Here is a 72089-nt window from a genome sequence, read left to right as displayed (position 1 = left end):
ACGGCTCCTGGCTTCCCGTACTGCAGAGAACGACCGTAGCAGGTAGCAAGAGGAGAAACGCACCGGAAATGACCGCGGAAATGACCGCGGAGAAGCCCTCGGACGTTGGCGCGCAAGGTACATATAGTCTGCGGCCGCGAGCCCGGCTCCAGTTCACCTCCGGCAATGGAGGGTGAAGCTTTGACAATGCCAGCCACTCGTGCTGGCGAAACGTCAGCAAAATCATCACACGAACGTCGGCCGAAGAACCCGAGACAGAAGCAAATAAGCAGTTTGGCAACAAGTGGCCACGAAAGTCTTAACAATTTTGTATTGCGCCTCTACGGGGAGGAAATTTGCAGATTGTACCGACGCCTTGACCAACAACGGAAGAAGAAAAGCGCGATTGATGTCCTCTCTCGCCTTCCTTTCGCGGTGCAGAGATGAAGATGCTACACCGAAGTTCTTGAAATGTAAACGCCTATTCACCACCGCCCAAGCTCATCGTATCTACAACAGAATGGAACGAGCTTTTCTTCGTGAGCGAATTCACACAATACGGAGAAACTTGGCAAAAACGGATCAGGAACTTTTGGACATGTTCTACCAACTAAGTAGCAGAATGCATCGAGACGACTGGGACAAGATCGACAGCATCACTTACAGGAGCATGCAGAATGAACTCGAGCGCTGCACAGAGCGACAGAAGAAAAAGTTTGAAGGATTCCGGAAGAAGACTGACAAGGCGATTCCCGACATGTCACGCACTGTGGTCAACCTCACTGAACGACAATTGACCGAAGAGGAAGTATCCGTTCTTCAAAAAGGAGGGAATTTCGCTGTCATCCCAAGAACTATACCTGTGGAGGACATCATTGCTAACACCGAAGCGGCCATTCGGACCCTTCCTTGTGAAAGGGCAGAGGAAATACGCACTGAAACAGCCAGGATACTGCGCCGAGCTAAACCACCAGCATGCAATCTGAAGAAAGAAGAAGTACAAGCTATTAAGAATCTTAACGCTGACAGGAGTATATTGGTACTGCCTGCCGATAAGGGGAATGCGACCGTCGTAATGAAGACCGAAGATTATGAACAAAAGATCCGAGACCTATTAGATCCGACGACGTACCGAAAACTGAGCGCAGATCCGACGCAGCGTATCACACGGAATACGAATCGGTTAATCAAGGCATCTTCTGTTCCGGGGGACATACAGAGATACCTGCGCAACACAGAAGCCCTACCACCTCGCCTGTATGGATTACCTAAGATCCATAAGAACAACGTTCCATTAAGACCGATTGTTAGCGCTCCTGGCTCACCGACATATAAACTGGCAAAACACTTGGCCTCTCTGCTCCAGCCGCACGTGGGGAAGACCGACACGTACGTAAAGGACTCAGGACATTTCATCGAGAAGCTGAAGAAACTAAAACTTGCACCAAACGACATCCTGGTCAGCTTTGATATTGTTTCTTTGTTTACGAAAGTGCCACTCAGTGACGCTCTGGAGCACATCGGTTCCATTTTCCCGCAAGACATCATGAAGCTCTTCCATGCCTGTCTCACCACGAGCTATTTCACGTGGAATGGCAATTTCTACGAACAGCTGGAAGGCGTTGCCATGGGTAGTCCTCTTAGTCCAGTGGTGGCCAACTTCTTCATGGAACATTTCGAAGCACAGGCACTGGACTCGGCGACTTGTAAACCTAAGGTGTGGTACAGGTACGTCGATGATACGTTCGTCGTGTGGAGCCATGGTGAAGAACAGCTCGGTGACTTCCTAAGACACTTGAACAACCTCCACGCCAACATAAAATTTACCATGGAAGTGGAAAAGGACAAAAAACTACCATTTCTAGATGTGCTGGTCACAAGGGATGGCCAAAACCTGGGACATAGCGTGTACCGAAAACCGACGCACACGGACCGATATCTGCACAAACTGTCAAACCACCACCCGAGCCAGAAAAGAGGCATGATTCAGACGCTCGTAACGCGAGCAGCACGAATATGTGAGCCGCAGCACCTTAAACGCGAAATGCAACACCTGGAAAGTGTTCTGAGGAGCAATGGGTACTCCACAAATGATATTAGAAGTGTAACAGAGCCAAACCACCGGCGAAGTAAGAAACCAGAAAAAGAAATGTCGGGTACGGCCTTTCTGCCATACATTCCCAGAGTGACGGACAGAATCGGCCGTATATTACACAAGTACGGCGTAAAGACAATTTTCAAACCGACAAGGAAGATCAAAGAATGTCTTAGATCGGCAAAGGATAAAAGGGACCCACTTGCAATGTCAGGAATATACCGCTTACCATGCACATGCGGGAAAGTTTATGTCGGAATGACTGGAAGATCAATCAACACCAGGATCAAAGAACATAAGCGACATTGCAGGTTGGGACAGGTGGAAAAATCGGCCGTGGCAGAACACGCACTGAGTGAGACCGACCAGGTACATGTAATAAAATTCACCGACACGGAAGTTCTGGCTGTAGAGAAGCACTATCACACCCGCTTGTACAGAGAAGCTGTAGAAATACACAAACACGGGAACACCTTCAACAAGAAAGAAGAAAGCCTTAAGGTAAACGGCTCCTGGCTTCCCGTACTGCAGAGAACAACCGTAGCAGGTAGCAAGAGGAGAAACGCACCGGAAATGACCGCGGAAATGACCGCGGAGAAGCCCTCGGACGTTGGCGCGCAAGGTACATATAGTCTGCGGCCGCGAGCCCGGCTCCAGTTCACCTCCGGCAATGGAGGGTGAAGCTTTGACAATGCCAGCCACTCGTGCTGGCGAAACGTCAGCAAAATCATCACACGAACGTCGGCCGAAGAACCCGAGACAGAAGCAAATAAGCAGTTTGTCACCATCAGATAACTTGATACTTCCCAACTGCTGTTTGAGCTATGTAGTCTCGTGGCCATCCTGTTTCGCTCATGATTATGGCACTCTAGTTTTGTAATTGGCAAATCACCATAGTGTTTACTCTCCACCACTGCCTTATACGATCGTGAGTCTCCATCCTCAAGAAAACTCATGTAACGATCAGCACAGTCATTCTGGGAACGTTGGAACATTTTCACTGCAGAAAAAACCTCCATCTCTCCACTAGTTCCTTCATAGTTTCTCTGACAGTTCATTTGATGCTTAGTTTGCTTTTCAGTACTCTTGCCTGCTTGCCTACGACCCTGACAGTACATGGTCAACATATCAACAGCCAACACTTTCCCATTGTCGATTACGATAATGGATGCACATGAATTCTTTGACTGGAAATCTCTTTTTTACCAGGATCCGTCGAATGATGTTGCTACGTCAGAATTAGCATTTTCTGCTACAGCCTGCTCTGCTGCTGTAGTCATTGACTCCATAGCACGCGCCTTGACACTACTTCTTACTATGGAGTTGTATTTGATAGATTTTGTAGGGGCCTAGGGAGGTTTACCAAGCCACAAAGAACCCTACCAGCGTTATGGTCTTTTCCTATGCATCTAAGTCCATATAAGTATCTTAGAGTAATGTCAAAAAATTCTTTACACTCACTTCTGAAGACTTGAGAGTGTTTTCGCTTTTGCAGTTCAAACACATTGTTTCTAAAGTGCACACCAGACAATTGCGTTGAGATAGCTTTTCAGAAAATTCAATTTCCTCTACATATATACGACAGCACGTTGTTTCACACAAAGCTGAAGTAAGTATATGGAGATTAATAATGATATTGCAGTTTGTTTCACAGTCTGATAGCTGCATTGTATTTTACATCATTACCCAGTAGTTTTCTCTTGGAAGCACTGAGAGGAGTAGAAGGACTGTCACTATTTACAACCAAGTTATCACGCCCTTCGGCGCTAACCACTCTTCTTGCTCCTGCTATATTTCTTCTGTAATATCTGTTTCGTTTGTTTCGTAGTTTTTAAACACTCCTTTTGGTTTAGTCATGAGGAGAACCATCACAGGAAACACAGAAACCAAAAAGCGGCTACAGGATAACTGTTGTTGTCAAACACAAACAGGTGGACAGTTCAAAGAGTTTACTGAGAAGTACCACCAGTGTAGGCAGCTTATGAAACGGACAGTTCTCTACAAAATAAAAGAAACCACAGCCTTCTAGACCATACAGTTCCAGAGAAAAATGCCAGTATGCGAAATTATGGAAAACAAAATTCTTGGAAATGCCATTCCATTATTATTTTAAAATATTTATTTAAAATATTAAATAATCGAATATTTCAATAAAACCAACACTTTTTTTTTCTGCCCGCCACGAATTCCTTACCTGTGCTAACCTCTTCATCTCGGAGTAGCACTTGCAACCTACGTCCTCAATTATTTGCTTGACGTATTCCAGTCTCTGTCTTCTCTACAGCTTTTGCCCTCTGCAGCTCCCTCTAGTACCATGGAAGTCATTCCTCATGTCTTAGCAGATGTCCTATCATCCTGTCCTTTCACTTTATCAGTGTTTTCCACATATTCCTTTCCTCTCCGATTCTGCGTAGAACCTAATCATTCCTTACCTTATCAGTCCACTTAATTTTCAACATTCGTCTATAGGACCACATCTCAAACGCTTCGATTCTCTTCTGTTCCGGTTTTCCCACAGTCCATGTTTCACTACCATACAATTCTGTACTCCAGACGTGCATCTTCAGAAATTTCTTCCTCAAATTAAGGCCGGTATTTGATATTAGTAGACTTATCTTGGCCAGAAATGCCTTTTTTACCATAGCAAGTCTGCTTCTGATGTCCTCCTTGCTCCGTCCGTCGTTGGTTATTTTACTGCCTAGGCAGCAGAATTCCTTAACTTCATTGACTTCTTGACCATAAATCCTGATGTTAAGTTTCTCGCTGTTCTCATTTCTACTACTTGTCATTACCTTCGTCTTTCTCCGATTTACTCTCAAACCATACTGTGTACTCATTAGACTGTTCATTCCGTTCAGCAGATCATTTAATTCTTCTTCTCTTTCACTCAGGATAGCAATGTCATCAGCTAATCATATCATTGATATCCTTTCACCTTGTATTTTAATTCCACTCCTGAACCTTTCTTTTGTTTCCATCATTGCTTCCTCGATGTACAGATTAAAGAGTAGGGGCGAAAGGCTACAGCCTTCTCTTACCCCCTTCTAATACGAGCACTTCGTTCTTGATCGTCCACTCTTATTATTCCCTCTCGGTTGTTGTTGATATTGTATATGACCCGTCTCTCCCTATGGCTTACCCTTACTTTTTCAGAATCTTGAAAACTTGCACCATTTTATATTGTCGAACGCTTTTTCCAGGTCGACAAATCCTATGAACGTGTCTTGATTTTTCTTTAGCCTTGCTTCCATTATTAGCCGTAACGTCAGAATTGCCTCTCTCGTGCTTTTACTTTTCCTAAAGCCAAACTGATCGTCACCTAGCGCATTCTCAATTTTCTTTTCCATTATCCTGTATATTATTCTTGTAAGCAGCTTCTATGCATGAGCTGTTAGGCTGATTGTGCGATAATTCTCGCACTTGTCAGCTCTTGGCGTCTTCAGAATTGTGTGGATGATGCTTTTCCGAAAGTCAGATGGTATGTCGCCAGACTCATATATTCTACACACCAACGTGAATAGTCGTTTTCTTGCCACTTCCCCTAATTATTTTAGAAATTCTGACGGAATGTTATCTATCCCTTCTGCCTTATTTGACCGTAAGTCCTCCAAAGCTCTTTTAAATTCCGATTCTAGTACTGGATCCCCTATCTCTTCTAAATCGACTCCTGTTTCTTCTTCTATCACATCAGCAAAATCTTCACCCTCATAGAGGCTTTCAATGTATTCTTTCCACCTGTCTGCTCTCTCCTCTGCATTTAACAGTGAAATTCCCGTTGCACTCTTAATGTTACCACCGTTGCTTTTAATGTCACCAAAGGTTGTTTTGACTTTCCTGTATGCTCAGTCTGTCCTTCCGACAATCATACCTTTTTCGATGTCTTCACATTTTTCCTGCAGCCATTTCGTCTTAGCTTCCCTGCACTTCCTATTTATTTCATTCCTCAGTGACTTGTATTTCTGTATTCCTGATTTTCCCGGAACATGTTTGTACTTCCTCCTTTCATCAATCAACTGAAGTATATCTTCTGTTACCCATGGTTTCTTCACAGCTACCTTCTTTGTACCTATGTTTTCCTTCCGAACTTCTGTGATGTCCATTCCTCTTCAACTGTGTTGCCTACTGCGCCATTCCTTATTGCTGTATCTATAGCGTTAGAGAACTTCAAACGTGTCTCGTCATTCATTAGAACTTCCGTATCCCACTTCTTAGCGTATTGATTCTTACTGACTAATGTCTTGAACTTCAGCCTACTCATCATCACTACTATATTGTGATCTGAGTCTATATCTGCTCCTGGGTACGCCTTACAATACAGTATCTGATTTCGGAATCTCTGTCTGACCATGATGTAATCTAATTGAAAACATCCCGTATCTTCCGGCCTTTTCCAAGTATACCTCCTCCTCTTGTGATTCTTGAACAGGGTATTCGCTATTACTAGCTGAAACTTGTTACAGAGCTCAATTAGTCTTTCTCCTCTTTAATTCCTTGTCACAAGCCCATATTCTCCTGTAACCTTTTCTTCTACTCCTTCCCCTACAACTGCATTCCAGTCGCCCAAGACTATTAGATTTTCGTAACCCTTTACATACTGCATTACCCTTTCAATATCTTCATACACTTTCTCTATCTGTTCATCTTCAGCTTGCGACGTCTGCATGTATATCTGAACTATCGTTGTCGGTGTTTGTCTGCTGTCGATTGTGATTAGAACAACCTGGTCACTGAACTGTTAACTGTAACAGACCCTCTGCCCTACCTTCCTATTCATAACGAATCCTACACCTGTTATACCATTTTCTGCTGCTGTTGATGTTACCCGATACTCATCTGACCAGAAATCCTTGTCTTCCTTCCACTTCACTTCACTGACCCCTACTATTTCTTGAATGAGCCTTTGCATTTCCCTTTTCAGATTTTCTAGTTTTCCTACCACATTCAAGCTTCTGACATTCCACGCCCCGACTCGTACAGCATTATCCTTTCGTTGATTATTCAATCTGTTTCTCATGGTAACCTCCCTATTGGCAGTCCCCTCCCGGAGATCTGAATGGGGGACTATTCCGGAATCTTTTGCCAATGGAGAGATCGTCATGACACTTCTTCAACTACAGGCCAGATGTCCTATGGATACACGTTAACATCCATATTTTCATAATTTGCGTAAAAGTAAAAATGTCAAATTTTGTCATTTTAGGCGCTACGACTCCCCTTAAGCGATTGTCAAAGGGTTACGATATACACTCCTGGAAATGGAAAAAAGAACACATTGACACCGGTGTGTCAGACCCACCATACTTGCTCCGGACACTGGGAGAGGGCTGTACAAGCAATGATCACACGCACGGCACAGCGGACACACCAAGAACCGCGGTGTTGGCCGTGGAATGGCAATAGCTGCGCAGCATTTGTGCACCGCCGCCGTCAGTGTCAGCCAGTTTGCCGTGGCATACGGAGCTCCATCGCAGTCTTTAACACTGGTAGCATGCCGCGACAGCGTGGTCCTGAACCGTATGTGTGCAGTTGACGGACTTTGAGCGAGGGCGTATAATGGGCATGCGGGAGGCCGGGTGGACGTACCGCCGAATTGCTCAACACGTGGGGCGTGAGGTCTCCACAGTACATCGATGTTGTCGCCAGTGGTCGGCGGAAGGTGCACGTGCCCGTCGACCTGGGACCGGACCGCAGCGACGCACGGATGCACGCCAAGACCGTAGGATCCTACGCAGTGCCGTAGGGGACCGCACCGCCACTTTCCAGCAAATTAGAGACACTGTTGCTCCTGGGGTATCGGCGAGGACCATTCGCAACCGTCTCCATGAAGCTGGGCTACGGTCCCGCACACCGTTAGGCCGTCTTCCGCTCACGCCCCAACATCGTGCAGCCCGCCTCCAGTGGTGTCGCGACAGGCGTGGATGGAGGGACGAATGGAGACGTGTCGTCTTCAGCGATGAGAGTCGCTTCTGCCTTGGTGCCAATGATGGTCGCATGCTTGTTTGGCGCCGTGCGGGTGAGCGCCACAATCAGGACGGCATACGACCGAGGCACACAGGGCCGACACCCGGGATCATGGTGTGGGAAGCGATCTCCTACACTGCCCGTACACCTCTGGTGATCGTCGAGGGGACACTGAATTTTGCACGGTACATCCAAACCGTCATCGAACCCATCGTTCTACCATTCCTAGACCGGCAAGGGAACTTGCTGTTCCAACAGGACAATGCACGTCCGCATGTATCCCGTGCCACCCAACGTGCTCTAGAAGGTGTAAGTCAACTACCCTGGCCAGCAAGATCTCCGGATCTGTCCCCCATTGAGCATGTTTGGGGCTGGATGAAGCGTCGTCTCACGCGGTCTGCACGTCCAGCACGAACGCTGGTCCAACTGAGGCGCCAGGTGGAAATGGCATGGCAAGCCGTTCCACAGGACTACATCCAGCATCTCTACGATCGTCTCCATGGGAGAATAGCAGCCTGCATTGCTGCGAAATGTGGATATACACTGTACTAGTGCCGACATTGTGCATGCTCTGTTGCCTGTGTCTATGTGCCTATGGTTCTGTCAGTGTGATCATGTGATGTATCTGACCCCAGGAATGTGTCAATAAAGTTTCCCCTTCCTGGGACAATGAATTCACGGTGTTCTTATTTCAATTTCCAGGAGTGTATTTAGATGTGTGCTTGCCATGTAAGCTCTCCAAAAACACACCTTTGCAGCTAATAGTGACTCCACTCCGCATAGATCGATTGCACCCACGAAACCTTTTCGCAGTACAGGAGTAGTCTTCGCAGTCCCCTTATGCATCAAGAATCTGCACGCTGTATGTATGTGTGACGTCTGTTCTGTAGGACGTGCCCGACAGAACAGACAGCACTGTTTTTGATGCAATGGCCGGAAACATCAATATTTCAAGGGAGGTACCGACGTCAGCCGCTACTAGGCATTGGAGTGATTCTCTGGCGAAAGTTGAAAATTTCTGCCGGACTTGAACCCAGATTCCCTACTTTACGTGAGCAGTCGCCGTAATCCCTTCGGCTATTCGCTTTCCGGCCAACTAAAATGCTCATCGCACGCAACGAAGTAACATCTCTGCCCATTTACCTCATTTAGTTGCAGCGTTTCCGGTGCTCCTGACCCCACTCTGCACCCGCCCTGAGGGTAACGTAGCAATCGAGCTTGCAAGCATACTATACACGTATGTGTAGTGTCTCTTCTGCCGGACATGACCGTAAGCTTTACACCTGCGACATCCTCAATGCGGATGCACAGTAGTATCTTAATCTTTCGTGGGAATACAGGAAGCGCTGCCGGAGATGAGCTAAATGGACAGAGATCAACGTTGAAATTTTTGATTGTCCGTAAAATGTGCTGAAAGTGCCAAAGCGGTTATGGTGGTCCCTCACATAAAGTGGAAAATACAGTTTCGAGTACTGGTCTAGCACAAACGTCCCACTAATTGTAAACGATGTCAGTACCTCCCTCGAAATGTTGACGTTTACCGCCGCTGTAGCAAAAGCAGTGGTGCCTGTAAGTTTGACTGCTGCCTAAAGAGCTGACACCACACACGTGTACAGTACGTCTGTAAGGTGGATTGCTGTGATTTCGTCAATGTGAATGCACAATAGCGCCCAAACCTGTTGCTGAAATACGGGAATCGCGGCGATCAAATGACGTAAATGGACAGGACGGTCCTTAGTAGTATTCAGTAAGATGAGAATATCTGTCACCTGGAAAATGTTCTCAGATAGCAGAAGGATTTAAAGCCTAACAGAGGAAATCTCGGTTTCAGTGCTCATCCAGCACAAATTTTCAACTTCCGCCACTGAATTATTTCAGTACTTTTTGCAGCTGAATTCAGTACCTCCATCGAAATATTGATACAATGAACACACTGTCAACAATTGCCATATGGCTCTTGTCACTTTGACCAATACTTACACCGCTTGCCTAGAACTCTCCTCAGTTACGACTATTGACAACTTTGTATTCTATCAAGGACACCATACAACAAAAGTAGCTGGTACTGTTAGTTAAAGCATGTTGCAGGATCCATGGTGTTAATTCACTCCAGCACTACAACAGACATTAGTCAAGTCCATGCTACTTAGTGTTGCTCCACTTCTGAAGCGCCAAAGAAACTGGTACACCTGCCTGATATCGTGTAGGACCGCCGCGAGCAAGCAGAAGTCCCGCAACACGACGTAGCACGGACTGGACTAATGGCTAAAGTAGTGCTGCAGGGAATTGACTCCATGAATCCTCAGCGCTGTCCATAAATCCGTAAGAGTACGAGAGGTTGGAGATCACTTCTGAAATACACGTTACAAGGCATCCCAGATATGGTCAATAATGCTCATGTCTGGGACTTTCGTGGCCAGTGGAAGTGTTTAAACAAAGAAGAATGTTCCTGGGGCAACTCTGTAGCAGTTGTAGGCGTGTGGCGTGTAGCATTGCCTTACTAGAATTGTCCAAGTCCGACGGAATGCATAATCGACATGAATGCATACCGGTGATCAGAGAGGATGCTTATTTATGTGTCACCTCTCAGAGCCGCAACAGTCCCCTGCTGCTGTGCAGGGTCTATGGATTCACGAGGTTGCCTCCATACCCGTACACGTCTATCCACTCGATACAATTTGAAACGAGAATCGTAGGACCAGGCAAAATGTTTCCAGTCATCAACAGTCCAAAGTCGGTGTCGACAGCCCCATGTGACGTATAAAACTTTAAGTCGTGCAGTCATCAAAGATACACAGGTGGGCAATCGGCTCCGAACGCCCATATCGACAATGTTTCGCTGAATGGTTCACACGCTGACGCTTGTAGGTGGCCCAACAATTTGCCGAAGGGTTGCATTTCTAAACGATTCTCTTCATTCGTCGTTGGTCATATTCTTGCAGGCTCTTGTTCCGGCAGTAGCGATTTCGGAAATTTGATGGTTTACCGGATTCCTTATATTCATGGTACACTCGTGAAATGGTCGTACGAGAAAATCCCCACTTCATCGCTACCTCGGAGATTCTGTGTCCCATCGCTCTTGCGGCGTCTAAAACACCACGTTCAAACTTACTTAAATCTTAGTAACATGCTATTGTATCAGTAGTAACCGATCTAACATCTGTGCAAGGGAGTTGTAGTATGTCGGCCTTGCCGATCGATACGCCTTATAAAACTACTAGTCCCACCACAAACATCACCACCACCTTAGTGAATATGTCTCAGTGGCCACAATCCCTCAAGAAGGTTTATGAACACAATATCTCAATTCGAGTGATGAAGTTTCCCCATGAACCATGAATGCCGCCGTAACACTCGATGCAGCAATACCACAGTAGTAGATTTGCAATGATCGTCTTTGAGCTCAATACAGACACTTCACTAGGAACAGCATAGGTGAAAGTATGTAGCATCATATTCCTGGAAATGAAAATAGAATGTTTTCCTATGCTGCAATGTTAATAGTGCCTCTGGTAACAGCACAGCATAACATTCCTGTTGCTGGAAATATCCCAGACGGCTAAGAAGCCAGAAATAGCTCTGATACATACTGTACATACTTCGATGAGACATTGCAGCCCTTCAGCACATTGGACTACTGTCCATTTCTAGGAGTGGAGTATGGTGAGGGAAAAAATCGTGAATTCCTAAAAATGCGTCTGTGTTCTAACGGGAAGCACTGCTTTAGATCCAAACATAGAGAACTCCTGGCAGACAGCGGCTAATGACCGCATGACCGTCGATGGATCATGTCTCCTGATGATGTCCACGCTGTTAGATGTTGTCGTTGGTGATGATCACTATCGCCAGCAGATCGTGTATGTAATGGCCTGGCACTGAATCAAGGGCCAGCAGGTGAGCATACAGTGGATAGGCCAGCACTCAGCAGTAACTGTACCGGTGCTAAGTGCTTTCCTATGTTGAAATGGGGCCATAAATAATACAGATGCATCCCACACATAAGTCTACTAACATCTGCACAGGTTGTAACCTGCCAGTTAACATACGCTTTACGGGAGAGCTGTTCATATGATATTTTGAGACAGGACCAGTGATGTCGTATATTCCAGGCACTTTGGAAAGGATAAGCTGTGACAGGGGCATGAGGTAGCTCTCACTTGTGGTCCATCATTAACATATACATTACGTGAAAGCAGTTCATATGACCAGCTTGATACAGGACCATCTCTGTCGCCTATTCCAGGCATATTGGTAAGCATAAGCTGTGACAGTGGCATGAGGTAGCTCAGCTGTGATCCCAATGCCACAGCATGAGCTTTGGTTGGGTCAGGTTTTCTCTGATAGCTTTGCTGCCATACTCGACCAAACAGGTCTAAGTACCTTTCAGATGCCTGTGGGGTCAGTGGAACAGATAAATAAACGTTCCGTATTACACATTGTCCTGGTGGAGGACAGATTTGGGAGCTGGAGAGATCTGTAGGGATTGAATAATAGTACCCTAACCGTTCCGTCCCTTAGACCAAATTGTCGTCTTCTAAAATTGTGTCCCCAGAGCAGTAGACAGCTCGTCGGTGGTGGCAGCTGGAGAGATCTGTAGGGATTGAATAATAGCACCCTAACCGTTCCGTCCCTTACACCAAATTGTCTTCTTCTAAAATTGTGTCCCCAGAGCAGTAGACAGCTCGTCGGTGGTGGGATCTTCTTCGGCAGCCGCTGCCATGTTGTCATCTCGAAATTGAACTTTTTTTTATGGGATGCTACTTGCCCATTTTAGTCTTGGTATCCACAGAGGGCAAGATCTGTAGTACTGACAATGATGGTAGGTGACACCTCTCATTAACATATCCTGTTTGTTTATATTTTAAAATGTCACTTTTTACACTGTCTACTACAAAACTCGACATCGCTTTCTCAGTAGTACACTTACTTTTCTGGCAACTTCCGATATAGAGTACGACATGTCCGTCCGAAACAGAGATACACGTCCGGCTGTGAAGAACACCCGAAGCAGAGTGACTAGCGCAACCAAAGTACTGCGTCTCTCAGGCGCACTAAAGCAACTCGAAAGTGTCCTAAGCACTTCGTTTGCAATATCATTAGTGTTACGTTTCTCAAAACTAGTGAAATTTGTAGAGTGACCATGAGAGATTGTCATACTGAAAACTGGGTTAAATACAATGAAAAGTATATAAATAATTAATAAGAGAAGTTAGGCGTCATGGCGCCTAACACCTGAATGTGCCGACCAATCAGAAGCAAGTTCAGTACAATTGGCGGACTCTCCCACGGGAATGGTACACACTGTACCTTCTGCTGCATGTATCTCAGTCCACTATTATGCCATATGCTACTTCAAGCTGCATCAAGGCAAGCCTCTAGCAGGATAAAATACTGGCGGCCACAGCTAGGAATATCACACTATCCTCCGCAGTGATGGCGATAATCCTTTAAACAAATAAAACCCTGACACAGTTGTTCCTATCCCTTCCTACTGCTCAAACAGCAGTGGTGTGGTACATTGTTTAAACACTAAATATGCGTGTAACACAAGTGGGCTGTGAGGTCACATGGTTTTGAACATAGGAGAATTGTGATTACACCACTTTATATTTAAGGTAAGTGCCTTTTTGAATTACCCTCCCTTTCTTTTTAATTTCCCGCCGTTTTATGCTTAGTAAATAGGATGTGTGACTGCTGTGTACGGACGCAGGAGGAGCTGGCCAGAGTTCGCGACCAGCTGAACTTGTTGATGGCTGAGGTCAGCCGACTACAAGCTGCTGCCTCGGAGTGTAGCGGCAGTGGGGAGTCTGGTAGGTCACATGGTACACCCCAGGTGCTACATGCCTCACCCACTGTCGCTGCTGTCGAGACATCTTCGCGGGTAACGGACGCGGTTGGGCCACCCTCTCCCCAAGGGGAGTGGCGGGCTCATCTGCGTTAGCGGCGCACGAGGCGAAGCGTCAATGTGTGGGCTGACCGTGTGACATCGCCCGCTCTGCCTGTGTGTGGACATGTGGCTGCTCCTCCAGCAAGGTCCGAGCAGGCACACGGGGGGAGGGGTTTATTAGTGATTGGGAGCTCCAACGCTAGGCAGGTGATGGAGCCCCTTAGGGAAATAGCGGAAAGGTCGTGGAAGAAGGCTAGTGTTCACTCTGTCTGCTTGCCGGGGGGTCTCATCCGAGATGGGGAGGAGGCCATACCGGCGGCGATAGAGAGCACAGGGTGCACCCGACTGTAAATTGTTGCTGATGTCGGCACCAATGACTCCTGCCGTCTGGGTTCAGAGGTCATCCTCGGTTCGTACGGCGGTTGGCGGAGTTGGTAAGGGCGGAAAGCCTCGCTTGCGGGGTGGAATCTGAGCTTACTATTTGTAGTATCGTTCCCACAACCGATCGCGGTCCTCTGGTTTGGAGAGGCTTAAACCAGAGGCTCTGACGATTCTGTGGAGATCTGGGGCGCAAATTTCTCGACCTCCGCTAACGGGTGGAGAAATGTAGGGTCCCCCTGAATAGGTCACGCGTGCACGACACGCAGGAAGCGGCTACAATTGTAGCGGAGTACATCCGGGAATTTTGTACAGCCTGTATGTAACAGTAAATCCTCGATTATTTGAAGTCTCGAATTCCCACGCATAAAGCTGCCCACGCCTTATTACTTTACAAATGAACTAATGTGTTAAATATGTGACGTTAAACATGTAAGTGAGGAAAAGGTTGGACAGGAATTAAAACTATACTTAAATGTTGGAAATTAGAGAGTGCTTTCATTATGATACAAGATTTAATGTAGTCTGTGCAATGTCCGCTCCATTTTAACAAAAGTAAGTTCCTCACGCTTCTCAGTGTCTGTGATGTCATTTGTCCTGAAACACGTGTCGTACAATGATATAATTTTGCACGTACAGTCAGCACAATATGTAGACTCTGTCTGCATGGTGTGTGGCCGACAGAGTTAGTGGTAAGGAAGCAATCAGCCAAAAGCCATGTTTGATGAAGTTTTAATGCGCACCATTTGAGTCAGAGGCTACTTTTCCTCGCATCTAAATGTCTATGACGTCGTATCTCCTGAGCTCGGCGTCCTACAACGAAGTAATTTGCAGGTGTCTTCAGTGATATACGTGGGTATTCTCTGAAAATTGTGCTACGAATAATCAGAAGCAAGGAATTTATAAATTAAAAAGTCTTGTGTGGTGCTGAAGACTTAGAGCAGAGTACATGAACAGAGAAAATGTAAATCTCTATTAACCTTTTTCCTGTGCTCACTTTGTGGAAGTTGTCTACTTTAAAGATTTTCGTAAAGCAGTCAAATTAGTGGAAAGTGAGCCGGAAGGCGTTGAGTTCTGTCAATCGTAAACACCAGATCCATGAAGTCCGGGTACTTGCTCATCATTAGTTGTTAACTTTAGTCCTCGTCTCATAGTATTAAACATTTAACGCAAGATTATACCTCTTAATGAGTAGTTTATGATAGCGTTTTAAATTCGGTCAATAACAACGCGAAGTATTTAAAACCGTTTCATACACAACCTGCATCTAGTATATGGCTTAGGGTCCTGGCATAGTCGCTGCAACACCAAGAAGCAGCAAGGCGACACAAACGAACGCCGGTAGGCGTGTTTCTACGTATCAAGGCTGACGTCTGTTCAGATTTCGTTCCAGTCCCATAAGCGCAGTGCTAATAGCTCCACTGTGAGAATGCAAACCCGGTTTGATTTAAATACAACCTGAAACGGCCGAGAGCGTAAGCTACCTTCGAGACTGGGCGTCGTAAGTTGATGTTAGTAAAGAAAGCCTTTAAGGCGACAAAGACGCCGTTATTAGCAAGTCCCTGAGTTTCAACGAGGTTGTGTAATAAAGCTACGAGAAGCTGGATGTTCCTTCTGTGATGTTGCAGAAAGACTTGGTAGGAATGTAGCCACTGTACGTGATTGCTGGCACCAGTGGTCACGAGGACCGGATGCCGGGCAGCCGTGTGGCACCACTGAGAGCGAAGACCATCGTGTTCGACGTGTGGTTCTGAAGCATTGTACAGCATCTGCATCTGCAGCAACAGACTGAGCAACGATTGGCACCAGAGTGACATAAGGAACTGCTAGAAATCGCTTACTTTAAGGACATCGATGAAAGGAGAAAATATAAAAATGAAGTAAATGTAGCAGGCAAAAATGAATAAAAACGTCTCATAAATGAGATCGACAGGAAGTGCAAAATGGCTAAGCTGGGATAGATAGAGCATAAATGTAAGGATGTAGAGGCTTATCTCACTAGGGGTAAGAAAATACTGCCTACAGGAAAATTAAGGAGACCTTTGGAGAAAAGAGAACCACTTGGATGAATATCAAGAGCTCAGATGCAAACCCAGTTCTAAGCAAAGAAAGGAAAGCAGAAAGGTGGACGCAGTATATAGAGGGTCTACACAAGGACGATGTACTGGAAGACAACATTATGGAAATGGAAGAGGATGTAGATGAAGGTGAAATGGGAGATACGATACTGTGTGAAGAGTTTGACAGAGCACTGAAAGACCTGAGACGAAAGAAGGGCCCGGGAGTAGACAACATTCCATTAGAACTACTGACGGCCTTGTTAGAGCCAGACCTGACAAAACTCTACCATCTGGTGAGCAAGATGTATGAGACTGGCGAAATAACCTCAGACTTCAAGAAGAATATCACAATTCCAATCCCAAAGAAAGCAGGTGCTGACAGATGTAAAAATTACCGAACAATCAGTTTAATAAGTCACGGATGCAAAACAGTAACGCAAAAACCTTACAGAAGAATGGAAAAACTGGTAGAAGCTGACCTCGGGGAAGATCAGTTTGGATTCCGTAGAAATATTGTTACACGTGCGCCATACTGACCCTACGACTTATCTTAGAAGCTAGATTAAGGAAAGGCAAACCTACGTCTCTAGCATTTGTAGACTTAGAGAAAGCTTTGACAATGTTGACTGAAATACTCTCTTTCAAATTCTGGAGGTGGCAGGGGTAAAATACAGGGAGCGAAAGCCTATTTACACTTTGTACAGAAACCAGATGGCTGTTATAAGAGTCGAGGAACATGAAAGGGAAGCAGTGGTTGGGAAGGGACTGAGACAGAGTTGTGGTCTATCCCAGATGTTATTCAATTTGTATGTTGAGTAAGCAGCAAAGGAGACAAAAGAAAAATTCGGAGTAGGTATTAAAATCCATGGAGAAGCAATAAAAACTTTGAGGTTCGCCGATGACACTGTAATTCTGTCAGAGACAGCAAAGGACTTGGAAGAGCAGTTGAACGGAATGGATAGTGTCTTGAAAGAAAGATATAAGATGAACATCAACAAAAGCAAAACGAGGAAAATGGAATGTAGCCGAATTAAGTAGGGTGATGATGATGGAATTAGATTAGGAAATGAGACACTTAAAGTAGTAAAGGTGTTTTGCTATTTGGGGAGCAAAATAACTGATGATGGTCGAAGTAGAGAGGATATAAAATGTAGACTGGCGATGACAAGGAAAGCGTTCCTGAAGAACAGAAATTTGTTAACATGGAATACTGATTTAAGTGTCAGGAAGTCGTTTCTAAAAGTATGTGTATGGAGCGTAGCCATGTATGGAAGTGAAACATGGGCGATAAATAGTTTGGACACGAAGAGAATAGAAGTTTTTGAAATGTGGTGCTACAGAAGAATGCTGTAGATTAGATGGGTAGATCATATAACTAATGAGGAGGTATTGAACAAGATTGGGGAGAAGAGAAGTTTGTGGCACAACTTGACTAGAAGAAGGGATCGGTTGGTAGAACATGTTCTGAGACATCAAGGGATCCCAAATTTAGTATTGGAGGGCAGCGTGGGGGGTAAAAATCGTAGAGGGAGACCAGGAGATGAATACACTAAACAGATTCAGAAGGATTTAGGTTAGAGTAAGTACTGGAAGACGAAGAAGATTCCACAGGATGGAGTAGCATGGAGAGCTGCATCAAACCAGTCTCAGGACTGAAGACCACAACAACAACAACAAGGACATTTATGAGACAGACGCCCTCTAGCGTACATTCCACTGAACCCAGACCATCGCCATTTTCGTCTTCAGTTGTGTCAAGTGAGAGCTCGTTGTAGGGCAGATGACAATTTGGTGTGTTTTCTGATGAAATATGGTTCACGTTCGGTGGCAGTGATGGCGGTGGGTAGGTTGAAGGGGGCCAGTTGAGGGCCGACAGCCAAACCGCCTGTGCGCAGTGCACACTGGACATGCACATAGAGTTATGGTATGGGATGCGATTTTGTATGACAGAAGGAGCACTATCGTGGTTATCCCAAGGGCCATGATTGCTAATTTATACGTCATTATGGTGATTCGATGATCAGCACTCCAAAGGGTTATTTCCAACAGGATAACGTTCTCTCACACACAGCTGTTGTATCCAACACGCACCACAGAGTGTCGACATGTTACCTTGGCTTGCTCATTCACCTGATCTGTCTCCAATCGAACACATACGGGACATCATCGGACAGCTCTAACGTCAACCAGAACCAGCAATTAGTGTCCCTGTATGGACCTATTATGAGAAACAAGTATAGAACTCCATCTCATAAAGTGACATGTGGCATTTCTACAACACAATGCAAGCATGATTGTCTGCTTGGATCCAACATTCTGGCATTTTAACGGTTATCTACGCACCAGCGTTTCACATTTGCAGTGGCTTATCTTCCGCTTACATTAACGGGCAATCTTGAAACGTTAGTCACTTAAATATGTTTCGTAGGCAAATGAATTCCGGAAATTTCATTACTCTATATTGATCACTTTTTGACGTTGCGGTTTTTTTTCGGCAGTGTGTAGACTGGTCGGACATTTGTTTCACAGCCCTTTCATTTTAGTTCCATATTCCGGTTTGTACGTGTCTGCCACAGTTGACATATAGGTCCCTTTCCTTTAGCTAACCATCTTTACATTAAAGAGTAATACAGTGATTGTGTCGGTATGTCTTAGTTACTGACTCTTCACACCATTACTAAACGTATAACGTGCTGTATCTTGAATGTCAAGCGCAGACTTATACACACTTCTTCAATGTAATAAGTAATTTGTGTATGTGGACTGGAGCGACGAATGGAAATTTGTACCAAGGCAAAAATTCGGAGGCAGATGCGCTAACCACTACACCACCCTGTCGCAGTGGGTGTGAGACATGGACTGCCCTATCACACCTCCCTCCTCAGTGTAAATTTCCATTCACACGTTGGTCCACTTGGAGCTTCCCGTAAACTCAAACAGCATTTCAGAGTCTCTGCAGTTGTAATGGGACATCATAGATGTTTGGGACTTGAAAAGTTCTCTGGAACCATACAGGTTCATTTGATGGAGGCACCAATGTCTGGATTTCAGGCAGGATCCCCCGTTTCGTTCGATGCTAAGGTGTTATTCCAAAATATGTGGAGAACCTCTGGAATGCAGTTAGAGTTTAGAGGAATGTCTAGTGGGATGAAGCGTGAAAGGGAATTTTTGTTGAGGAGAGATGAATCTAAGGGTAGTCTGTGCAGTAGAGGAAAATCATTGTGTCGGGTTGGCGTAGTGGCTAGCGCATGTGTCTGCGTAAACAGGAACCACAGTTTCGGATCCCGGCGTTGGTAAAAAGTTTCATTCATCGCTTCGCTCTACATACATACGGCATAGATGTTTGAGACTTGAATAGGTCTCTGGAGCCAAATAGTTTCATTTGAATGTAATGAATTTCCTACAGAAATAAAAGAACGCACTGACAACACTAAAACTTTGTCAAGTTACATCTGTGCGAAAACTACAGTGAATTTTGTTGAGTTTTATTTTTCGGACACACGAGTATTGTTAATCGTTGATTAATTGCTCCGGTATCATAGTACTAATGTTGAAGATTTCGGTGGAACGTTACGATGTCTGATTTGGACCACTAAAAAGAAAACAACATTGAGAATTGACACCTCGAGAAATCGAGACCTCAATAATACTATCACCCACTGGATGTCAGTGGCAGTATTTGTTGTAGGTGGTAGGCGAGGGAGACACATTTAGCACATTGTTACAACGAAGACGTCTACGTTACGCGTGACATTTTCCTGGAAGCTGTAGTATTGAAGCAGTAGTAATTTCTAAAACGAACATATGTGTAGTGGTAGTCAGTGAAAATACAATGTCTGTTTAGTACAACAGTCGAAATCACGCAGTGGTGTTCTCTGTCATCTTGCGTTACACACAGACTGAAAGGTCCACCACAAATTTGTCAAAGCGCTGCAGCTATCGGCATAATACTTGAAAACTGAAAGTAACTGAAGCTCTCCACATGAGCGACGCTACATCCGTGTAAAACTTAGTCAGATGTAGACGGTGCCAGCTGTTTCCCACACGAATATAGATCGGATGGAAATGTCATCCAAAATACAGGGTGAATCAGCTACCGTAACTATGGGTTTTATTCAACCTGCAACACATTCAGATCCCACACACGGAATTTTCATATTATCTCGCTCACTATGCACAAACCATTAGCCCTACAAAAAATGAGCAGGAAATATTTGTAAGAAATTTAAGGTAGTTGAATTTTGTACTGGGATACATTTTCGGTAGGAACCACAATTTCCGAGTTATTCAAGAATAACGCGTTTGAAGAGGTCACTCTTGTACTTTTTTCTTGACTAACATGGAAACTATGGCCTCCACCGAAAATGTATCCAAGCACAAACACTAAATTTCCTACGGAAAGACCCTGTGCACTTTTTCTATATGCCTAATAGCTTGCATGTAGCGAGCAAGAGAATGTGAAAATCTGTGCGTGGTACTTGAAGGCACTGCGTTTTGTGTAAAACCTTTAGGCATGGGCAACTAAACCACACTGTTTGTTTGAAAGACCTGATGTAAAGACATGCTGCTGTTCTGATGTCAACTGAAATTCTTCATCGTGTCTTAAGGGGGCAATTCAGGAACTGTTCCGAAATATTTATCTTGTGGGAAAATAATAACCCTTTAAGAAGTTCGAGCAGTAATCAAAAATATTGGCACATGCGCCGTTTTCATGGTGTCTTCTGAAAACGTCACAAGTCACTGGAAGTCATTAATGTTTTCATTGGACGAAAGATAGCACCACCACATTACGTAAATCTTGCAGTGCAAGTCTCGAAGAGATGTTGCATCCGAAATTTGGTCGTCGACATGATGCAAGAAGAAACGCCATGTTTCTTACCTAGCAATCATCTCATGTGTCATACGATTAATCGTATCAGCCATGAGTGCATTGTCTATGTGATTGTGATGATTAGCTTCAGTGAACCTTTACTGGTAAACGGATGAGGGCTCATTTCAGACACAGCAGTCTGACTGAGTAGTGTCATTAATGACAAGCTGTAGCACAGACTTGCACTTCACATCGTAATACAAAAGAGATATATAACTTTTCCTTCAAAGGTCAGGTACTATAGCATAATTGTCACATGGTATGAATAAGACGGTTTCCTCACGCAATGTGATGGATGCTTACTTTTTATTTTGTTTATTTATTTACTGCCATTTACAAATGACTTTCCACCTTGTTACTAAGACAGGTCGTACTTTAACAGTACGATATTGTAAATGTACAGAATAAGATACTTACATGTTATTATTTTTCAAAATGGTTCAAACGTCTCTGAGCACTATGGGACTTAACATCTGAGGTCGTCAGTCCCCTTGAACTTAGAACTACTTAAACCTAACTAACCTAAGGACATCACACATATCCATGCCCGAGGCTGGATTCGAACCTGCGACCGTAGCGGTGGAGCGGTTCCAGACTGAAACACCTAGAACCGCTCGGCGACACCGGCTGGCTCTAATTTTTAAAAAAGTATTAATAATATTGCAGCTTTAAATACCCTAAACTTAAAAGTAATTAAGAAACGAAAGTCTTAAAATTAGCGATTTATGAATGGAAGATAAGAATTTACGTAGACAAAGAAGAGATTATGACATAACTTTCAGACATATTACGAATTCGGAAATTTTTTTCTAAAATAAGCTAGATTCTTACTTTAAGATGGATAGATAAAAGGTACTAAACATCTATAAAAGTAACAAAACTTTGGAAAATTGAATTATAAACGATAACCATAATTTTAGGAACAATAAAAGCAGAAGATGGGAAAGATGATAGTGTAAGAATGTCCCTTCACTAAGTGTGTATGACAGTGAGTGTCTTGGAATTGGCCATCAAGCCACCGACCGTCAACCACAGCTCTTAATACAAATGTAACGTCTACTCCAGATTTCCTAACAAATAAACATTAACCTCAATTTTTAGATGCTTTTGTGTTACATATTTAGGGTGTTTCTTCTGGCTCCATGTCGGAATCAGTCATGTTTTCCAACCTGCGGCTGCCTTCCTGTCTTTGCATATAGGCTCGTTGTCTGACTCGGACATACTCTCTATAGGTCGCTTTGAATCTATAATGCATTGGTCTTCATCTCTGAACATTGCGTGAATGGTGTCTTGAATATTATTGAGGTTTAAGTGTATTGTGTGTCTGATGTTGGTACATCGTCCGCAGGAAAAGACGATGTGTTCTGGAGAGCCTTCTTCCCTACATGTGCATGTAGGTGTCTACCTCAGACTCACGCGGATAAGTGCGTGGAATGAGGTCGTGACCTGTTAAGAAGTGGACCATGCCGTGGCTGGGATCGCTACACTGGGAAAGAACTGGTGTACACTGCGGCCCCTAATACTTGTTCATCTTGTCAGGTGTCCATCCTCCAATTTTTAGTTGTCGTTTCGTGTCAACTGGTCCTCCAGGGATCTTTCGAACTTGGTAGTACCTTCCCAAATCAGACCAATACACAGCAGATCTATACCTTATCGTAATTTCCATTGAGTTGATTTCGTGCACCAAACAGAGTTATTCCACTGAGGTGGTGCTGAAAGCTCCTGAGAGGCTAAGTGACCCGCTCGTTTGTCCTCGTCTGATGAGGATGCAGTTGGTTGATGGGCTCATCCTGTGAGCCCTTGTGCTGGCGGCGAAGCTCTCTCGAAGAGAGCACAATGGCATGCCTGTGTAACTGACAAGAGGAGTTTAAATTGTTGTGAATTTCGTCTTGCCAGCTTGTGTAGTGTCTTTTCTGCTTTGTTTGTGACAATGCGTATGTGTTCATGGAAGTTTTGCTTTTCGTTTACGTGTACCCCAAGACACCATGTGGAGACTGCTCGTTTAATGTTTGTGTCCCCTATTTTCACACTAGGGTTTCTCTGGAGAGATCTTTTCAGTGAAGTGTATGTTGTTTTGCTATCGGCTATCTTGAGTTCGTTGTGACATCACTGTATTATTGTTTTGAGTATTCCATTTTCTCTTTCTATAACTAGGACCTACCGTTAGTACTCACTATGCCCAGAAGATCGTCTGCGTATGGGACATCTCCGTCTGTCGTTGTTGTTTCCTCCAGTAGTTTCAGGAGTGGTTCAATAGCGATGGCCAGAAGATGGAGCCGCAGATGAACAGTAGGGGGGAGCTTTTGTAATTCGCTCGGTTACTTTTCGGCTGTCCATCTGCCATTCGACCAATCTGTTCTTACAGTAGTCTAGTAGACTGTTGTGTAGTGTTTCGGGTACCTCTATCTGTCTGAGCCTCTTGAACATTGCGGCCACCAGAAATTATCAGAGGCAGTCATAATTGCCATTGCATACTTAGCCCTGGTGTTGTTGGCAATTTGTAAAGCTTGGTTGATGGCATCATCAATCGCCCTTCCCTCTCTGATACCGAATAGGTGTCTTAGGCCATGGAGAACTCTGTGTGCCGGTAAACGCCTGCACAGGAGCTTTTCCTGCAGCTTTGCAACCGTATTTATGAGACATGTAGGCTTATATGACTTGGGATCTGATGGACCCCTGTCAGCTGCCTTCTTTATTACGACTGCCCTGTAGACCTCCCAAACTGAAGACACACTACGCAGTCGTAGAGCATTGTTTAGCAGGAATGGACTGATCTGTTTTAATACTTCTGAATGAATTCTGTCTGGTCCAGGGGCTTTTTTTGTTTTTTAGCCCTGAGATCGCTATCGCCACTTCTTCTTGCGCAAGAGGATAGGTGACTGTGGCAGTGTTGTATGGTACATTCAGTTCCTCTCGCAGTGTTGCTTGTTGATGCGTGTCAGTGCTGGCAATGTCATTAGGTAGGAGCCGGTGCAGCAGGAATTGTGCTCTTTGTCTCCATTCCATTGTCATCGCGCCGTCATCCTGCCTTATCGTTCCCAGAGCTACTGGGCTCTTTATTTTTACTGTATTTGGTTTTCATGGTTCCCCCCATACGTTTGTCTGTATTTGCGTTACCACATGTCTGTCACAGTGTTGTTTACGGTTTTGTATTGGGAGTTTACGAGCCTATATGCTTCTAGTCTTCTTTGTCTATCTCTGTCTGCTATTGACCGTTGATATAGTCGTCTCGCTCTTCGGGTTTCTTGTTTTACTCTAGTCAGTTTACTTTTCCATGGTATTTGCGTCTGTTTTGTGTTCTGTGTTTTTAGTATGGATGTGTTTTGTGTCTTTGTGATGAGATTGGTAAGCATGTATGCACTGAAGTTATTGCTTCGGTCGATGGTTTCAAAGGCTTCTGTCTTGTACTATTCCTCGAAACCTCTCCCAGTCAGCTTTACAGAATAGTAAGCGTCGGGTGCCTACTGTGTTGGTTGCGTTGTTTTTTCTTGTTAGTCTGAAAGTGATCGCGTTGTGGTCACTGACAGTAATGTGGTTTTGAATTTTCCAGTCCGTTATGCATTATCTGGCAGTGATTTTTACGGGTGTGATGTCTATATTACCTTCCGATCCGTCTTGTCCTCTGTGTGTCACTATGTTCCCTTGTAGGTTCGTGTAGTCACGTTTGCTGTATGACGTCGTTTATTATGCGTCCTCTGTCGTCTGTTTTATTGGAATTCCACAGGGTGGACATGGCGTTTTTGTACGAGCATATGAGAACCTTCTTACCTTGTACGTATTCGGCTACTAGCTTTATATACTCGTAATATGGAATGAATGTATATCGAATGACTGTATTCGTCATACAGTGAAGCAGTTATCCATATACACTCCTGGAAATGGAAAAAATAACACATTGACACCGGTGTGTCAGACCCACCATACTTGCTCCGGACACTGCGAGAGGGCTGTACAAGCAATGATCACATGCACGGCACAGCGGACACACCAGGAACCGCGGTGTTGGCCGTCGAATGGCGCTAGCTGCGCAGCATTTGTGCACCGCTGCCGTCAGTGTCAGCCAGTTTGCCGTGGCATACGGAGCTCCATCGCAGTCTTTAACACTGGTAGCATGCCGCGACAGCGTGGACGTGAACCGTATGTGCAGTTGACGGACTTTGAGCGAGGGCGTATAGTGGGCATGCAGGAGGCCGGGTGGACGTACCGCCGAATTGCTCAACACGTGGGGCGTGAGGTCTCCACAGTACATCGATGTTGTCGCCAGTGGTCGGCGGAAGGTGCACGTGCCCGTCGACCTGGGACCGGACCGCAACGACGCACGGATGCACGCCAAGTCCGTAGGATCCTACGCAGTGCCGTAGGGGACCGCACCGCCACTTCCCAGCAAATTAGGGACACTGTTGCTCCTGGGGTATCGGCGAGGACCATTCGCAACCGTCTCCATGAAGCTGGGCTACGGTCCCGCACACCGTACCGGTTCTGGTTACCACATTTGTTGGGAAGCATGTCAGTTTGCCTTGTTTGGTGCATGGCTCTTGTAGACACAGTGTATCTATGTTTAGGAGTTTAACTATATGGAGTTAATCACTAACTTGTTAGTTCCTCACTGCATTCAGTGGAATGTTCATTAGTGGTACTATTGGTATGCGACGTGTACGTAGAATTTGCCAACAGTTTGAGCATAGTCGAAGTACGTCCGTCCGTGTGACCTGCCCTGACTCGGTCTTCGTCAATCTTATTCGTGTCCAATGGTTCTTCTCTTCGTATATATATTTGCATTATGAAGTCTAACAGCTGGTCGGAGTCGGTTGGTATGCTTTCCTTCTGAAGGATGTTTGCTCCATAGTTGGGAAACACACAGTCACCCTTTGCATGCAGCTGCCTAAGGAACATTCTTAGAGCTGTTTGTAAAATTTCGTTTCTTTCTAATCTACCTACAAGGGGAGGCCGCAATTGTGAAATTCAGATTCGATTCATTCTGCGTATAATAAAAGCTCATGGCCAGAGGTGTGACAGTTAAAAGAAACCGTTGCGGTGAAATACTCTCTACGATTAAGTATTATTTTCTAATTCATATATATATATATATTCCCGGCAATCAGTTGCAACAATTATGCATATAATAAATCGTTGAAAGTCGTTTGTCGTGGAAAAAATTACGACTTCGAACATCTTTATGTTTCCCGCAAACAAAGTTGTATTTCACAAATGTTATTAATTGTCTTCATAATGTTAACCATGTATAGCTAACGGAAGACGTAGAAACGATATTCCGAAACGAATACGTATAGCGTAAGTCCAACGTTCGAATTAGAATGGAGACCCTACGAACACAAATTTGCTGCGGCAGGTATGAAATATAAAGTCCGTTACTCACTCGTTACACTTGAAGGACAGATGTTGTATGGGCCGAAACGAGCCGCCGCATAACAGCGTAGTTCCCTGCTAACTTCGAAAGAAGGTACATGCGGTCCCTAGCGCAACTTATAACATCGTCGAAAATCAGTGCGGACGGGAGAGCTTTGGTACACCCTGTTAAACAAACGGAAAAATGAAGGCGGTACAATTGGAGAGCCATCCGCCTTCACCAACATGCATAAGCAATTCATTAATAGTATATATATATATATATATATATATATATATATATATATATATATATATATATATATATATATATATACTTCAATTACAAAAAATTAATAATAAAAAAATTACATGGCGCGAGATTCGCTCCGGCGACCTTCGGATTACGAAACCGAGCGCTTACCGCTGCGCCACGACGCTGTTTAAAATTATTAATCGTAGACAGTATTTCACCGCAACGGTTTCTTTTAACTGTCGATTTTCTTGACAACGGCTGAGAAGTCCATCTTGGTGCTTTGCCACATTACACCTCTGGCCATGAGTTTTTATTATGCGCAGTATGAATCGAATCTGAATTTCACAATTGGCGGCCTCTCCTTGTTAGCTTAACGTTAAGTTCTAAGTCTCTGTAATTAAAGATATTGATGGCTGTGATGGGCGCTGCTTTTGTGGTACGAGATGCCATCCGGCTGCCGTGTGTCTTGGTGCTGCACTACCCTCACTGCGTCATACGAATTAATCACTTCTTTTGCCACACGGTAGGTTCTAAAAATGCTTTCTGCTGTATGTAGAAGACTCTTTCTGTGTGGTTTTACTAGTGTTGCGATACCAGCCGTTACACTGGGGTAGGATTCTTCTTATTTGGTTTTTTGTTGTCACACTGAGAACTGGATATGTTGGTGGAATAAAATTGCTTTCTTCTTTGGTCGCATTGTTGGATTGTACAATGGCTGATTGTCCTACGGGGGGGTACTGGTTTCTGATGTGGTGGTTCCATCTGTTGGTATGTTTTCATTATCCATGTTACAGATATCAATTGGACACTTGTATTCATCTTCATTTTCGTTTTCATCGTCATTACCTTCGTTTTCATAATGTATTATGTTTTCTGTGTTCGCAGTCTCCGGCTGTGAATTTGAAGTCAGTATGGTTTCATGACTGGATGGTTTCATGTCTGTGTCTCCTATCTCTACCGTCTCTTTCTCGCCAATTTTGATGTCATTACATTCTGCCATAACGCGAATTCTTTACAGACGAATGGAAAAACTGGTAGAAGCCGACCACGGCGAAGATCAGTTAGGATTCCGTAGAAATGTTGGAACACGTGAGGCAATACTGACCCTACGACTTATCTTAGAAAATAGATTAAGGAAAGGCAAAACTACATTTTTCGCATTTGTAGACTTTGAGAAATCTTTTGACAATGTTGAGTGGAATACTCTCATTCAAATTCTAAAGGTGGCAGGTGTAAAATACAGGGAGCGAAAGGCCATTTACAATTTGTGCAGAAACCAGATGGCAGCTATAAGAGTCGAGGGACATCAAAGGGAAGTAGTGGTTGGGAAGCGTATGAGACAGGGTTTGAGCCTCTGCCCGATGTTATTCAATCTGTATATTCAGCAAGCAGTGAATGAAACAAAAGAAAAAATCAGAGCAGGTGATAAAATGCATAGAGAAGAAATAGGAACTTTGAGGTTCGCCGATGATGTCGAATTAAGCCGGGTCATGCTGAGGAAATTAGATTAGGAAATGAGACACTTAAAATAGAAAAGGTGTCTTGTTATCTGGGGAGCAAAAAATACTGATGATGGTCGAAATAGAGAGGATATAAAATGTAGAAAGGCAATGGCAAGGAAAGCGTTTCTGAAGAAGAGAAATTTCTTAACATCGAGTATAGGTTTAAGTGTCAGAAAGTCGTTTCTGAAAGTATTTGTAAGGAGTGTAACGATGTATGGAAGTGAAACATGGACGATAAGTAGAAGCTTTAGAAATGTGGTGCTACAGAAGAATGCTGAAGATCAGATAGGTAGATCACATAACTAATGAGGAGGTATTGAATAGAATTGGGGAGAAGAGGTGTTTGTGGCACAACTTGACAAGAAGAAGGGACCGGTTGGTATGACATGTTCTGAGGCATCAAGGGATCACAAATTTAGCATTGGAGGGCAGCGTGGAGGGTAAAAATCTTAGAGGGATACCAAGACATGAATACACTAAGCAGATTCAGAAGGATGTAGGTTGCAGTAATTACTGGGAGACGAAGAAGCTTGCACAGGATAGGGTAGCATAGAGTGCTGCATCAAACCAGTCTCAGGACTGAAACAACAACAACAACAACAATATGCGGTTTGGTCACAGGACTTGTTGGCATTGTGCCTGGGTTCAGTAGTCCGCCTGATACAAAATCTGCATGTTTTATGTAGCACTCACACTTGTTTGTATCGTATATGCTTCCCTTCTTACTTGATGCTTCCAGTTGTGTTTGGTTTTCAATACTTGCGTGTTTTATTTGTTGTCTTATGTTGGGTCTAATGTTTGGATTGTCTATTCTCAAGGCTGTTGCTGATATGGCATTGTGGTTTTCGCCGGTATCTGACTGTGCGGGATCATTTAATAACTCGTCCTCCTATTCCTCTATTCTTTGGATTTACAAGCTTTGAAATTTAATTCAGTAGAACATCTGTTTCCTTATTAGTTTTTCTATCGCGTTATGTATAGGTTCTTTTGAGGTCATGTCGTCAATATCCTCCACTGTATTTGTGTAACTCTCCGCTAGTGTTGTTGTATGTAATAGTGCGGTATGTGATTGCAACTGTATGTGCTGTCCGGTAATAGGTCCAGCTGTCGGCTGGAGGGAGATTTGTGCCTTCTTGTAGTAATGTTGTGTATATTATTAATCTCAGTGTTGCGTGAATTAATTACAATAGTGAGTACTGTCTACGAGCCTGTCTAGTAACTGTCTGTGTGTCTGATATTCTCTTCCTATTCACTTATTACATTGTCTTGTCCTGTTTCTACATGGAATGCTTGCTATGGATTCTCTGGTCCTGCGTTAGAATTTTCCGTGGCCGGGTTGGCCACACTTGAAGCGTATTATAGCCTCTTGGCTTCCGTGTGTGTTGGTGCAGCGACCACAGTAGCAGCACTTATACAACTGACTCACAAAGGCGGAGTCTTTGGCACAAATTGACTCGAAGTCAATGTAGACATTTGGTTTTAGTCGTGAGTATACTCATCGACAAATGCTTGGCCTTGGGTTCTGCTACTAATTCAGAGACTGTATTGTCTATGGCCGCCACTTTTTGACGGGGGACATCAAGGTGTAATATTCAGCTGTGGACACCATTTCTGCTGAGTTGCGCAGAGCAGCTATTTGCCACCTAACTCACACCGCCGAACCTCCTCTATTGCCTGCCACCGAACCGGTGTATCTTGTGTGATGGGTGGGAAAGTCTTCGTAGTAGTAGCAGAGATAGCCATCGAAAGGTAATACTGTTTGATACATGGGTGTTATACGGCCGCCAGATAGTACAAGCTTTACTGGTCTCTGACAGATCCATTTTGACTTGAAATTTTCCATAACATTAGCTCATGTATCTGAAGCTCGACAAACATAAGGGAAGCCACCAGTTCAACGGCAGAAGACCTGACAAAGGAACGAATCATGCATCACATTGCTCCTGAGAAATGGAGGTGCATGGACGCCGTTGATTACAGCTCAATACGTATCTTCAGAGTGTGTTGTTCGCACTGTGAATTTGACGGAGAAAGCGCTATGGCACAGACTTATTTTAAATTATTTTTTCTGGTTATTCAGCAGTTTTAAAGCCTTCCAGCCAGTACCGCTATTTGTTTGCTATGATAACTGGCTACGCCCTTGAATAATACATTTTCGCTTTCAACTCGATAGTCTAACCAAATATTTGTGAACGTAATATTGGAACCACCCAAATGCTCTAATTCGAATGAACTAAAGTATTTGTAGAGTGAGTTGCAGCTCCGACTGACTGTCACACGGGACAGATGAAAAGAACTACAAAGAATGAAACAGCAAATCGTCATCTAACCCAGGAAGTAAAATACAAAATTGTCGTTTTATACTTTTAATAAATTTCTGTAGTGTAACGGGTCTTATACCACCAGATGGTAAAAACAGTGCCATTGCAACACTATAGAAACATTCTACTTCAGATTGGGCCTTCGTAATAACGTAGTAACAATGACACGTACCTCATACCCATCTGTGCGTTATGCTTATATTTAAGGCTGCCGCGCGTAGTGGCCGCGCAGTTTGAGGCGCCATGTCGCGGATGCGTGGCCTTTCCCGCAGGAGGTTGGAGTCCTCCTCGGGCGTGGATGTGTGTGTTGTTCTTAGTATAAGTTAGTTTAAGTACTGTGTAAGTCTAGGGACCGATGACCTGAGTAGTTTGGTCCCTCAGAAATTCACACACATTTGAAAATTTTGAATACTTAAGGTTGAAAACAAAGAAGCTGCGTTTTTCTTCCACTTAAATGTAGTTATTTAGATCAGATTTTCGGCTTATTGCATCGTCGTCTGGAAACAACTGAACAGCGTCAATAAGAGACACTAGTGTGTCAGCAACCAAACATTAGAAGCAAGGGAAATATCAATACACATCAAACTTCAACCATCCTCAATATTCTAAAGATAAGAAGCTACAAAGTTACAAATATAGAACACTGGATTACCTTAGAGGTTGGCTTTTGTCATCATACGATTAACGTAATTTAATTTTCTCAATATCTTTCCTCACAACATATTATTACAAAATCCCTTTTTACATAATGTTGCCTCCGCTACATGGGAGCCGGCCGCGGTGGTCTCGCGGTTCTAGGCGCGCAGTCCGGAACCGTGCGACTGCTACGGTCGCAGGTTCGAATCCTGCCTCGGGCATGGATGTGTGTGATGTCCTTAGGTTAGTTAGGTTTAAGTAGTTCTAAGTTCTAGGGGACTGATAACCACAGCAGTTGAGTCCCATAGTGCTCAGAGCCATTTGAGCAACATGGGTTCCATCATTTCAAAAAAAATGGTTAAAATGGCTCTGAGCACTATGGGACTCAACTGCTGTGGTCATTAGCCCCCTAGAACTTAGAACTACTTAAACCTAACTAACCTATGGACATCACACACATCCATGCCCGAGGCAGGATTCGAACCTGCGACCGTAGCAGTCGCACGGTTCCGAACTGCGCGCCTAGAACCGCGAGACCACCGCGGCCGGCCCATCATTTCAATCCAAGTACATTGCTAGACTGTCCAACATACACTGCAACTCTCATCTCAAATACAGTCTTACACACGATATGATTGAATCGATACTACAGAGGTTGAGGACATTTATCACATTCGCAACTTCATTCACATTTGTGGCCAAAACTTTCTGAAAATAGACATGGCATGAAACTTGGTTCTGGCACGTAGCATACTGCTGTCGAATAGCACCAATGGTACCCCATCCGACGAATGGATTATCACTGCAGTCTGTCATGCTCTCACTTCATGAGGCACTGAGCAGATGTTTGGAATTTAGTGTAGGACATAGGCGCGAAGACTGGTGATCAGGTACTTTCCGCCACCGCCTCCTCCCCACCCAAGCAAAATAGTGGAACTGAAATTTTTCCCCCACCAGGATTCGAACCTGCTTATCCCTGAGCCAAACGTCACTACATATGTATGCACTGGTAATCTCGGCTAGAAGGAGGTTACTGCAGGTTACAGGGAGAAGGGAAGTGAGCTATAATGTCAATTATGTGGTGGTACAAATTTGTAAAACCGAATGTGATGATTCTGCCTGCGGTCAAGGATGGTGTGGCTGGTTGATTTGATCATTCCACACGCTCCCTGCGCTTCATACTGTCCATAGTGTTAATTAACTCTGTCATTTAACACGTTTGGTAAGTGACCCGTGTAGTGAGTGTTCCATTTGACATTCCTCGTTTAGTCGCATAACCAAAAACTAAGTGTGTATGTTGACATCATCACTACGGATGTTCATATTTTCATTTTACTCTTTATAAATCCCAGGAATGTGCTGGAGGTGGCAGAGTTTCCCTCGGATCTGGAACTCGGCGTCAGAGATGGCTCGCCGATGGACAATGCAGTGGACTCTGACAATTCTGTGTCATTGAGAGAGGCGCCCGTCGAGCGGAATACGATCCTCAGGGACTTACGGCTGACGGAAGATACGAGTCATCTGCCCGACCACGTGAGTACAGGGGCTTTTCAAAAGCTGATACTCGATTTGAAACATTAGTCTGTCACTTCAAAGTCTGACTTAATCGAGTGACTGCAACATCTCCACTTGTGTCCAATCCCTAGGTGAAGGAACACAGCAGCGTTTTACTGTAACGAATGTGAAAACTGCACACGAAACATATGAACTTCACACCATAGATAAGGTACAAAGCAGTAAACAGGTGATTAGGATTATATAATGACTATGCTTAAAACAGAGTAAGAAACAGTCGCATGACATAGATGTTTGGGAGACCCTGATAATAAGGTTCAGCTACCTGTTCGGAAATAGCTTTCTTCCTCTTCTCCCGATGTGTCTTCAGTGGCGGATACACAAAATCTTCATGGAGGGGGACCAAAATATATCTTGAGCTACCTTTACTTTTACCGTAATAAAAAATAATCAAGTCACATACAAAGTTTAAGAAAGTCTGATTTATACACATTTACAAGTGAATGGCCTCTTATGCTATAAAAAAGTTTCAGTTGTGGTTCTTTACCTTAAATCATGAATTCTATGCGCCTATTCTTCCTGGCAAATTGGTCAATTACATCAATAGGGCAATCAATTCCATGTTGAGTGTTCGACAGTGTGAGTGCCTTTAAGCCGATCCTCCTTCATTATCTACCTCAGCCATGTTTTTCTACGCCGCAGTGATACAAAATTTCTTTCTAGTGTAGCAATAGTTGCAGGTAGGCAAGCAAATATTTTTTACAGCGTGTGCAAAGTAGGAAAGTCAGGTCTAGGACAAACAGACAACGCTTGCATAAGAGAGTCACTATCACTAAGGGCGTTCATGCTCATTTGCTTGTATTGAAGAATCTCTCCCATTAGTCTATTTTTAATCACAAAGAATGATTCTTCTTTAATGAACGATTGTTCAGTTAAACATTGATTCAATTTATGTGCCAGATCATTAACTTATGTTTCCGTAATTGTGAGGGCAAAAGTATTTTGAGATTTAAATGATAAATATTTTCTTCAGCGAAACGTTCGCTCATGTCAGTCGTAACATGATCCAGTGGAATAAAAACAGTTCTTTTCCAGTATGTCATAGCATCATCATTATGATCGCAGTTTTCCCTGTGTTTTTGTCTGCCTGTAAGACGAGGACTTTCATGCAGTATGAACAAATGCCTACTGTAAAAGCAACAAACCGATGTGTACCTTACGACGTATAATATAGGGGCGAGTTTCCAATGATGACGTCATCCGGCAATTTATGTGTGTGGAGTTTTTATTATCGATTTGGGTCCTTTATTGTGCACTCGACAAAGGGCCTATATAGTAATAATGCGTTTTTTAGGAATCTTCTCGAAAGTCACAATTACCGGAGATATAAGTATCAGTAGTTTACCGTACCCAACTCGTATTACGAGTTAGGTATGGGAAACTATTGTTAGAATATCGAAGGTTCCCCGTACAAGAAAACAAGAGACAACTTTTCTCAAACAAATGTCACGTAGAATAAGGTATAGAGATCACCTGTAGATATGTGCCAGATAGAAACGTATAAAATGCGATGACGCGGACGTGTATGCTACATAGGGAAGTACAAATATTGGATAACTCGACTGAGTCGAGTCGACTGACGAAAGATACGAACGAATAGCGTGCGGGCTGCCTGAGATATGTATCCTCCACTGCGTGTCTTAAGTGTATATGATGGGAATATGTGAATTTAATGTATGTACAGGGTGGCAATTATTGAACTATATGGAAAAAAATCGTCACAACTTCTGAACTGCTTGCGTTAGAACCTTCAAACTGCACGGTTGGTCGCGGGGCATGATAGGAATTAGTATGCATATGCTCACGTACCTTGTTATTTTTGGCCATTTCCACGTGAAAATTTCATTGTACAGCGTGGATGCACATACAGCGCTTTCGAATGCCTGGTAAGTGAGCAATAGCCCCGAAACTGCTGCTCAAAGGAAGTTTGCCACCGAGTTCAAGCTGAAGACAACCGGTCCAATCAAGAATTTGATTTGCAAGTTTGAGAGAACGGATAGTGTTCGTGATGACATTGTTGGCAATGTCGATCGCCCAAAAAGGTTGAAAACCGCTGTGTTTGAAACCAAACACACAAAGTCCATCAGACGAGCTGCACGACAGGTAGGAATCAACCGAGAGGCACTGCGACAAATTGATGTTGACGACATGCATCTCTTTCCGTGCAAAATTCAAACCCATTAGCCATTAAGCCGGACGACTATGAAACTGCAGTTGTGTTTCGCCAAACCTATTGCCCACAGAATCCAAGCACCCGACTTAGATGTTACTCCTGGTTTAAGACGAAGCCCACTCTCATTTGCAGGGGTTCGTCAATAAGAGGAATTGACGCATTTGGGGGACTGAGTATCCGCATTTCGCGATCGGGAAGGTTTTGCATCCTCAACAGGTGACTGTAGAGTGTGCAGTTTGCAGTCACTCAAGAATGGCAAGGTGACTATTGAGCGTTACGTGAAGGTTTTGGAAGATGATTTCTTTCCCATTATCCAAAGTGACCTGGATTTCGACAAGATGTAACTCATGCAAGATGGAGCTCGACCCTATCGAAGAAGGAAAGTATTTGATGCCTGGTACGAGCACTTTGTGGACCGCATTCTGGCTCGGGAGTACCCATAGCCCACTGACATTGGGCTCGATTGACCGCCATATACTCTGGATCTGAACACCTGTGACTCCTTTTTGAGGGACTGTATTAAAGACAAGCTGTACAGCAATAACACCAAAACCATTGCTGAGCTGGAAACAGCCATTCAGAAAGTAATCGACGGCATCGATGTTCCGACACTTCAGTGGATATGCAGAAGAATTTCGCTATTCGTTTGCGGCACATCATCACCAATGATGGCAGCCATATCGAACATGTTATAATCTAAACCCGAATATCTGTGGTGACGTTTACATGTTGAATAAAGAGTGTGCACGGCTTAGTTTGTTACTAGCTTACGGTTTATTTCATACAGTTCAAAATTTGTCATCCTGTATTTGTACTATAGCGTCATGTTTGTGTTGCAAAATGATGAGACAAGGCAGAGCGCGAATCCTAGTGCCAGTCCATATCCCACTCCTCTGGAACAGCAACAAGAGTTCAACCATGGTTCGCATCCTGCCTCTGATATGGATGTGTGTGATGTCATTCGGTTGGTTAGGTTTAAGTAGTTCTACGTTCTAGGGGACTGATGACCACATATGTTAAGTCCCATAGAGCTCAGAGCCATTTTGTCAGGGAACACAACCCACGCAAGCTACTAACCCACTCTGTACAATAAAAATACGACAGTGATTGAAGGTTCATACGAAGGTATGAGGGTCACTCCAAAAGAAATACACACCATTTTTGTAAAAATACAGTTTTCATTCCGCATGTGTGAAAGTTTTACAGTGTGTAGGTACATCCTTCCCGTTTGTTTTCAAATTTAGTTCAACCTGTTCCCGTGAGTGGGGCCGTCACAGCATGTCTTCAAGATGGCTCCTACACTTGACATTCGTCAGAAGCAACGTCCTGTCATAGAGTTCCTGTGCCGTGAAAACGAGACAGTGGGAAGCATCCACAAGAGGTTGAAAAAGGTGTATAGAGATGCTGCTGTCGATCGCAGTACAGTTAGTGAGTGGGCAAGCAGGTTACGTTATGAAAGCGGGGACGGCAATAATGAGGATTGTCCTCGCAGCGGCAGACCTCGTACTGCACACACTCCAGACAATGTGCAGGAAGTTGGTGACTGCTGACAGATGCATCACAGTGAACGAATTGTCACGCTACGTTGCGATGGGGGAAGGGTTTGCAGAATACTGAAAGTGTTCGCGTTAAAAAAGGTTTGTGCCAGGTGGGTTCCCAGAAGGTTGACAGTGGCTCACAAAGAAAAAAGAAAAACGGTAGGCAGCGAACTTTCGGAACATTACGAGAATGGTGGAGATGGATTTCTTGGAAGAATTGTGACAGGTGATGAAACATGGCTCCACATTTTTCACCAGAGATGAAGTGGCAATCAATGGAGTGGCATCATGCAAATTCACCCAAGAAAAAAATTCAAAACCACACCTTCTGCTGGAAAAGTTATGGCTACAGTGGTTTTCGGTTCTGAAGCACTCTTGCTTGTGGACATCATGCCAACTGGAACCATCATAGATTCTGATGCATATGTGACGACACTGAAGAAAGTTCAAGCTCGACTGAGTCGTGTTCGACCACATCGACAAAAGCAGGACGTTTTGCTGTTGCACGATAATTTACGGCCACATGTCAGTCACAAATCCATGGGAGCAATCACAAAACTGGGATGGACAACGCTGAAACACCCGCCTTACAGTCCTGACCTGGCTCCATGTGACTATGACTCTTTGGGAAACTGAAAGTCTCTCTTCGTGGAACAAGGTTTGAAAATGATGACTCCCTTGTGACCGCTGCCAAACAGTGGCTCCAACAGGTTGGTCCAGAATTTTACCGTGCTAGTATACAGGCGCTGGTTCCAAGATGGCGTAAGGCAGTTGAGAGGGATGGAAATTATGTGGAGAAACGAAAATATTGTTCCTAAAGGATGTACCTACACACTGTAAAGCTTTCAAACATGTAGAATAAAACATGGATTAAAAAAGAAGTTGTGTGCATTTCTCAGCCAGGTGACACGAGCAGTTCGAGCAGATCTACACTGTTTCCAGATCTCCCTCTTCCCTCCAGCGCCCACTGCTCCTCCCACAACGGTGTGATCGATGACGTCACGCATTGTTTCAAGATTTTCCCTCTCCCACCTCTTATGACCTCATAGACCAATTATCCTACTTATAATATAGCAGAAAATTCAAATATTCGTGAGAGGTTAAAATTAACACAGTTGTGCTTAAGGATTTCTCCCACGCCTTCGACATCACAGCTCAGATCCCTATCGTAAGTATAAATTGGTGACAAAATTCAAGATGGGCATTTATGCTCTTGATGATAATCCACCATAATGGATCTGGTGGACACATCGATATGGGCTTCACCTGCACAATTGGCAGGTCACATGTGTTAAGTATAGAATCCAAGAAGAACATGGCTGCATTTTAATATTTTCATAAAGCTTCTTTGGCATTCACTTTAACTTCCTTTTATAATGCTTAAAAAAATTAATTTTCTTTAGTCCTTACGTTGGCGCTTACTTAGCTATGCTGTCATAAAGGTACTTACAGTTTTGTGATGGCATGGTGCATTTATCGTAAACATGATGTAAGGATGTCTTAACTCTGTTTTGACAGGAAGAAATCGTCAAGAAGTTTTTTTGGCATTTCAGAAGTATTTGTAATCATGGTTGCTTTTAAATTACGTATTTGATCTTTAGTTTGTCAGTTCATCCTCTGCATTGCCTGTAGACAGCCAGTCTCACGGCACCCTAGTAGGCATGAGATGTGGTTATATGGATGCAGTGTTGTGGGGATTTGTGTAAATAGTAATTTTAACTTTTACTTTTGACATGCCAACACATCGTTTACGTCATATGTTGTGCACCTTGAGATTTAATAGAAAGATTTCGTGTGTATCTGGCACAAGATGTTTATAATGACCTGTATGAAGGTACAATTTCATTTTTTCGTCTATGGCTTAGTCTGGCATCATTTAACAGTCTGTAGCACGTAACAGTCTGCAGCATCTTTCTTAACATTATTACAGATCTGATGAAGGTAACATAGTTTACTGAAACTAGTTATCCACAACAGTGTGTTTCATTGCGATCGCGGTTAAGAAGATTTCCTTCTCCTAATCAAGATGACGGACCTGGGGATACATGCCCAGCTAAATGATTATCAATTTTAATATGTGTTCCATGTTTAGAATGCTATGTATAAACAAAGATGGTGATCGAGAGTGGCTACAGGCTTTTTTGGAGCCATGTCATATCACAGTCAGAGATAATGGAACTTGTCCATATTGGTCAGCCTTCCTGGCTGTCATATTTGGGCTAAGTAGAGACGCGAAGATGATGGGCTTGGGAATGCGAGCACAAACCAGAGAATAATATATTTCTGACAGTCTAAAATGTTGATCCAAGGACTCAGATCTGGAGATACCAGCTCAGGCTGAGATTCCTTGTGTTTTAAGTTTAGAATCCAAGACGCTTATTGCGTTTTCCTTGGAGTCACATACCACTTCTCTTAAGTTTAAACTGTTGGTAGTCCGGTCGTCGTTTGTTTAAACAATTTCCCCCACCCTCCTGACATCATGGCACAGGTTCTATATTTCAACGATTTACCCCAGTGGCCAACTCACTTGTGACGTTTAGACATTTACAACAGAATAGGATTCCGATCATTACCCAACAAAATTCTCCCTAGATGTCATTCCAGAAAAAAGAAAATTCACTAAGATATCTCCACATCGTAAATATGATGTACCAAAGAAAAATGGCAATGAACAATTTATCAACGAAACATAAAATTTAGAACCACAAAATTGGCAATAACTGCAAGCACGACTTTTAAAAGCACCTGAAACTGTAGCACCACAAAGAAGAACACGTAAACACCCACGATGGACAGATGAGTGTGACCAAGTTATAAATATCAGACAACAAGCGTGGCAAAATTTGCTGTGCAACAAAAATCAAAAGACCCCTGGAGATCTTAAAGACACCAGGAAAACAGTCACCAAAGCAATACGAACAGTCCGTAAACAACACGAAACAAAAAATTGCAACACATGGAAAATGATTTCAAGGAAAACTATTCCCGAAATTTCTACAGAGTATTCAAACAAAAATTAACAAGTTACTTCCCTCCATCACTCCAAGTCAGAAATGAACATGGGGAAATTGCCCATACCAACACCGAAAACTGTGAAATTCTTGCCAAATAATTTCTAAATTACTGAATTGTGGAGAGCCTGGAGAAAATTCGAGTTAAGTCATACACACCGAAACCCAGACTCAAGGCCACCAAGCTTACAGGAGATTAAAGAGACAGTTCACTCACTGAAAAATAACAAAGTTTCAGGAGAAGACCAAATCATAGCAGAATTATGGAAAAATGCAAGAGAAAATCTTATTGCGAAAGTCAAAGAAATATACATCAAATCTGGAAAACTAAGAAAATCCCCACAGATTGGAAGATCGCTATCATGCATCCTCTGTACAAAAAAGGAAGTAAAACAGACACCAACAACTACAGTGGAATATCTTTATTGTCAGTAACATATAAAATTCTGTCTAAAGCCCTACTAAAACGAGTATAACCTCAGCTGAACTGAAAATTAGGCGAATACCAAAGTAGATTCAGGAACGGTCGATCACGTAAAGAACAAATTCTGAACTTGAAGAACCCTATGAAGTATCTGCATAGCACTTCAAACAAAAGTTATGTCATCATGTCTGTCGACTTTAAAAAAGCATATGACAGTATAGACCGAGAATCCCTTTTTGAAGTATTAGCAGAATGTGGACTAGATCGAAAGACAACAAACATCATAAAAGAAACACTCACAGAGACCAAATCCAAAGTAAAATTTATGGGAGAATTGAGCACAGAATTTGAAATAGACACAGGAGTACAATAAGGGGGATGGACTGTCCCCAGTGCTCCTCAATTGTGCTCGCGAAAAAGTTGTTCGAGAATGGAGAACAGCAGGTCCAACAGCACACAGACTGGGACCAAAACGTAAGGGCATAGAATTAGACTGCTTAGCATTTGCTGATGACATGGCACTGATCGCCCAAGACATTACCGATGCATAGAAACGGCTAGAATTATTACAAGAGCAGGCAGCAAAAATAGGATTAGAATTTTCATCTGAAAAACAAAATTTATGACTGATACCAAAGATGCACCTTCTGATCTCCAAATTGGTATTAACTACATTTTTCGAGTAAAACAATTCAAATATTTAGGTGAATGGATTGCAGAAAACTGTAATGAAAAGAAATCTGTCAGTTCCAGAGTCCAGAAAATGGAGACGGCGTTTCAGCTAGCAAAAAATGTTTACAACAGAAGGAGTCTCTCATGGAACTGCAAACTACTACATTACACAACAGTAATTAAACTTGAATATCTCTGCGCGTCTGAAACACTAAATCTTGTACACAGAACACTAAATAGGGAATAGGAAGTGAAAGAACACAAAATAATGAGGAAAATCCTACGACCAAGAACTAAAGATGGTGTGCATTATCCTAAATTCCAATGCAGAAATATATAAAATTGTTCCCAAAATAACAGACACAATGCGCATGAGAAGAATCCAATTCATGGGGCATTTAGAAAGAATGGACTGAAACAGGTTAATGCACAGAAACCATATATTTTTAAAGAACTAAACTACTAGACCGAACTTGTACAAAGAGGCAGAAAAAGTCCTGGGAGAGTTTTGATCGCCAACTTTACATGACAGAAATGAAATCAGAAAAATCACAAAGTCAGAGGGTTTTGAGGAAGAAGACTAAAAAGCTAACCGACATCGGTGGTCTGCACAACGAAAGCTAGCCCATTCGTTGCGTATGAAGGAATACTGGGCGAAAAGGAAGGCCAACAAATGTTGATTACGTGTGGTCCTAAGTGATCCATCCGCGAAGAAGAAGAAGAAGAATAGGAATGGGTGATTTACATCTTTATTTAAACAAATGCTACAGTGGAGAGAGCCACCACCCTACTACAACGCCAAGCCCACTGCCTCAGCCATCCTAGCATCGGTGTAGACATCTTAGCAGCCCCGACACTGCTGTAGACTGCGGGCAGTGCCATGTTTAGAATTCAGGAGCTCTCCTGTCCTAACTGTAAACAGACAGAAAATTCCAGCTTAAAATAGAAAGCCAATCTAAGGGAGCCTCCTCACACACCCTTACTGCACCAACTCCACTGGACTAAAACCAGCCCAGATGCCTCAGCTGTGAACCACAAAGCCCCTGGTTCAGAATCTAATAGCCCACAAGCCTTAAGTTAAAAGCTGTAGGATATGCAGAGTCAAGATGGTGGACCTGTCACCCCCCACCCTGCACCACCTCCACCTTCCTTGCAAACTATGGTCACTAAGCTACCAGTTTAGGAGCCAAGAGCCCACTCATTGTCAGCTATGGGAAAATGAAAAATCCAAGGTAATGTATCAGATGTACATTCCTAGTATGTTAATTGTGGTGGCACTGCAGTCACTCCCTCTATCCTAGTGGTATCACTCTATACATGACCTAAATTAAAGAAGTGGAGAAATCTGAAAGGATACGATGAACACTAATGAACTGACCTGGGATACAAAATGGCGGAAAATTTCAAATTGTCTAACTTTAAAATGGCTCAAACAGGGAAATTCCAAAATCCAAGTAAATTTGTTCTGCAAGAGAACTCGTGTAACTGTACAGGAGACCAAAACAAGTTCAGGTTGCATGTTTTTAAAATTCACCACCAACAGATTAATGTGGAGGAACAGCTATTAAAGAAACAGATCTTATCAATAGCAGCGGTCATTTCCATGACAGTGTTTGTTTTTGTAGGCACCACATAAGTATCACCAACTTCCAAGAGCTAAACACGTGTATAGGAAGCGGCAAGTCGTTTCGCTACCATCAAAAACATAGCAAATATATGTGATGAAAAGGAAACGAAATATTACATGAGTAATCGGTTGTACTCTTCTTCTGTGATACGTTTCAGGATGAAAAAATATGCTGACATCTGCCGAAGAGTGCAACCACATCAAGATGAGAAGTGAGTTAATTGTCAGACATGGACAATGGATGTTTCCAGAGGACGTCTAAATTTCTGAAAAACACCAGTGCTGGTGGCTCACCTCAGCTGGATATGGGTCTACACCGAGGTGACAGAAGTCATGGAACAGCGATAAGCTGATATACAGATGGCGGTGGTATCATGTACACAAGATATAAATGGGCAGTTTATTGGCAGAGTTTTCATTTCTACTCGTTGATTCGTTTGAATAGGCTTCCGACGTGATCAAGGCTGCACACTGGGAATGACCAGAGTTTCAACGTGGAATGGTAATTAACCTAGAAGCATGACATTCCATTTCGGAAAAAAAGTTCGGAAATTCGTTATTAAAGAACCACCCCATCAAGAGTGTGCGGAGAATACCAAATTTTAGTCATTACTCCTCACCACGAACACCGACCGAAAGTAGTGGCGTTTACATTGGGTTGTCAGTGCTAACCGAGAAGCAACAGTGCATGATATAAACACAGAAATCAATGGGTTACGTACGATGAACATATCCGTTAGATACGTGCGGCGAAATATGGCGTTAATGGGATACGGCAGCTGACTACAGACGCGAATGCATTTGGTAGTAGCATGACATCCCCTGCGGCGACTCTCCTGGGCTCAGGACCGTATCAACTGGACCCTAGATGACTGTAAAACTGGTGAGATGAGTCTTGATTTCAGTTCGTAAGAGCAGCTGCTAGAGCTCCATTGTGTCGGATACTCCAAGAAGCCATGGATCGAAGTTGTTAAAAAGGCATTGTGCTAGCTGGTGGTAGCCCCATAATGGTGTGGGCTGTGTTTCTGTGTTTACATGGAATGGATTGGGTCCTGACTATGTTACGCTATTTAGAGACTATTACCCGTTTGTGTCCTTCATGTTACTAAACAGAAATGGAATTTTTGTGGATGTCAATGCACTCTGTCATCGAGCGACAATTGTTCACAACTGGTGTGTAGACTGGAAGAATTGGCCACCCAGATCGCCCAACATGAATCCCACGAACATTTATGGGACATAATCGAGATGTTAGTCTATGCACAAAATCCTGCACACGTTACAGATTCGCCATTATGGATGGCTAAGAATGCAACATGGCTCAATAATTCTGCAGGAGAATTCCAATGACTTATTGAGTAAACGCCACGTCTTGTTACTGCACTGCACTGCACTGCACTGCATGTCGTCTGACATGGTATTAAGAGGTAATGCATGACTTTCGTCACCTCAGTGTATAATCCCAGTGTAGACATTGTATGTTTCTACAAGATTTCTAAACTATTTCTGATGAGCACAACTGTGGTTTTCCTCAACAGGTGTGGCTACGTGGGAAGCCTTTTGCTGGCAGACGGTCTTGATTGAGAGGATCTGTTGTTGCGAGGTACACTGCTTTCCATGTGATAGCTAACGATCCTCAGTATATGGGGTACACTATAAAAGCAGTGCTTCAGCTTAGTCGTCCAGGTTTCCAAAGGTACCGGGGATCTCTACTATAAACTGTGGGTGCAGAGCTGACACCCAATAACATCCAAAATTTGTTCCGATGATAAGCGTTTCGTGGATATGTCGACGTGCTTTCTTCGACATGGTCACTACCTATAATTTCAATTTAAATCGTGAGTTAGCTTATTGCCTCTAATGACCTCAATGTAGGTAGTAAATTTTATTGCAAGGGAATGTCTCGGACCTCAGTAGACATAAACGATTTAGGATATGTGGTCAGCAACACTTTAAGATTATTTGGTGATGATGCTGTTGCACAGAGAGAAGTATCGCTGATAGACAATCGTAAGTAATTGTGAAAAACGGAGGAAAAAGTATTTCTTTGAGTTTAATCACGGGCGCTAGGTAATGGCTATAAACCACACACCGAACCTGACAGTATATAATTATAAGATTCACAATGAACGGTGTACAAGTATTTATTGGTTTCCTAGTATCAGGAAAGGCATTTGGAAGAGCTCCAGTCGAACATAAAAACATCTGTAAAGGAAATAGCTTACAGGGCGCTAGTACCATCAGTTCAGAAGTGTTATTCAATTGTTTGGAGGCATCATCAAGAAAGCATAGCAACCAGCATCGTACTCAGATATGTCATATTAGAATCTTAATGTTAGTGAGTGAGGTAGTGCAGTGGTTAGCACACTGGACTCGCATTCGGGAGGCCAACGATTCAATCCCGCGTCCGGCCATCCTGATTTAGGATTTCCATGATTTCCCTAAATCGCTTCAGGCAAATGCCGGGATAGTACCTATGACAGGGCATGGCAGACTTCCTTCCCCATTTTTCCCTAATCCTATGAGATCGATGGCCTCGTTGTCTGGTCTCTTCCACCAAATCAACCCAACCCATCGAACCCCCATGTTAACACGGCCCCCTTTGAAAGTGTAATAGGAACATTAGGGGAACTTAAGTGGGGCTCTCTGGAAAAATGCAAATCTAGTTCTCACATTATCATAATGAGTGGATGGTTGCAAACATCTGAATAGGAGGAAGACCTCACCAGTAGCATTGACTACATTTACACAGAACAAAGTAGTCATACTCAGTATATTATATAACACACACATCGAACTGCATTTTGTTTTCCTCTGTATCTGCTGTGGTATCGCACAGCTTTACCTAGAGAACTCTCAAAACTTGCTATTACCAGTTTGAATCTGGCTGCTTGACATGATGGAAGCGAGCTCACTGACAAACAAACGTAGACAAGGGGGCCGTGCTGATGCTGCTCGAGAATTACATCAGTTAAAACGGTGTGACAGAAAATGCAGAAAGCAGACAAAAATGTGTAAGGATTATGTTATAACATGCGGTAATTTGTTATTATTTCACTGTAACAGTGGGTCATTTTTTCCAATTTTACTGTAAGGCCGGTAATTTGTTATAATTTTGTTGTAACATGTGACTTTTGTTACAATTTTCATGTAACTTGTTTTGTTAGAAATGGAAATTAACATATCACATCGTTGGCCCGGAGGCCACATTCGGGGATTTTCGGCCGCCAAGTTCAAGTCTTACTTCATTCAACGTCACACTAGGTGATGAGGATGAATTGATGATGACAACACAACACCGAGTCACCTGGCGGAGAAAATCTCCAACCGGGAATTGAACCCAGGCCCGCTTGCACGGGAGGCGAGCACTTTACCAGCCAGCTAAGCAGCCGGACTCTTATAGTACAATTTCACTATAACAAAGAGACTAATCGGCAACATGGGTCAGTTTGTTTAAAATTTAGGTGTAACGTGGAGCAATTTTCATATAATGTGAGGTGGCGACTATTTTGTTATAGATATAGACTTGGTTGGTAAAATATTATGTGTGGCTAATGTGTATAAGAAAACCAGTCGAGGACAAAAGGCCAAAACAGTGTGAAATACGTTATTAAACCAACACCAGAAGGTAGGCGTGACAATGGAATCTCTCTATTACGACTGTCCATAACTTTAGCCAGCAAAAGACTTCCCCTCTTGAAGGAACCACGCCTATATTCGTCAGATATGATATAAAAATCCTATAGTAACATACAATAACTATACCACACATACAGGTGCATATGCAGCAGAGCAAGCCAACTAAGATTAGTGTTAATCAGAAATGATTTGGGCAGCCTCTGAAAACGTCCAATGCCTGTGTCTCAAAATTAACACACTGCATATCTCCCGCAAAGCTTCTGAATCGTATGCCTCTGAAATGCGTTTACTGATGGATGGGTAATCTCAGAGACTGCATTTAACACTCTAGGCCGCTGCATACATGTCATGTCCGCCAGACGGAATTGCGCTCCACCCTTGATGATAGGATAGTTCTTTCGTCCGTAAATGAGTCACACAAGAAAGATATCTTTCTTTTTGTCATATTTATTTGTGTTGTTTCTAATGACAGAGAATCGACTTGTCACCTGTTATAAATATGTTTGGCTCTCCGATATTTTTGACGAATTTATGGAACTGGTCAGTAATTATAGGCTGAACTAACCTGAGCTCCCATAACCACGACTTTTACCTACTGTCTTATCCAGTTAATTAACACGCTCAAATACCTTGGACTAACAATAGATTGCGGACTAAAATGGAAGCCTCATATACTAAACAATCAACAGAAAGTCCACAATACCCTAAAATTACTAAAACTATTAACCCGTTGAACACTGGGACTGCGCACTTCCACAGTCCTCTAAACATATAAATCTCAAATCCGACCCATCCTCTGCAATGCAAATATGGCATGGACTTCCGCTCTTCCCTCCGTTTATCGTGCCCCAGTTCCTCGAATGCAATGCACTTCTCCTAGCCTTCGGATCTGCTTACCCTCTGCCAGCCACATCCTCTACCAATTTATTCACTGTTCCTTCTACTCTGCCATGCCTCTACCACGACATTCCACCTCCACACTCTCCCAGTGAAACTTTAACCACCTTCTCTTACCCAACCCTGAAATCCACTCTGAAATACACCAGTCCTATCAGATCTGAAAGAAACCACCCAACATCTTCCGTCACAGCTTCCTTTGTGTCCTCTCCACTCACATCCTAAGGCTTCCAGCAGAACAGCATCCCTCTTTGTTCTCTGAAGTCCCTCCTCCAAACATCCGCACACAGAATTACCCTCTTAAGCACATAGTGTACATCCACTCATTTGTCTTAGTCAGTCAGCGCACTGGCTTCTTACCCTTTTGCTAAGGAGACTGTCCATCTGTCTAACATTTTATGAAGTATTCATTTACTATTTCATGTGCGTCAGTGTGTTACTTAATCAACAAATCATTTTTTATTTTAAATTATGGAACTGACTGTCTTTTCATTGTGCCAAACATCTAGTTTGTCAACTGCTGTGTCCAATTTCCATTATATTTTTTATTTCTCTTATATGGCTGAAGAGTGCAAATTTGTTCCCGCTGATGGCCCACTGCTCATCTTAGCATAGTTTCCAATTTTCCTCATTATTCAATATGGACTATGGTATTAATGTGCTTACTACATTTTAAAATTTCACTGCCATTGTAACTTCGGTCACGTAGGCTGTGATGTCAGAGGCATTGTGTGGGTAACTGCAGTGCCACCACAACTAATATACTGGTGTTGGAAATTAGAGCTATTAACTCAATTTTTTTTCATTTTACACCATTTTTAACTAATGGTGAGAGGGCTCTGGAGTTCTAAATTTGGGACTTTTTGTCCATTCTCTACGACTGTGGGGTCTATGGTGGTGTGGAGTTACCTGTTTTTGTGTAATTGGTGTGGAAACAGAATGGGAACTCTCCCCAGTGCAGTATTTGTAGCCTCACATTCCTATCCTATCACAAATATTTAAATAGCAGAAATGGGCTAGCAACTGCTGGGGTGGGGGGTGGGGTAGGGGGAGTTAATTCTTAAACATAGCAGCTGTATCAGTGAACTGTAGTGTCAGAGGGGTGGGTGAAACTGTTTAAACTTAAGACAGCTGGATTACCACGACTTTAATATTAGGACAAGTGATATGTAACATCAGGGAGAACCCACTAGTAAGCTTTCATATAGAACATAAAACGCAAAAAACCTCAGTCTGTACTCATATCTCGAGGTCGGCAATGTTGGATTGGCGTCTTGAATTGTGCGACCTATGAGATACTTTCGACTGTTCTTACATTCTTAGATCCGCCATCTTGGAGTCTATACTTAGCACAAGTGGTCTGACAACCATGCACTCTGTGTTAGTGTCCATAAAGTACACCATCCTCGATTCTGATGACACAGAGCTGAGGAAAATCCAGTGGCCATCAAGGATCGTCATCTTGAATTCTGATATCATAGGACTGTGCCGTTATCCCATATCAGTGATCTTCTATGACCATATGGCAACCTGATACCATAGGAGTGGGTGAAAGGAATGATTTTCTAAATTTCTCACCATTTTATACTTGGGATTCTAAATTTAGAACATACATGGAATCTGACAACCACGCAGGCTGGCTCATAACCCAGGTCTGCCATCTTAGATTCTGTTCCTACCACAAGTAACCTACTTTCACCCTCTTGGGTTCTTCGTGAATTCATACATAAGTAAATTCTGTTCTGAGCTCTGATGTCAGAGTGGAGGAAAATCCTGTCATATAGCTGCACTATTTTAATTTTCCTGCCAAATTTTTAATTTCCAGCCACTTTGCACATAGGGGTATTGTGTCCTCTGAAGTCAAAGGAGTGGGGGAGGGGAACACTGAAAACGCATGATGAAACGCCCGCTAAATGACGGGCCTAAACGTTTCGCCATTACGATTGTAACGCTGGGCTTGCCTATGATGAGCTCTCAGTATATTACGCCTGGCCCGGTTCCAGTTTTCCATGATGACCAGCAGATTAACCTGGGGCGGAATAAGATCCTGAATTCTCCGCAAGTGGGAAAGAGGGGAATTAGCTGGTTATGAAAAAATCAAGGACACAGGCGTAACTCTCGAGGCTTCATCAATGGCTGTATTAAAATCAAAACTGAGCCAGGGAAGACTGGAATCCCATTTTCTGGGTCTTTTCTGATGATGAAGAATCAAAGCGTATCTGAGCTTGCGATTAACCCGTTTCGCAAAGGACCCTTTTGGATAATACGGGGTGGTGGTAATATGTTTAACACCGTTCTGGAAGCAGAAGATCTTAAAAGGGCCCAAAAGCAAGGCAGGAGCGTTATCACTAACCAGCTGCTTAGGTGGCCCGAAAACACTAGAAACACTAGTCATGTGATTAATCGTGGTGGTAGCGGTAGCGTTACGGCTAGGAATAAGCCAAGTAAACCTATAAAATGCATCAATTACCAAGAATATATATCGATGACTCCTTTTAGTGCAAGGCAAGGGCCCCAAATAATCCTTGTACAGCTTGTGCACAGGAGAGGGCTCTCGTTTGGAACTCAACCAGCCTTGTTGAAGAGCATTGTTAGGTTTGGCTACGTTACATAAGCGACACTGAGCTACCATCTGTCTAAGATCTTGGTCCATGGAGGCCAAGTTAAATGCTCCTTGATCTTATGGAGCGTCTTATAAGTGCCAAAATAACCACCCACCAATCATGAAAATAACTGAAATCCGGTCGGACCAAGGTAGCACGCAAACAGATTTTGGATTGCCGAGCATCACCGACCTTCCTGCACAGAATACCCCTCTTAATCTCATATCATTGAGCGAGTTGTCCTGCCAAGACACGCTGCTTAATTCCAGCCCACACGGGATCCTGATCCTAATGGTGGGCAATGTCCTCAAACAGAAGGAGGAATTGACATAATACGCTGCAACTAAGATTGTCAAAACCCACCTGCTTCCCTCCGCCACTAGGCACCTGTTCAGTAAACATCCTGCTGAGAGCAGCCGCCGAGACATTTTCAGAGCCTTTAACATGCTTAACTTCTAACTGAACTGCCCACCTGGCAATACGCCCAATCTCACGTAGCCTCACCATTATCCAGCGCAAACCTTGATTGTCGGTTTCCAATTGGAAAACCCGATGCTCGAGGTAGAATCGATACTTCTCTAACGCAAATAAAACGGCTAAGGCCTCGGACTCACAGACCGAGTACTTAAGCTCGCCATCTATTAACCACTGAGACACGTAACCTAATGGTAGTCTCTGGCCCTCGAACTGCTGTAAAAGAACAGCTGAAATGCCGGCATTAGAGACATTAGTCTGCACAATAAATCTCTTGCTAAAATCCGCTATCCCAAGAACCGGCTGTTTTAATATACTCGAAGACAGCCTCCTGGCCACGTCCCCACTCAAAACGCACACCATTACGGCGTAACTGATTTAAGGGTGCCGCCAGCTGAACAAAACTGGGGACAAGACGCCTAAAGTAATTTACCATGCCAATATGTTTTGCGGTTCCCCGCTTATCAACAGGAGAAGGCAACGCCCGCAGGGCTTTCGTTCGCTCTTGATCAATATGAATACTCTGACCGGAGACTACATGCCCTAAGAAGGATACCTTCCGCTTAGTCAGTTTCATTTTACTAGGTTTGCCCGTCAGACCAACTTGCTGCAACCTTAAAAGAACTTGCCGAATATGCTCCAAATTATCCTCGAACGGACGACTGTAGATAACTAACTCGTTCAAATAATTGTAGACACAAACTAACTTTAAGTCCCCAAGAATATTGTCCAGCAAACGACTAAGCACTGCCGCTCCGGTGGCTAACCTAAATGGAACGCTGATAAAATAGAATAAGTTCCAATCCGGGCAAAGGCGCTGACATGTTTACATTCTTCAGCCAAAGGAATTTGATAATAGGCCTGATTCAAATCGAGAACAGTAAACCAATTAAAGAATTATGCAATTCGGGCAATGGTACTGACTCGAGTACAACCTTGGCGTTCAAACGCCGGAAATCCACAGCCGGTCTGAAATCGCGCCCATGATCCTTAGGCACCAGAAGGATTGGAGAGGCATAAGTGGAAGTAGAGGGTGTGATAAGTCCATCTTCCAGTATCTGAGCTATCTTAGTCGTGAATATCTCAACCTTCGGGAGTGAGCGGCGATAAGGAGAATGCCCAACGGGGTTGTCATCGGACAAACGTATATGATATTCAAGAACGCTGGTAACCCTGAGGCTTTCGCTAATGAGTTGAGAAAAACTGTGTAACAAGTCGCGCAGCTGGTACGCCAGACTGGGTGAAAGATGGTCTAGATCAAATTGATTAGCAGCAACCTCCACGCCGAAAGTCCCGGCTTTTCGGCCTACTCCAGGTTTCGCGCACTCACAAAGGCCAAACTTCTCACTAGAAGCAAATTTAACGGAAAAGGTGCGTCCAGAATAATCCAAGATGAGCCCGGTTTTACAAATGAAATCATACCTCAATATTAGATTAACAAGGAGTCCCTTAACCAAGGCTAAGAATACAGGCTTGGAAAAATCAGCAACCGATACACTCCCCCGGACCCAACCCTGCCAAGGCAACACCTGGCCATTGGCCACCAGACATCGCTCCACCGGAGACGGAGCCGAACGAAGTCTAATAAGACGCCGAAATTCCAAAATCCCTTCAAGACACTATAATGACAAAAAACTGCCGGAATCCAGGAGAGCGCAAAGGGGCTCGCCACCTACCCGAGCACAAAAATAAGGCAAAAGGGACGCGGGTACACCAAGGCCTAAATGTTCGAACCCGGGTTCGTGGGGCAACCTGGCGTCATCTATTAGCTCTAGGAGCGCGAGGCCAACCTTAAGAGCGTACCAAATGAGCTGAACTTCCATATATGAAACAACGCCTGGGTTCCGTTTTGTAATTTCTACAGATGTGGACAATTAGCAATCGACACCCATGTCGCGCCTCGCAACCTCCCAACGTCCGTGGCTCTCAAGGGTAATGCGGATGCTGCTATAACGACATCATGGAGTTCTCCTCAGATTTCAAGCTGCTTACCAAAAATGAAATACGACTTATCCGCCGCACACTTTCTCTTGAGGAGGATAGAAACTAATTCACGTTTCGGTGGTTCAAGCAACAAGGCCAAAGAGGCTGTGTGGACTCTATCAAGATACTGATATAACTGTTCGTCACCCCGCTGCACTTCCCAAATGTGGCGGCACTCAAGTTGTTTCCGAACCCCAGTGGTTAGCTGCTGACTAATTACAAGTCCCCTCAATTGTTCCAAGGAAAATGTTTCGGCCATGGCTCGTGAGAGGATGCTCTGCAACTCGCCTCTAGCTAGCGGGTACAGCAACGACAAAACGATGCGGTGCGGGACGCGAAAAGCGGCAGCGTGCTTTTCAAGATGAACAAGCAACCACAGAAAATTTTCTACTTGATCAATCCTCTGTACCATCAACTCGGTCAGACCTTGAAAGACATAAGCCCAAGGGTTCGCCAACTTAGCAAACGCGGCGTCTAAATCAACGGGCGCCGGAACCATGCGCCCAACTCACGACCCGAACTGACACCGTTAACTCTCCTCCTCACACGTTCCGACTGACTCCACGTCAGATGACAACCGGGAAGCCATAGCAGCCGACCAAAGATCCTATAAGAGGTGATATATCGACAAGCGCTACTAGCGCCGATGAAGGTCAGGCAAAACAGGAACTCTGTAACACCAGTAATTTTAATCAACTTGGTGAGATGTAAATACGTTAAAACAGGGTGCAAAATAACAAATGCCATGCATGGCTCACATGACATTATTGAAGACGTTATAGGGGAGGGAGGAACACTGGCAACAATACAGAGAAGGCTCAGACTGGGTCAGTCACCCTACTCAGGTAACTTACAAGTGCATTGGGGTGTTTCCACTTTGTTCTCAGCAGTCAGAGCCTGACCCTGGACCATTTTTAAATGGAAAACATATTATTTTCTTCATTTCATTGGCAGGTAGTGTTATCGGTGAACCAGTGGACGCCACAGGCTGCCACCCTGCTGCCTCAGTTTCTCGTCATCGTCCGGACGCAGAGTGGGGTGGTATGTGAGCTTGAGCCGCCGTCTTCTGTGGATGACGCCAGGGAGCTGTTGAGCCACATCTCTGCTCTGGATGCTCGCCACGCCGTCAGCGAAGTCATCGTCATCAACTCTAAGTCAGTAGCCCACCAGCTTCAATTGCTTACATTACTTGTGATTATTGTACATATAGAAGTTAAAGAACATACAACTATTTGCAAAAATCTGCCAATAGGCTGAACGTATGATTTAAGTTCCTTCCACCATCATTCAATATTAAAAAAGTCTTCTCTATAGTATCTTTACCTTTATTAACGTTCAGAATTCTATTCGTACACTTCCTACCACTCACCGCTCATCGTCCTCGTTATTGAATTATGTACAACCTCATGAAGCAGTAAAAGGTAACTAGTGATGTGAGAGGTGAAGCTGGACAGTGTTTGTGTTGCAACACAAAACGAGTTAATACAAGTGAATTTTGATTTCGGTATGTTATCACAAATTGTGCGATGGCTTAATAATCTCTCAACTTCTCCTGCCAAAGAATTTTGCTTAAGAAATTTTAAAGAATTCACATTAAGCACGCATCGTTTAGATGGGTGAATTACAACATAACGGCTTGGTAACACTGTTTAGCATTGCCTGTCACCGAAATAAAATGATAGAAAGGTGAACAAGGGTTGTAGGGGTCCGCTTCTTTATTTACAATGGTCAATAATTGAGCAGATGAAGTGAAAATTGTATGCATTTCTCTTGCAATTCACATGTTTCAGGTATCCCATAACTACCAACATATATGTAAACATAAACAAGAACTAAATTTGGTTTTGGGAAATCAGTGCTTGTCAGGTAATATCTATATTAGAGCAAGATTACAGTTGAATTCGTAAAATGTGCCACTCTCAAGCAAGTGTTGTTGTTGCGGGCTCGAGACGGAACATTAGTTTGATACATTTCTCTATGCCAATCTGTCCTGCTTATTCATCTTAACCCCTTCGTAACTTACAGCGCACTACATCCATTCGAGCCTATTGATTGCAGTCAAGCTGTGGTTTTCCAGTACAATTTTAACCTTAGTCCGCCTCCTCGTACTTTTGCCCATTACCAAATTGGTGCCGTAGGATGTGTCCCATCACATGATCATTTCTCTTAGTCATGTGGCGACAGATTTATTTTCTCTCCTATAAGGTTCAGTAACAGTTTATTAGTCGTCCAATCCACATATCGAACGTTCTGCATTCCTCTGTAGCAGCTCGTTTTAAAGGATTCAGTTTCATTCTTGTCTGCAAACATTTACCGTCCACTTTACACTTCTGCACCATACAACAGATCATAAAAAATACTTAATACTCCAGGAAAATACTTAAATGTGTATTTGATGGTAAAATATTCGTTCTTTTAAGAAAGGCATTTCTTCCAATGTCATGTCTGTTTTTTATATCCTTCATACAGAAGTTCTGTGCCATCGTCAACTGCCCCGCTCCCCAAACAGCAGAATTCGTCTACTACTCTCATGTTATAAATTTACGAGATCTTTTACTGCTTCCGTCACTTTTTGCTAATATTTATTAGCACGAAACATTTTGTCAGCCAGCTGCCATATTCAGGTGCATTTCGGTTACATGTAATTTAATTAGAACTATGATGGGGATTATTTTGTGGGTATGCCTCTGAGATTATATTCCAAGTTTAACCGTATGCAGAAACATAATTGAATTTCAGTGAATACCTTGGTGCAAGTTATATGTTTTATATCATGCTTTTAGTGTACTTACTTACGTTTTTCGTGGAGATTTATCTGTTTGGCAAGCGTAACCCAGTAATTAACACATCATCACGCAACACTTTCACATTCAGATGTTAACTGCTAACACAAACTATTTCAGTTGCTAAGATAGCACAAGTAATTAAACTACAGTCTTTATATACAAAAATATTTATGAGTAGGCAACTTGCGCTGAGGTGACAAAAGTATTAGGATACCTCCTAACATAGTATTGTACCTCCTTTTGCCTGGAATAGTACAGAAAATCGACGTGATACGGATTTAGCAAGTCGTTGGAAGTTCCCTGCAGATATACTGAGCTGTTGTGCCTCTACAGCCGTCCACAATTACGTAAGTGCTAACGGTGCGAGAATGATACACGAACCGACGTGTCAATTATGTCCCATGAAAGTTCGATGGGATTCATGTAGGGCAATCTGGGTGGCCAAACAATTCGCTCTAATTATTCAGAATGTTCCTCAAACCAATCGTGAACAATTGTGGCCCAGATGCCATGGCGCATTGTTATCCATAAAAAGTCCATCGTTGTTTGGAAGATGAAGCCAATGAATGGCTGCAAATCATTTTCAAGTAGACGAACGTAACCATTTCCAGTCAACGATAAGTTCAGGCATACTCTGTTGTATGTAAACCCAGTCCACAACATTATGCAGCTACCACCAACTTGCACTGTGCTTTGTTGACAACTTTGGTCCATGGCTTTGTGGGGTCTGCGCCACTCTTGAACCATACTATCAGCTCTTACCAACAGAAATCGGGACTTATCTGACCAAGTCACGGTTTTCCAGTCGTCTGGTGTTCAACATATACGGTCGCGAATCCAGAAATGGCGCTGCAGGCGATGTTGTGCTGTTAGCCGAGGCACTTGTATAAGACATCTGATGCCACAGCCCGTTAACGCCAAATTTTGCCGCTCTCTCTTAACGGATACAATCGTCGTAAGTCCCACACTGATTTCTACGGTTATTTCACTCACTGTTGCTTGTCTTTTCGCACTGACAACTCTACGCTGCTGCTCTCGGTAAGTACGTGAATGCCGTTGGTCACTGCGTTTGTCCGTGGAGGCAGGTAATGCCAGAAATTTTGTATTCTCGGCACACCCTGGACACTATGGATAGCGGAATACTGAATTCCCTAACTATTTGCAAAATGTAATATCACATCCGTCTAGCTCGAACAAGCATCCGCGTTCAAATTATGTAAATTCCCGTCGTGTCGTGATAATCAGTTGGAAACCCTTCACACGCGTCACCTGAGTACAAGTGACATCTCCACCAATGGACAACCCTTTTATACCTTCTGTTCGCTATATTATCGCCGTCTTCATATGTGGACATCGCTATCCTACGATTTACGTCATATCAATGCACAGTAATGTTAAGTCAATTTTCTTAACTCTTTATTTTAGTAAAACAAGCATTCCATGTTGGAGAAATTTTTGGAAAAATTTACAATGTTCTTTCTAGACTATCATTTATCCAGTTCTTACCATGCTCTGTGCCATGAATGAATATTTCTGATTCTTCATACATTTGGTATTAAATTGCACCTCCTGACGTCAGTAATCTTATGTGGTTTGATGTATCCCGCGTTACGAGAAAATAGGACCCAACCAAATCTAGAGTTTGATGGTCAGCTGAACTCAGGACACGCCAATTTCCCTAACGTCTTAGTTGTACTTCCGTTTCAGGAGACCATTCCTTACAGACACAAACAGAACCTCTTCACTTTTGGTAACGCCAAGTGAAGATCATAGTGTTACACCGTGGTTCAAAATAAACTTTCAGCATTACGTCCTGTCACTAGCGAGGAGAGGAGAATCCGTTTACGTTGCACCGTGATTGAGGCCAGAGTCACGCCGAGTAGAAAGTCTGTCACCAGTAATCTTCGTTATTCTAGAAATTTTAATGTATTTAATGATCCAGTCGTTATGAAGCTCACTGGAAATTTATTTTGTTTGCACTGGAGGTGATTAAAATAGTAGTGCTAAGATTTCAACTTGGATCTCCCTTTCACGGGTATGACCCATTTAGGAAGACACAGGTCCATGATTTCGTTGTTTCCCAACTAGATAACTCCTCGATGTTTCTACAGGATGCTCGTCTCTGAGTTACAATCAATGTTCGGCACAAAAGCTTTTACCGTCAATAGAATTCAAGACTTAGCTTGCACACGCCTAATTGTTAGTCAATAATAATTATTAATTCTTGCCTATCTTCATGCGGTAATGACGATAGGAACTGGTTTTGATTGCTAGTTAGATTCGGAGCTTATTATTACGTTGTTTCAGGTCCTAGTGCGTCACTCCTAGCTATTTGTGAATACGACCAAGGTAGTTAATATCTCTTTGTGTGCAGTCAACAATGATGATTTGTGTGGCGTTCGACTCTCATTCGGCACGGAACTGTTCGCCACTTTACTTCTAGTTCAGACATGACCACATCTCGCTGCTGGTGAAAGAAACCGATAATTGACATCCGTGGCTGGACGCCATTCGAATCGAGGTGGTGAGTTCAGTTGACTTCACACAGAACTGTCATCAAATACACAGCTGTCTGCAACGATCAGAATGTAAGTGTACGTCTACCGAAGCTCAGTTCTTTGGCAGCCTGGCAGACAGTCCTTACATGGTTGACAATGTGTCGTTTCTCATTGGAGGGAACTTGCTCTACTCACGCAGTTAGTGAGTGGCTTAAGTGGCTTACAGGCACTCGCACTTTGGAGGTGTTCACGTGGAACAGTTGAGATACGAAGCAGAATACTGCTGAAATTGGAAAAACGTGATGAACTGAGGTTAGTAATTAGTAACAATGATGGTGAGATTCTATCAGGAAACTACTAAAGAATTAATTGTCTAATCAAAAGAGGCTCAACTAAGTAAAGTTACCAATGGAGTGTGGATAAGGGTCATCTACGAAATGTCCTGAATTTTAATATTTTCACAGCTAACACTAACGACAGCAAAAATGTAAACTTTGACGCTACTAGAGAGGTCTGGTGTGAACAAAAACTCTACGGTTTGACTTGTTTGTAAAAAAGAAACAGTTACTTTACTTATGTATTTTGCACGTACTGTATTACTGAACACTGAGCATTCTCATACTCTTGACTATTTGAACTGAAACGAATAATAATGAAACTATATTTAACACAAAACAGACCTGGAGGTGTCACTTGACACTCGGTCACAGTTCCAACTCTTTTCATCTTCCTTTACCTGTATGTGAGATCTGGCCTCCTACTAAATTATTTCCAGTATCTTTTAATTAAATTTACAATTGGTAATATCTACGAAATACAGGACCAAGTATGGTCGGAAGCCTACAGGATGACTTGAACGAGCTGCAGCGTCCTGTGTTTTTAAGTTCGCAATTACGTGCACCACTACCGCAGTAACAATACTCAGTTTTTGTGTATTATCATACTGTATTTCAAGGCTATCACTGTCATTCAGTTTCTTTCATCCTGCCTACTCATCAAATATGGGGTGCCTATGAAACCTGCTTCTCGGGTCGCAAGACAACAATTCAGTCAAGTTGTATTAATGAAGTTTATTGCAAAAGGAAATGATTAGAATACCGTACTTAAATTATTGATATACAGATGTGTCGCAGGCAAAGGGCGACAGACGAAAAAGAAATCTCTTCAGTACATACAATGCTACATAGTAGAAGCGAAATGACTAGACTCGATGCTATTTCTGAACTCTCTGCTGTAGAACTCCCAGAACTGGGCTAGTCTTCAACTGGGCAGCGGCCATATGGCGCGGCGCTCATGTCCTATTCCTGCCGAGGTCGCTGCAGTCGGGCTGTCGTCCTAGAGAGGGGTCGGTCTGTGTGCAGTTGACTGATGTCTTCTTCACTGCCCGCTCTGCTCTTACGTTCCCGACTGGCGTGCCGGGATTTGACTTTACAGCGGAACATTTCAACATTTCTCCCCCCACCCCCTACCCCCCTCCACCGAACCCGTGCTTCAAAGCGAAGGACCGTCGTCGTACAAGTAGCTCGACAACGGGAGGGGATGAAGGTTCGTGGACGCTGCGCTGCACCGGAAGCTGTGGCCGCAGGGGACTTCAGGCTTCCGGTCGTACCCCAGCAACTGGCGGAAATGTCCAGCAGAAAACGATCAGAAGGGTATACGTCCACCTCCTCAGGTCCATAACCAGATGTAGAAGGCGTCGGCTGCTGCTCTGTTTCAGGGTCCAGCACCGTCGGTAAGACGAGAGAAGTAGGACAGTGTGAAGGCCCCCTCTCCATGAGGTCATTTTGCGGTGTCGTTATGACACCTTCTGGCAGCCACTGTGGCCGCACTGTCCTAGGGGTCTGTGAATCTGGGGGAAGAGACACAGAAGGATCACCGTGCACGTGACAGTGGCGAATTTGATTGTGAAATCGATACATGCATGCGCCAAGTCCACGAAAGATCTCGCCTCGCGCCCACCGTCCGCTACCGCTACAACCCGTAAGAGACACAATATGACGCGGCACGGAGCGGTACTTGCTGCCCTTCTTCGATGCCGGCTGCTCAGGAGGGTGGGGCAGGTGCCGCACAGTGTCCGATGGCGGCCGCTGTGAAGCAGTTCGTCCTGCGATGCACCATCTCGTGGGTGCGAACGGTAGAATAAGAGGCACAGTTGCAGTGCTTAATCCCTGGTGTGTGCGGTGCGAAGTTAGGCCATCTGCTGCACGAAACGTCTGACAAAACGTTGCACTTCGCCGTTTGACTGTGCTCTAGTCACATGCTGTATGCCATTGCGTTCACAAAATGTTTCATATACAATTGACGTGAACTGAGGGATGTTATCTGACACTGTGACTTCAGGCAAACCTTCGAGGCAAAAAATAGAGAACAACACCAGAATTTTGCTACGTGACAACCTCGAATTCATTGGCACAGCAACAGGAAATTTGCCATATTAGTCTACCACAATCGACAAACGAGTATTCCAAAAAGGTGCCTCGAAGTTTATGTGTACACGTTGCCATGGCGATTGACACTTAGGACAAGCAGAGAATTTTTGTGGCGGAGCGTTTGGGCGTCCATACCCTGCCAAGTACAGGGTCGACACGCTATCTCTTTCGTACAAACAATCCCCCAAGTGTCCTAGGTGAAGTAACTGCAATACTTATTTTTGCAAAGCTTTGGGAATCAACCCACGTGACTGTCCACTGTTATTTTGAACAAGTATCACACCTCACTCTATAGCGAGGCTATGCCAACTTGCCAAGTATCGGCTCACTACATAGTTCTTTATGCTATGCAAAGAGCGAGGCCAAGAAGGCGAACGTATTTTAGGAAAATATTCAATTCTGGATCAGCTTCCGTGGCCTGTATAATTTTCCAGAAGTTCAAAGGAAAGGAGTGATGCAATTCAGAATACTGAGCGTCGATAGGACAACAAGCTGCAGCAGAAGCGTCAACATCTGTATCAGAGCCAATCGGAAGACGTGAAAGTGCGCCAACATTACCATGTTGAGCTGTCAGACGATACACCGTCTCGCACTGTTATTTAGCCAACAATAAAGGCCACCTTTACAATTTTTTAGCAGTTCGTGAAGGAACTGGCTTTGTCGGATGAAACAAGGACTGCAATGGCTTGTGATCCTTTACTAAGTAGAATTTCCTGCCATACAAATGGATTTGGAATTAGGTGACACCTTACACAATAGGCAATGCCTCTTTCCCGATTTGTGAATAGTCACACTGAGCTTTGGACACATGCGAAAGCAGGACACCTGTCTTTATCACCAAACCTGTGCGAAAGCACTGCACCGATTCCGTAAGAGGAAGCGTCAGTATGACGAAGATTGCCGCCTTATGCTAGAAATCTTTTTTCTGTTTTGCTTCACTCATACATGTTTCAGCACAGTGGGTCATTTTTTATTTTTAACTGTAACATTGTTGTTAGATATTAACATACAGAGAAATGTTTGGTACATAATAGTCATAGACTGTGCGGCTGGTGCCGGCGGAGGTTCGAGTCCTCCCTCGGGCATGCAACACCACGAGATGATTAGGAAGCGTCAACTTGCAACATAACTCGTTTGTCAAGATCAAACTGAACTAAGCATCAGTCACTGAACACTGCATCTTTAAGTTTTTGAAAAGCTTCTTGGCACAAAAGAGACATTCTTGCGACGGAAGGGAGCTGGATTTGTGCAACATTTGGTATGAACCGAATATAATAGTTCATTTTCGCTAAAACTGACTGCGATTGTGTGACATTGCGAGGAACTGGATGGTCTCGTATGGCTAACAAATGTGACTGAAGAAGATGTACACCTTGACTGTTTATGACATGACCAAGATACTGCGACTCCAGTTTAGAAAAATCACACTTGTCCAGTCTATTACTTTAGTCCTGCATCAGATAACACCCAAAAATTGAGCAAGCAAATTTGCAATGTGCTTTCAGGTGTACGACTTGCTAGTATTTTGAACAGTTTTGGAAAATAGCAAGTGCGGAAGTACTGCCAAAAGACTAATGCAAATATTTAAGCCCAAAAGAGAGATCACAACGCCTACCATTTTGAGATTTTTCATCTAGTGCTATCTCAAGATACACATTGTGCAAATCATTTTTTGAAAAGTAGTGACCAGCGCCTAATCTGTTCTTGAGATCCTCTTTGCGTGGCAATGGATAAGAATCGATCACAGTTTGAGGGTTGACTGTAGACATAGCCAACACAGAGGCGAATGCGAGCTGAAGGTTTGGAGAGCAGAACCATTGGACTTGCCCACTGACTAGCTTGTATGAGCGCAATAGCTCCTCTATCTTACAATCCTCTAACTTCAACAGTAACCTTGTCGCATAATGCAATGAGAACAGTTGTAGACCAGCACAGTATTAGCTGAGCATTGCCTTTTATACCAATATGTGGAACAAAATTGTTAGCCTTTCCTGAACCTTCAGGAAAGAGTTCAGAGAAATCAGTCACTATCTTTGATATTGAATGTAGTGACTGACGACACATTGTCCTACATCGCAGGTAAAGTACAGTATCTGAGAAGGAGGATGTCTTGTCCATTATAAGCCATCAGGTGCGTGCTAGTTTTAGACGGGTGTGGGGAGCCTAACAGTTCATATGTGATACGAATCAGCACTGTGACAGAGGCACTTGCGCGCGACTGAAATTTCACATGTTTCCAGTGATAGCCAAATGAACACAAACCTTGTTGGACTGATGAAATGATGGATTGGACTGTTTCAAAATCTGTTCTCCGAGTCCGACACCAGTTACATTGTACACGATTGCATCATGCAACATAACATCTGAATACAAAGTACCACAAGTACGTTTAAATTTGCATTTCTTCGTGAAACCCAGTAAATCACATACCCACTCGTGATAAGTATGTTCTGACCGTTTCATGCAATTACAGACTAGATACATAGCTGTTATCACATTCACTTGTTGGTCATAATAGTTAGTTAACGAATATACTCCCCGATCATAGGAAAGTTAACTCAGTGGCGTTAGGAAATAATTTCTGGATGAGACAGAACACTTCATACCGTAGCCAAAAAATAATGAACTTTCACAGTACCTGCTATGTTGTGAGCAATTACGCGGGCTACAAACTGTTGCAACCACTCGATCCATTCCTTTACATGTTCATTAAACTAGCGGAAAGGTGTTATGGTCCTCAGAGCCACTGTAGGTGTAGTTTGTTGTTCTGTCAAGCGTGCAGCATTGGCCCGTAACTGCTGCACCGTGTTTAGCAGGGCTGATATTTGTTGTCTCTGGAACTAAAACATCTGTGTTAGCTACGTTGTAACTATCGCTTGCAGCTGAGGCGCTTGAGCACGGAGTGGGAGAGGTGGAGTGGGCTTGTTGGAAGACACAAATGTGATAAACAGATAAGGCAAAGGCTAAAGATAAGTACACAAATTCCTGAAACGCCCACCTTAGACACTGATTAAAAACAACACAGTAAGACACACTATTGAAGCAAGCAAACAGAACCCTGCAAAGAAAAGACAATGTAGAATTAAGGTGCCAGCAAAACACAAAAGCAAATTTCTGGCAACTAGGCTCTGGGTTGTCGCTATGGAGTCCGTTGTGTCCTGAATATTTATCAAATATGGGGTGTCTAGGAAACCAGCTTCTCGGGTCGCAAGACAACAGTTCAATCAAGTCGTATTAATGAAATTTATTACAAAAGGAAATGATTACAATTCTTTACTTAACTTTGTGAAATAGAGACGTGTCGCAGACAGAGGGCGACACACAAAATAAGAAACGTCTTCAGTACATACAATGCTACATAGCAGAAGTGGAATGACTAGCCTTGATGCTACTCGCAGAACTGGCGCTGCTGTCGGGTTGTCATCCCAGAGAGGGGTTGGCCTGTGTCGAATTGGCTGACACCTTCTTCACAGCCCGCTCTGCTCTAACGTTCCCGACCGGCGTTTCGGCTCTTGACTTTACGCCGGAACACATTAAGTTTGTGAAACCACTGCGTGCATTACAGATTTTGTATCGTCCTTCAAATGACATATATTTTCTTTCTAGATGCATGTATCGTTATATCAGAGTAGTATAAATGACCATGAATAATTTCGCTTTGTTTATTATGACATTGTTTACCATAGCTAATTATTGTGTATCTCTCAAATGAAACACAGGTTGCTGCACAATACACCGACAAAGTGCGAGAAACTGGTCCGTGCCGAAACCTCAGTGCCACTGCCGTTCTTCGTCAGGTACGTGCCTTAACACTTGCGATTAAAAAGTCATAATTATAAAAAATTTCCAGCCTATTGAGCTGTTCCGAGTAAAATTTATTGGATGAAATCACATCCGCGCATACAGAAACTATTTTGAGGCAGAAAAACTTGTCAGCCATGGATTAATGCCTTGGAAATATCAACTGTAACATTACTTACCGTGAAAGCCTACATTTTATTTTTAGAAGTCACCGAATGGCTATTCACGCAATCAGTGTTTTTTTTTATTTTTATTCTGACCTGATTAGGGCTATCTGGTACTTCTTACACTGTACCAGGGTTCCACACATACATTTCCTGTTTGCATCCTAATTACGTAAGAAATAACAATTTTAATATGACAAATAGTACTAAAATAATTTGGGTGTGTATAGTGACAATATAAGTACGTACATACTGACTATGAGTTAATAAAGTTAATAGTTCCATGACCATAACGTAAGTGATGATGGTAGCAGATATAAAAAGAATTTGTAACTCCACAAAACAGACCTTTCTGAAACAACAGATTCTCGGGAAAATATATTTGAGGTGACTATATCGGCTAAGAATACTGCGAAATGAGTAAGATTTGGTTGGAAAGAAGGATGTACACAACCGTCCACTAATATTGCTACACCACGAAGATGCGAAATTTAACCGACAGGAAGAAGATGCTGTGATATGCAAATGATTAGATTTTCAGAGCTTTCACACAAGGCTGGCGCCAGTGGCGACATCTGCAACGTGCTGACATGAGGAAAGTTTCCAACTGATTTCTTATACACAAACAGCAGTGGACCGGCGTTGCCTGGTGAAACGTTGTTGTGATGCCTCGTGTAAGGAGGACAAATGTGTACCATCACGTTTCCGACTTTGATATGGTCGGATTGTAGCCTATCGCGATTGCGGTTTATCGTATCACGACATTGCTGCTCGTATTGGTCGAGATACAATGACTGTTAGCAAAATATGGAATCGGTGGGTTCAGGAGGATAATACGGAACGCCGTGCTGGATCCCAACGGCCTCGTATCACTAGCAGTCGAATTGACAGGCATCTAATCCGCATGGCTATAACGGATCGTGCAGCCGCGTCTCGATCCCTGAGTCAGCAGATGGGGACGTTTGCAAGACAACAATCATCAGCACGAACAGTTCGACGACATTTGCAGCAGCATGGACTACCAGCTCGGAGACCATGGCTGCGGTTTCCCTTGACGCTGCATTACAGAGAGGAGCGTCTGTGATGGTGTACTCAACGAAGAACTTGATGCACGAGAGCAAAACGTCATATTTTCGGATGAATCCAGATTCTGTTAACAGCATCATGATGGTCGGATCCGTGTTTGGCGACATCGCGCATTGGAAGCGTGTATTCATCATCACCATACTGGAGTATCACCCGGCGTGATGGTATGGGGTGCCATTCGTTAAACGTCTCGGTCACCTCTTGCTCGCATTGACGGCGCTTTAAACAGTGGACGTTGCATTTCAGATGTGTTACGACCCGTGATTCTACCCGTCATTCGATCCCTGCGGAACCCTACATTTCAGCAGGATAATCCACGACCGCATGTTGCAGGTCCTGTACGGGCATTTCTGGATACAGAAAATGTTCGACTGCTGCCCTGGCCAGCACGTTCTCCAAATCTCTCACCAATTGGAAACGTCTTGTCAGTACTGGCCGAGCAACTGCCAGTCACTACTCTTGATGAACTATGGTATCGTGTTGAAGCTGCATGGGCAGCCGTATCTGTACACGCCATCAAAGGTCTGTTTGAATCAAGGCCAAGACGTATCAAGGCCGTTATTAAGGCCAGATGTGGTCGTTCTGGGTACTGATTTCTCCAGATCTATGCACCCAAATTTCGTGAAAATATGATCACATGTCAGTTCTAGTATAATATACTTTATCCAATGAATACCCGTTTATCATCTGCATTTCTTCTTGGTATAGCAATTTTAATGGCCAATAGTCTATAAGTGTAACAAGTACTTACAGGGACGGTTATAATCATTATTGTTTCTTCAGAAGATATTTCATTAACTGTCTTCTGAAGCTGGAGATGTTATTAAGTGCTCTAATACACTGCTGGAGGTTATTTCAGAATTCAGTTCCTGCAACTGAGAAGGTCCTCAAGAATGTGGCTGAACGACGGAGGGGTGAGAAACAACTGTTCCTGATGTGTTTCTGCCTTGATGTTCAGACAAGAGGGTTAAGAGATGTGGGGGACAGTGTACGTTGATAAGATAGCAGAGGGGACAGAGGATATGGAAATATCTGCCCTTGTCTGCAGCTAGAATAGCTGTGAATATGATGGTGAAATATGATGAAAGCGTCGACCATCAAAGATAAAAGAAACACAGGCATTCACCTCCAGTTCCAGGTGCTGTGAGCTTTCCTGAGAAGGCCTTGAAGGATATCATCGCTGTAATCAATGACTGAAAGTTTAAGGTTTTTACAGGTTATTTTTTCAGGTCGAGAAAGAAGATCTTTTTATACACTCCTGGAAATGGAAAAAAGAACACATTGACACCGGTGTGTCAGACCCACCATACTTGCTCCGGACACTGCGAGAGGGCTGTACAAGCAATGATCACACGCACGGCACAGCGGACACACCAGGAACCGCGGTGTTGGCCGTCGAATGGCGTTAGCTGCGCAGCATTTGTGCACTGCCGCCCTCAGTGTCAGCCAGTTTGCCGTGGCTTACGGAGCTCCATCGCAGTCTTTAACACTGGTAGCATGCCGCGACATCGTGGACGTGAACCGTATGTGCAGTTGACGGACTTTGAGTGAGGGCGTATAGTGGGCATGCGGGAGGCCGGGTGGACGTACCGCCGAATTGCTCAACACGTGGGGCGTGAGGTCTCCACAGTACATCGATGTTGTCGCCAGTGGTCGGCGGAAGGTGCACATGACCGTCGACCTGGGACCTGACCGCAGCGACGCACGGATGCACGCCAAGACCGTAGGATCCTACGCAGTGCCGTAGGGGACCGCACCGCCACTTCCCAGCAAATTAGGGACACTGTTGCTCCTGGGGTATCGGCGAGGACCATTCGCAACCGTCTCCATGAAGCTGGGCTACTGTCCCGCACACCGTTAGGCCGTCTTCCGCTCACGCGCCAACATCTTGCAGCCCGCCTCCAGTGGTGTCGCGACAGGCGTTGATGGAGGGACGAATGGAGACGTGTCGGCTTCAGCGATGAGAGTCGCTTCTGCCTTGGTGCCAATGATGGTCGTATGCGTGTTTGGCGCCGTGCAGGTGAGCGCCACAATCAGGACTGCATACAACCGAGGCACACAGGCCAACACCCAGCGTGATGGTGTGGGGAGTGATATCCTACACTGGCCGTAAACCTCTGGTGATCGTCGAGGGGACACTGAATAGTGCACGGTACATCCAAACCGTCAATGAACCCATCGTTCTACCATTCCTAGACCGGCAAGGGAACTTGCTGTTCCAACAGGACAATGCACGTCCGCATGTATCCCGTGCCACCCAACGTGCTCTAGAAGGTGTAAGTCAACTACCCTGGCCAGCAAGATCTCCGGATCTGTCCCCCATTGAGCATGTTTGGGACTGGATGAAGCGTCGTCTCACGCGGTCTGCACGTCCAGCACGAACGCTGGTCCAACTGAGGCGCCAGGTGGAAATGGCATGGCAAGCCGTTCCACAGGACTACATCCAGCATCTCTACGATCGTCCTCATGGGAGAATAGCAGCCTGCATTGCTGCGAAAGGTGGATATACACTGTACTAGTGCCGACATTGTGCATACTCTGTTGCCTGTGTCTATGTGCCTGTGGTTCTGTCAGTGTGATCATGTGATGTATCTGACCCCAGGAATGTGTTAATAAAGTTTCCCTTTCGTGGGACAATGAATTCACGGTGTTCTTATTTCAATTTCCTGGAGTGTATTTTTGTAGAGGATTGAGAGATGCTGATGCCACCGTGGACACTGTAATTACGTGTTCAGTGTGGTTTATAATCTCATCTATTATTACTCCTGCACTCTTCGCTGAACGAGACGGTTTGATATTTTTCCCATTTAGGTTTAAAGCTGGTAGGGATTCGAGATAATTCTGAATAATGAAACTGTAGTGACCGAACAGTAGCGCTTGGGTTTTGGGTGGGCTGAACTTAAGCCATATAGGAGCCTTCAGGTTTGTTTTGTTTTGCACTTACATACACCTGGAGGTCAAAGGCCAAAGCGTTCACGTGGTTTTTGCTGTAGGACAAAACTGATGACCCATCATTTACGTACAGTGATAATACCGAACCCCTGAGGACGTCTGATACTATATGTCGCTGTTGTGACTTTATATTGCCAGACACGAAACACTGCTGGCGATATTTCACATATGAACGAAACCATTGCATTTTTAGGCGAGAAATTGAGGCTTCTACGTTTGGCAAGTAAAATACCGAATTTTACAGTGTCAAAAATTTGCTGAAGTCAATGAAGCACATGTGAGTCGCCTCTTGAGTATCCATGGCATGCTTCATTATTAAAGCAGAAACTCTCTGCAATATAAACCTGACTGGTATTCGCCTTGTTGATTGTGTTTTGGTTGTTGGTTACCTAGTCGTGGACTGTACATTGTAAGGCCTTTGACAGCGCAGGAAGAATGAAAACAGGTCGGTAATCAAGGGGATTCAAGTGGCTCTGAGCACTATGGGACTTAACTTCTAAGGTCATCAGTCCCCTATAAGTTAGAACTACTTAAACCTAACTAATCTAAGGCCATCACACACATCCATGCCCGAGGCAGGATTCGAACCTGCGACCGTAGCGTTCGCGCGGTTCCAGACTGTAGCGCCTTTAACCGCTTGACAACCACGGCCGGCGTAATCAAGGGGATGGCAACGTTCTTTCTAGTTAGAAACCTAACTAGTCCCTGTTTCCGTGCCTTAGGTTCCCTAAAGCTGCCCTAAGTTTCATCATTTGGACTGTGACGCTATCGTGCCCAGTAGATGCTGATATGATACGCACGATAGCTTTTATAGCTCTATTGCAAGTACTATGCTTTAGACAGACTTTCTCGTAGCTGCAGTCACTAAACTCCATGAATCAATCAATGAGTGTTTAGTTTGTGTTTCAGTTATGGTTGTAAGTAACGTGATGTATTGGTTCAGTTCTTCGGTTTGGAGAGCTGGATGAGATGCAGATTTTATTTTGCCTTTACCAAGACCGTGCAGATGTTTCCATAGGACAGATGTTCTACTGTTGCTGTCGAATAGGGTATGGGCATACCTGAGTTGTGCATTTCTCACAGAGTGATTAACTCTGTTCCGCTTGTAAGAAATATAAGTTTCAGGCCAGTCTGTATGACCGATGCGAACTGTTTCTTACATTCGTGAACTGTTGATGCGTACAATTCTTACTCGCGTAATTGTGTTATGCTTTCAGTAACTGATAGATTCCTTTTCACTGTGGAACTTCATTGTGACTACGTATTAATATCATCCAGAGCCAAAGACTTTTAGTAATGAGTAACGGAGGTAATTTTTATTTTGTTTCATTAGCGAAAGACATATTTGGTGAAGGTGAGGTCTAAAATCCGTAACTCATTGAAGCATCGACTCTCATGTAACTGTGTATGATCACGACAGAGCCTGTTTTCGTGCAGACAGTACCCTTTTTTTAAGAAGTACACTAGGATACTGGGCCGCAGTGCATTCCTAGATTCTTCAACTAAAACTACTTCTAGAAACTTCGTAAGTAATCGTTCATAGGCTTCTGGCGTCTGTCTCCAAGTACATACCATTTGTGGTTTTTCGAGATTTCCATTTCACTCTTCAGTGAATTAATCAAACCTGCGAGCTCTCGCGCTGGTATAATTCGTATACTTTCAACATCCACTGTTAATTCTATCTGTATGGATGACCAACGCTCGAGCAGTATTTCTTTTCTGGACTGACTGCGTTTCCGCAGTGAATCGAATTCGGCTTCCAGTTTTACCTACGATTTAACCTTTGTTATTCATTTTCATATCCCCAAAACTTGTTACTTCCATTTACATTTCAGTTGATTGCTCCTAATCGTGACACACTAATATCGTCATACTACACCTGTTTTTGCGTTCTACAAAGTGTATATTTTTTCATTTCTGCCAATTCAACCGAAGTTTCCACTATGAAACCTTGTTAAGATCTGCCTGGATGTTTGATCATTTGTTTCATTTAACACTTCGTAACTATCATTTGCATAGAGTCTACGACTCTTAATATTCTCTATTACGCCATTAATATATAAGAGGGACTACAAAAGTGGCAACGGATCTTCTCGACGCATATCTAAAGTTACTTGGTGAGTCTTCATCTAAGATAACTTACTGCACCCATCCTATTAAGAAATTCTCTGTCTAGTCACAAATTTACTTTCGCTTTTCGCAAATCATGAAATACTGCAAGCTTGTAAATGCCTTGATCCGTGACTTTTCTGACGTCATACAAGAAAAGTGGAAATAAGTTTTCGCATTACGATTGCTTACAGAATCCCTGCTAGTTTGCATGGGTGGATCAATTTGTTTGAAATACCTGATTACGTCTTAGTTCAGAACATAGTCTAAAGTTCTACAATAGTTGGATTTCAATGATAACTGGTGATAGTTATGTGTTACATTTCTGTTATCTTCCAGCACAAGGGTGTGGTTCAAAAATTGCTCTGAGCACTATAGGACTTAACTTCTGAGGTCATCAGTCCCCTAGAACTTAGAACTACTCAAACCTAACTAACTTAAGGACATCACACACATCCACGCCCGAGGCAGGAATCGAACCTGCGACAGTAGCGGTCGCGCGGTTCCAGACTGTAGCGCCTAGAACCGCTCAGCCACCCGGGCTGGCCCACAAGGGTGTGAGCCAGTGTGCGATTTGCAGGGGGGATGGGGGGGGCGATTTTCCTCCCTCTGCATCAGACCATCCCCTCCTCTGGTTTTAGTTTATGCATCCCAACCTAGGATGATTATTTCTCACACACTGGAGTAAAACTTTACATTTAATATAAATTAGTGGAGCCAAACACTGAAAGTTTTTAGTAAGTCTTACTATTAATACTGTTAATATGATTCAGTTTTCTAACATCAGAATAAGTACAGCTTTTCACGAATGTGCCTCTACTTTTGAATTCCTCTCGTATACCTGTATGTAGATGATTATGTAAATAAGCTTTGCCTATAATGTACTTTTAAATATATAACAAGGGATGGTTTTTCTGGGAGTGCATACGCATGAATAGTGAGTTTCGGCATTAACATCTGTTTATAAATAGCTGTAATGCCACAGTCGAAGCTAGTAACATTCTACTAATCCCCTAAGACATCCCCCCCACTGGTAAAAGCACAAATAGCACCCTGGTGTGAGCTGCACATTTTTTCAGTTACTGATTTTTTCAGTTACAGTTTTTTGATCTGAGATTTACATCATGTTATTAAAAAAAGGCCTGCAAATTCTGTGTCACTCATCTTTGCAAGATTTTGACTGGAAAATTACTTTGAGCTCTTCTTTTGTACAAAAATCTTTAAAAACGGAGTTCTTTCGATATCTTTCTTACACTTTAATCGTAGAATACCTAAGGCGATTGCCTTTTGATAGCGAAAAATATGCCACTTATCATGTGTCTATTTGTAGCTTATTTTTTCATCAGTGTTGCAGTAGTTGCCGTTTCTCTAAAGTTTCTTTACAGAGGCAGTGTACTGTGGTGGGTCCATTCCACTAGGACATTTTCTACTAGACATACATGTATCCAGTGCTTCCTCAGTTACTTTCTACTTGTTTTAATTGCCTGTGTACTTTGGTAATCACTGGTTCTTCAACTTTACAGCGATCAGTTCATTCTAATTTAAATGTAGATATCCTCAAGGACATCGTGTGTGTTAGTTTCCAGTAGATATAATATGTATCCCTCATGAGTGACTTTCTGAACCGCTTAATCTGAGTAGTTTTGCATTGTTTCACATAATATATTGTTAATGGCATCACATACATTGTGGTCTCCCCCAATAATGACAGGAGGCATAGGAAACGTATATACTCAAAGGTTTCGGATACATCTAGGAGTCGACAGAAGAACCCAGTTACCAAACTGAGCTCATAGTGGATGCCGTCATGGTGACTTCGATGGCTGGTCCAATTCAATTTACCCCATACATAACAGGACTTCAGAGTCTGTGATCAGATGTCAATTTCCTGATGCAGTACAATAGTCACCACAAAATCTCGACAGAATCATCTTCAAATACCAGAACTTATCCAAGAACTATTAAATACAAACCATTCACACTATTTTAACAAATTTTCTGTTAGCTCAAGAAGAAGTGCAATAGTTATTCAATAATGAAGTCCCAGGATCGAATCTCTTGAGTGGAAACCTCTTTTACATTTTCAAAAATTTATATTTACATTTACATCGAAAATAAATTAACAAATACTGAATCATTTTGTGATAACGACTAACATCTTTTCATTTTTAAGTACTGTTCACATGAAAATGCGAAAATTAAAGATAAATTTTAATTTCCTGTAAATATGCAGAGCATGAAATGAAAAATAAAACAATTATCCTGTATCCAGAGATTGAACAATATTATTGATACATTTAATTTTTTCATTTTACACTAAGGCATTTCGGATGTCTGTACCAAATTTTAATTTATTT

This window comes from Schistocerca gregaria, chromosome 3 (genome assembly GCF_023897955.1).
Source record: "Schistocerca gregaria isolate iqSchGreg1 chromosome 3, iqSchGreg1.2, whole genome shotgun sequence".
NCBI classification, from domain to species: domain Eukaryota; kingdom Metazoa; phylum Arthropoda; class Insecta; order Orthoptera; family Acrididae; genus Schistocerca; species Schistocerca gregaria.
This window is presented reverse-complemented; position numbering follows the sequence as displayed.